This window comes from Lethenteron reissneri, chromosome 54 (genome assembly GCF_015708825.2).
Source record: "Lethenteron reissneri isolate LAM-NWPU_2019-01 chromosome 54, ASM1570882v1, whole genome shotgun sequence".
In the NCBI taxonomy this organism is placed as follows: domain Eukaryota; kingdom Metazoa; phylum Chordata; class Hyperoartia; order Petromyzontiformes; family Petromyzontidae; genus Lethenteron; species Lethenteron reissneri.
Window position 1 is genome coordinate 4,494,640 of NC_083832.1, and position 72,089 is coordinate 4,566,728.

The following is a 72,089-nucleotide window of genomic DNA, read 5'->3' on the forward strand; positions in this document are numbered from 1 at the left end:
CGTCTGTCCGGCGAGTCCCAACAGGCAGCAGCGACACGTGACGCGCTCGTGCGGCGCTTCTCTAGCTGCCTCCCCACCACCACCACGTGGTGACCCGACCATGCTGGACATCTCGATACCAAGATCCAGGATGGTCATCGTGTCTATGCGCCGCTTCTTGGTGGCAGCCCCAACAGTCTGGAACGATATCCCTCTGCACATTCGCAGCATCACCTCAATCGCCTCCTTCAAGAGAGATTTAAAAACTCACCTCTACAATCACGTGCTTTTGAGCGACTCTGAGCTTGGCTCCGCGCCTCTGAGTTGCGGTCACTACGTCTGCAAATTTGCGCGCGTTACAAATTGTACTATTATTATCTGTGACAAAAGAGCTTCATAGATCATCGGATTCCTCCTGCTGCAGTCTCAATATTCAGATTCTGACCAAACGCATTCGCTTCTCTCTTAATTAACAGCAATACGAAATGATTCATATTACTGGAGCATAGCAATATGTATTAACTCGTAGCTATGTGTTTTCTTGGGGGGGGGGGGCACATTTAGATGTTAGGGTAGTTTAATCGTGGTAGTTTACCCAACTTAACTTTTAAATTAACTATCGGAAGTAAAATATGAGACAATGTCTGCAACAAAAGGCATTATAAACTTCTAGATTTGAAGCTTTCGTGACTGCAAGGATTCATATTCTTAGGTTTTTTCGGTAAAGTCACGTAGGTAAAATTTTTAAATAAAAGTAAAATAAAATTCACGACGTTTCGGAGGCAACACAAGCTTCCGTCTTCAGGTGGAACCATCACAGTACACTTGCTGTATCAAGATACAGCAAGCGTGCTGTGACGGTTATTAATTTTAGTTTTTTACCTACGTGGCATTATAAACGTCATTAATGTCCGGATCAAGCTCCATTTGTATCACAGCCACCGCAGAACACCTGGGGGGGGGGGGGGGGGGGCCTCTCATTCCACCTGGGGGGGGGGGCGTCATGGCCCACCTGGGGGGGGGCCTCACGACCACCTGGGGGAGCCTCTCATTCCACCTGGGGGAGCCTCTCGGTCACCTGGGGGAGCTTCATGGCCCACCTGGGGGAGCCTCTCGGCCCACCACCGGTAGTCCCGGGGTCCCACACTCTGAGAGTCGCTGCTGCTGCTGCTGCTCCAGAGCGACGAGTTCCCATGAGATCATCGCGTCGGCGAGAGGTCGTGTTTGTTTGTACTGTGCCTATTGTACCGTGCCATTTCTAACCGGCCACCAGACAGACGAAGTGACAAGCCGGGGGGCCGCGATAATCTCTGGATTAGCGCTTTCACCCAGAGTGTGAGAGCGCGAGGCGCTTCCGAACAACGCAGTACGGGCAGCCACGAGTCTGCATCCATCTCGGTGCACCACAGTGGGGCCTTTGCGGTGGCGTACAAAACCACGCGCGACAAGATCTCAACGCCAAGATGATGAAATCGCAAAAACAGCGCTCGCCTTGAGAAACGAAAACGAACGGCCTCCGGTAAAAATGGGTAGCGTCAAAAAAAACACCACGCCGTTTATTTATACACACATTCGCTTAGTTCCGCTCCAGTATCTCTATCGCCGCGGCAAGTTTTATTCTGAATATAAAACAAAAAAAATCTGCACAGCGATCGCGGTTTCAGGTCGCGGGCAAAATCGCGAGCCGACTCGACTGTTCCTGCCGACGCGGTGTGACGAACAACACCATGCTCTGAACTGCTCCCCGTGCTTGCCCTGTCCCACGCTTGTGCGTGTGCGCGTGTGTGTTCACGGATTCCTGGGCCTCCGCTAGGTCGACTCGGCCTCAAACGAGTACCTGGTGCGGTGCGTAAACATCGTGAGGTGCTTCTTCTTGGTTCTTTCGGTAAAGTCACGTAGAAGGGAAATAATAAAAATAAAACATAATAAAATAATTATCACGTTTCGACCACAACGCAAGCCAGCCGTTGTGGCCGAAACGTCGTGAGATTTTTATTATTTCCCTTCTACGTGACTTTACCGAAAGAACCAAGAAGATGAATCCCTGCAGTCACGAAAGCTTTAAATCGAAATCGTGAGGTGCTGGCCGCCCGCTCCCCTCAACAGTCTGTTAAGACTACACGGGGGATCTTTGTCTTTGTTCACAGACGGTAAATCGTGGTTATGATGAAGATTGATTTTTTATCATAATAAAATGGTGGGCGGGGGGCAGAGTTTGGCAGATTGAATCTTTGTTGTGAAGGTGAGCGTTGCGGACCGACGGCTCGGTCCACCACCGTCAGTTGTCCGCGAGGTCCTTCTGCTCAAAGTATCTGTTGGGAGAGAAATGCGGAGGGCACGGTCAATGCAGGCCTAGGTGTAGGCCTCGGCAAGGTATGGTAAAAGTGTAAAAACAACGAGCCTACCTTTACCCTACCTTTTACCCTTACCCCTTGGCATGTCGACACCTTTACCCTTACCCTTTAACCCGGTAAAAAGGGTAAATTACCTTACTTTGCCGAGGCCTACATCTTGTTCTTTAGTGCTGCCTAACGGCGTGTGCGACTTCACGATGATATTGGTCCCGGTCTAGCACGGCGTGTAGAGTTTGTGCTGTTGTTAATTGTAGCCATGTTTTGATGTTACTGAGCCATGTCGTTTTTGGCCGTCCTGGTCGTTTTTTCCCTTCGATTTTTCCTTGCAGGATTTACTTTAATAGCTGGTATTTGTGGTCGTTTCGGGCAAAGTGGCCTAGGTAGTAACACTTCCTGCTAATGATGGTCTTCAGCAGTTGCCTGTCAGTGCCCATATCTTGCACAACTTGTGTGTTGGTGGTTTTGGCTGTCCATGGGATTTTCAGCATTCTTCGATACAGCCACATCTCGAAAGCTTCGAGCCTTTTTGTTGCTGTTGTTGTCAGTGTCCACGTCTCTACTCCGTACGGCAAAATTGACCAGATGTAGCATTTCAGTGTGCGCAGTTTCAGTGATGTACTCAAGTTGCGGTCTGCAAGGAGTGTTTTCCATTTAATAAACGCTTGCCTTGCTTGTTTGTGAATTATTACCCCGCTACCCCCTTCTCCACCGCCCCCCGGGTTTCCTCCCACGTGTAAACAACTCATCGATTTCCAATAACACCTCGATATACAGAGGACCACAGAGCTTGGGAAAATTGTCGGCGCCGGCTCTTCACTGCGTGGTCCCCGCCCCCCCCTGGCGCCACCGTGCCGGGCTCTCTGCGAGAGCGAACGAATGCGGTGCGTTTGCGCGCTACAAGTTGAAATTATGACGATTTGGCAATCTTTGGAAGAACGTAATCAACCAGGTAGGGTGTTGACGGTTTTGTTGGACGACTCTCTGTGTTGTAATGCATTATTATATTTCCAAGTTTACTATGTTTGTTTTCTCATTTATTTGTACCTGATGATGGTTGCTTGTGTTGCAATCGAAACGTCGTATTCTATTATTATTTAATGTCTTTCTACGCGACTTTACCGAAAGGCCCAAAGAGTATTACGATCATCGTTAATTCTCATCATCTAGATTCTACCACCCGTGCTTAGCCTCCGTAGATCCGGCGACGCTGGGCGCGTTAAGGGTCGTGTGTTCACAGGCTGACGCTGCGTGGATGAGCAGCGAGCGCCCGTCACGGCACGCGTTGCCACCGACACCACCAACAGCAGAAACATCCCCCGTGTGGCCTTAACAGACTGTTGGGGCAAGTGGCGTTATCAAGTCGTATCCATGAAGGCCGGCACGGCCAGCACCACGCTCGGCCGTCTTTGTCTCCCCAGTGGCAACGTTTACACACCGCACCAGGTACTCATTTAAGGCGGAGTCGACCTAGGGGAGGCCCAGGACCGATTGAGATAATCGTCTTTGGTGTTGGCCATGAGCTGGAATCGAACTCGGGTCGCCAGGTTCATAGCTCAGCGTGCTAACCGCTACACTATTGCTCCACCACCACCGTCCTCATCATCATTCATCGTCATTATCATCATCGTCACCATCGTCGTCATCGTCACCATCGTCTTCATCGTCGTCGTCATCGTCGTCGTCGTCATCGTCGTCGTCGTCATCGTCATCACCGTCATCATCGTCGTCATCATCATCGTCATCATCATCGTCGTCATCATCGTCGTCGTCATCAGCGTCACCTCCCGTACACGTTTCCGCGCGCCACCAAGGCGAGACGCCCGCACAGCGTGCACTCACCTCGCCACGAGGCAGATGAGCAGGTTGAGCGCAGACAGCCTGCTGTCCTCGGGGCTCTCCTGGAGGGCGACAAGACAACAACAACAATAACAACAACAACAACGACAATGTTTGTAAGTTGCATCTATTATGTATGTTCAGCTTATTTTGCACCGTATGTAGTCAACCGTGTGAATCGAAGGTGCGGGGGAAAAACGACAAACTGAACACACAAAAAGCAAATTATTTGGGTCTTTCGGGAACGTCACGTAGATAGGTTCAAAGAAAATAACAAAAAGCTACGACGTTTCGATCGCAACACAAGCGGTCGTCTGATGACGAGGATGACAACTGCCTGTGTTGCGATCGAATCGTCGTAGTTTTTTGTTATTTTCTTTGAACCTATTGACGTGACTTTACCAAAAGACCCAAAGAATATGAATTCCTGCAGTCACGAAAGATTTAAGTCAAGATTTACACAAAAAGCAGTTAAAAATAAAATGAGTTTTCAAAGAATATATCATGAGACCTCCTTTGCCAGTACCAAAATATAAGGTTTTTCCCCTTTTTTCTGGCAACAAAACTGAAACATTTTTACGAGGATTCATGTCTGCATTAACCACAATACTTGTGGTCAGAATGCAAACAAAAAACACTGATATTTGCTTGTCCTTGAAACTGATTGGTCCACACCAGAGACGGCTTTCTTTTGAGCCTCGTTGAGTTTTATAAGGGCACCAAGGGGTGACCAGCCCCTCCCCACCCAGCCCCACCCTCCCCACCCAGCCCCTCCCCACCCTCCCCACCCAGCCCCTCCCCACCCTCCCCTCCCCACCCAGCCCCTCCCCACCCTGCCGCACCCTCCCCACCCAGCCCCTCCCTGCACGACGGACGGACACAATAATCCCCTGTGGGCTGGTGTAACCAGGAGGTTCCTACCAGTATTTGGTTCTGCATTTAACTTGGCTCATGGGTCCGGCTCGTGAGTACTAAACACATCGGTTTGACCGTCACGCGACGGACATCGCGCCTACCCCGGGGCGCGGTAGAAGGCTTCTCACTTACCAGACTGGCCCGGAGGCTGGCACAGTTGCGGGCTATCTGTCGCAGCAGGGAGTGTGCCTCTGGCAGCAGCGGCTTCTCGATGCAGGCAAGCAGCGCGTAGATCCAGCGTCCCTGCAAGGAACACCGCGGCGCCGCCGCCGCCACTGCAAATCACTCTGACGCAGCAGCAAGTCACTCTGACGCAGCAGCAAATCACTCTGATGCAGCAGCAAGTCAGTGGCCAATGAAGATTCGCATCCGGCAATGAGGTTAAAATCAAATGTCGGTTAGCACTGATCTACCAGACTGACTGTTTTGCGAGGCAGGTTACAACAAACTCACTCACCAAGTCGCTCACTCACACACTTACCCACCCACTCACTCATCCACCTATCCACACACCCACTCATTTACTAACCCACTCACCCAGGCACTTACCCGCACACTCATCCACCTATCCACCCACCCAATCACTATCTATCACCCAGTTACTTATACATTTTGTGTGTTCACTCACCACACTACAAATTAAAACACGCTCAACAACTCACTTACTCGCCCACTTACTCACCACACTGCAGGTTACAACATTAGACACACTTACCAACTCGCTCACCACACTGCAGGTCACAACATTAGACACTCACCAACTCACTCACCAACTCGCTCACCACACTGCAGGTGACAACATTAGTCACTCACCAACTCGCTCACCACACTGTAGGTCACAAAATTAGTCACTCACCAACTCACTCACCACACTGCAGGTCACGATATTAGGAAACCATTGGCGTGACCCACTTTTAAATGCAGATTGAAAACTAATTTCTTGAGAACTGATTTTTGAGTTTAGTTTGTTGTCCTTCCCCCCGCACCTCCGATTAGCACGGCTGGCTACGTACAGTGCGAAAGAAGTTCAACGTACACAACAGATACAACCTACGAACATTATTATTGTTCAAACTTAATTTGGAGCTTTCGTGACTGCAGGAATTATTCTTTGGTTCTTTCGGTAAAGTCATGTATAAAGATAAAATAATAAATTAAATACTAGCATACGACGTTTCGATTGCAACACAAGCAATCATCATCAGGTATAAATAAAATAGGATCACAAATCTAGTATACTTAGAAATGTAATGTAATACAACAGAGAGTCGGATAACATAACAGTCAACACCCTACCTGGTTGATTACGTTCTTCCTGAGAACGCTAAATTTGAGAGAGTGTATTCCGCAAATATTATTGTTGTTGTTATCTTGTCGCACTCCAGGAAAGCCCCGAGGGACATATGCACGTACATACGTACATCCCCGATTTGAAAATAAAATTTCGAAAGAGAAGAAACAAAAAATAATCGAGTTTTTTTTCAGTGTTCTTATTCGTCGTTCACTTTGCAAATCGGGGGAGGAGCTCACCAACTCCTCGGAGAAGCCTCTCTCCTCGAACCACACGGTCAGGTACTCCAGCACCACGATGAGGGTCGCCTGCCGCACACACGCCGCAGAAACACAAACGCCACAAAGACAAAGATCCCCCCCCACCGCCTGTATAGCCTCGACAGACTTTCGGGGCAAGTGCCGTTAGCGAGTTGCACCTATGAACGACGGCACGGCACCACGCACATCCGGCCGCCTTTGTCTCCCGAGTGGCGATGTTTACTACGCACTGCACCAAGTGCTCATTTGAGGCCGAGTCGACCTAGGGGAGAACCAGGGGTCGTGTTTCAGATAATGGTCACTGGTGTTGACCGTGAGCGGGAATCGAATTTGAGTCGCCGGGTTCGTAGCACTGCGCGCTAACCGCTGCACTACCGCTCCCCATACGTTACCATACACACGCACGCACACACATATGTATTGGGAATGTGTTCCTTATTTTGCCGATTGATCCCAAATAAAAATTTGAAATTTGGGCCATTTAAGACGATACGATCTTTGCGTGCGTTTTATATTGATCAGAAAAAATATGACGCCGCAGGAAGTAATGCCGCTTCCTGTAATGGGCACATTTTAAAATGCGCTTCCTGTGACGTGACGACTGTGGTGTCACATGGTACGGGGAGGGCGATGTTACTACTCTCGGCAAGAGGGCAACTTCAATTATGATGTGACAAAAATTATTCGAAAAACGACGAGAAAGTGACCTTCAAAATAAAAATGCCAAACATTTAAATCTGAAACTCATCTCTAGTGCATAACTGATGCACATTAATAATGTGAAATATATCAACACACGGGTTATATTACTGGTAGGAACCCACTGGTTCCACCAGCCCACAGGGGATTATTGTGTCCGTCCGTCCGTCGTGCAGGGAGGGGCTGGGTGGGGAGGGGCTGGGTGGGGAGGGGAGAGTGGGGAGGGGCTGGGTGGGGAGGGTGGGGAGGGGCTGGGTGGGGAGGGTGGGGGGTGGGAGGGGTGGGGCTGGGTGGGGAGGGGCTGGTCACCCCATGGTGCCCTTATAAAACTCAACGTTTAACCTACTCACGCCGGCTTGTGCCCGCCCTCACAGTCGGGCATATTTGCGGAATACACCACGCCGCCGTTGACCCTGGCCATTGACCGAGCAATCCAACGTTCCTACCAGCTCCCTCCGCAGGAATGTGTTTAAAGGGGGCTTTGGTGGGACGCGTGCATGGAGGTCGTGACGGCCTGTGGTTGAGACTAACGATGGAACGGTGGCCAAAGGAGCAAACGCGTCCACAGCGGAGCGATGAGATCAGAAAGGCCGCGAGAGATGGCGACGACACAGGGGAGGGCCTCCATCCAGCAGTGGGTAGATCATGGCTGCTGATGACAATGATGACGATGATGATAATAAAAGATGCAGAAAACAAATAGTTTTGCGTTCTTCTGCGCACTTTATCAAGACGGAAAGAAAGTAGTTATTTTTAACACGTGGGCTTTCGCGATCACCGCCTGATGATGCCGGTTCTAATTACTGGCGAAACGTCGTACTCAGATCGTAAATGTTGTGGATTTCTCTCCAACACACTGGCACCTTCTGTTAACGTGACAAACCTTACTAATTGGCTGTGTCGGGTGGTGGCGGCGGGTTTAACGACACGTTTATATTTACGCGATCTAACCCCCCAAAAAAAAAAAAATCTGTATTACGGAAAATAGTTCTTCTTAAGCCTCCGACAACAAAAAAAAAACGTCGGGGTGGTGTCACGAAGACTTACTTGACCCAAGTTGCCAACCACGCTGAGCAGCGGAGGGGTGCCGATCTGTTCAGAACATCAACGAGAGAGGAGAGAGACAGGGAGGGCAACGGGTTATCATCGCGGTATCACGTTACGCAGCAGCTCTCTTGCACGGCGGGATGTTCACCGCCGACGTCTCCATCAGAGCCGGGATCGATTAGTGAAGTTGGATCTAGATTAGAAGTTTCCGTGACTGCAGGGATCCATACTCTTTGGTTCAGCAATTTGTTTCGTGCTGTGGTTGTCCCACCTGATGACGGACGCTTGTGTTGCGCCCGAAACGTCGTGATTTAATTTATTTTGTTTTATATCTACGTGACTTTACCGAAAGAACCAAAGAGTATGGTTAATTCATAATCAACGTTTTTGGGTTTAGATAACGTTATTTATAAATGTGTCGTAACCCTCCACCACCCGACACGGCCAATCAGTAAAAAAGTGTCACGTTGACAAAAGACAAATAGTTCACTGCTTTAGCCCACCGGTATGTTGACGCGTGAAACCACAACAGCGAATTGCCCGATGATGCTGGATGCAATTACCAGCGAAACGTCGTACTCAAATTGTAAATGTTGTGGTTTCACGCTTCAAGACACCGGTGGGCTAAAGCAGTGAACTATTTGTCTTTTGTCAACGTGACACTTTTTTTACTGATTGGCCGTGTCGGGTGGTGGAGGGTTACGACACATTTATAAATAACGCGATCTAAACCCAAAAACGTTGATTATGAATAATATTGGTCGCGAAAGCCTGCTACGTGTTAAACAGAGTATGGTTCAGTTGGGTTATTCAACCTAAAACTGTAAATCGGCTTCTGCTCGATTACTTGGGCCCCCCTTTACAATTAGGAGCCCCCCCCCCACCACCATCCTGCCTACCGAAGGCAGGAAACCCCCGACAAGAGCCGCCCGGCGTGACGGCGGCGGAGGAGGATTTTGGATGACATCACCGAGCCTGACCCGTTACCGCGCGTCCAGCGGCACACGTGAGAACAGAGGTCAAACTTTTTTCCCCCAACTATGTTAGAGTTGTACTCTTTGGTTCTTTCGGTAAAGTCGACAACTCGAATTTTCTAATCAGTAATCAGGAGAGTAATTGATTACCAAAGTGACCGATTACCAACCAAGGAATGGATTGCTACCAAAGTAAACGATTAATACCCAAGTCACAGATTTCTACCCAAGTCACAGATTGCTACCCAAGTAATCGTAGAGCAGCTCAGCTCTGCTTCAGGTGCTCGTGTGGAGGCTGGCGAGTGAGTATCTCTGGTCTAGGTGCTCGTGTGGAGGCTGGCGAGTGAGCAGCTCTGGTCTAGACGCTCGTGTGGAGGCTGGTGAGTGAGTAGCTCTGGTCTAGGTGCTCGTGTGGAGGCTGGTGAGTGAGCAGCTCTGGTCTAGGTGCTCGTGTGGAGGCTGGTGAGTGAGTAGCTCTGGTCTAGGTGCTCGTGTGGAGGCTGGTGAGTGAGCAGCTCTGGTCTAGGTGCTCGTGTAGAGGCTGGTGAGTGAGTAGCGCTGGTCTAGGCGCTCGTGTGGAGGCTGGTGAGTGAACAGCTCTGGCCTAGGTGCTCGCGTGAAGGCTGGTGAGTGAGTAGCTCTGGTCTAGGAGCTCGTGTGGAGGCTGGTGAGTGAGTAGCTCTGGTCTAGGTGTTCGTGTGGAGGCTGGTGAGTGAGTAGCTCTGGTCTAGGTGCTCGTGTGGAGGCTGGTGAGTGAGCAGCTCTGGTCTAGGTGCTCGTGTGGAGGCTGGTGAGTGAGTAGCTCTGGTCTAGGTGCTCGTGTGGAGGCTGGTGAGTGAGCAGCTCTGGTCTAGGCGCTCGTGTGGAGGCTGGTGAGTGAGTAGCTCTGGTCTAGGTGCTCGTGTGGAGGCTGGTGAGTGAGCAGCTCTGGTCTAGGTGCTCGTGTGGAGGCTGGTGAGTGAGCAGCTCTGGTCTAGGTGCTCGTGTGGAGGCTGGTGAGTGAGAAGCTCTGGTCTAGGTGCTCGTGTGGAGGCTGGCGAGTGAGTAGCTCTGGTCTAGGTGCTCGTGTGGAGGCTGGTGAGTGAGCAGCTCTGGTCTAGGTGCTCGTGTGGAGGCTGGTGAGTGAGCAGCTCTGGTCTAGGTGCTCGTGTGGAGGCTGGTGAGTGAGCAGCTCTGGTCTAGGTGCTCGTGTGGAGGCTGGTGAGTGAGTAGCTCTGGTCTAGGTGCTCGTGTGGAGGCTGGCGAGTGAGTAGCTCTGGTCTAGGTGCTCGTGTGGAGCCTGGCGAGTGAGTAGCTCTGGTCTAGGTGCTCGTGTGGAGGCTGGCGAGTGAGTAGCTCTGGTCTAGGTGCTCGTGTGGAGGCTGGTGAGTGAGCAGCTCTGGTCTAGGCGCTCGTGTGGAGGCTGGTGAGTGAGCAGCTCTGGTCTAGGTGCTCGTGTGGAGGCTGGTGAGTGAGCAGCTCTGGTCTAGGTGCTCGTGTGGAGGCTGGTGAGTGAGTAGCGCTGGTCTAGGCGCTCGTGTGGAGGCTGGTGAGTGAGCAGCTCTGGTCTAGGTGCTCGTGTGGAGGCTGGTGAGTGAGTAGCTCTGGTCTAGGTGCTCGCGTGAAGGCTGGTGAGTGAGTAGCTCTGGTCTAGACGCTCGTGTGGAGGCTGGTGAGTGAGTAGCTCTGGTCTAGGTGCTCGTGTGGAGGCTGGTGAGTGAGTAGCTCTGGTCTAGGTGCTCGTGTGGAGGCTGGTGAGTGAGCAGCTCTGGTCTAGGCGCTCGTGTGGAGGCTGGTGAGTGAGCAGCTCTGGTCTAGGAGCTCGTGTGGAGGCTGGTGAGTGAGTAGCTCTGGTCTAGGTGCTCGTGTGGAGGCTGGTGAGTGAGTAGCTCTGGTCTAGGAGCTCGTGTGGAGGCTGGTGAGTGAGCAGCTCTGGTCTAGGTGCTCGTGTGGAGGCTGGTGAGTGAGTAGCTCTGGTCTAGGAGCTCGTGTGGAGGCTGGTGAGTGAGTAGCTCTGGTCTAGGTGCTCGTGTGGAGGCTGGTGAGTGAGTAGCTCTGGTCTAGGTGCTCGTGTGGAGGCTGGTGAGTGAGTAGCTCTGGTCTAGGTGCTCGTGTGGAGGCTGGTGAGTGAGTAGCTCTGGTCTAGGTGCTCGTGTGGAGGCTGGTGAGTGAGTAGCTCTGGTCTAGGTGCTCGTGTGGAGGCTGGTGAGTGAGCAGCTCTGGTCTAGGTGCTCGTGTGGAGGCTGGTGAGTGAGTAGCTCTGGTCTAGACGCTCGTGTGGAGGCTGGTGAGTGAGTAGCTCTGGTCTAGGTGCTCGTGTGGAGGCTGGTGAGTGAGCAGCTCTGGTCTAGGTGCTCGTGTGGAGGCTGGCGAGCGAGCACGTGGATGGCTTCTGAGGAGCAGCCACTTGGTCAATATCTCAACCGCTGCCTGGCGAATGCTCGGAGCGGGCGATGGCGGTACTCAGCGCTCCGCCCTTTGGGACCGGTGGTCGCGGTCGCACTGTGGGACGTTATTAACGTCTGTCCATGGCGGCAAGAGGAGGCCGCAACGGCCACTGCAGGGCAGAGGTCGCAATCGGGTACCCGATACCCGTACCCTACCCGATACCCGGCTACCCGTATCCAGCCGGGTACGGGTACGGGTACCCGTTTGCGACTCTGGTACGGCCGGGTACGGGTAGGCCGTGAGTTACTGGTGAGTAGCCGTTTGTCACTCATTTCGGGTAGGGTACGGGTACGGGTAGGGAACGGCTACCCGTACCCGGCCGGGTACGGGTACCCGTTTGCGACTCTGGTACGGCCGGGTACGGGTAGGCCGTGAGTTACTGGTGAGTAGCCGTTTGTCACTCATTTCGGGTAGGGTACGGGTACGGGTAGGGAACGGCTACCCGTACCCGTACCCGGCCGGGTACGGGTACCCGTTTGCGACTCTGGTACGGCCGGGTACGGGTACGGGTAAGGAATCAAAACCCGTTTGTGACCTCTGCTCTGCAGGGCTGGCCAACCTGTAGCAGACTGAGAGCCAAAAAGTCCACCGTGAGTTCTTCACAGAGTCAAGTATATACATAAGTATATATATAGAGGCAGTTTCCAGCACAGCACGGGAGACATTCATTATTCTTTGCTACCAGGATAGTACACTCTAAGTTATGCACCTTCGATAGAGCCGCATGTTATGGATTAAACTAAACCATTACTATTATATTCTTGGTTCTTTCGGTAAAGTCACGGAGAAGGGAAATAAAAAAAAGAATAAAAAAAATAAGCTTTAATTCAAAATTTAAACCATTACTGTTTTTTATTTTTCCAGGTAAGGCCCACTGAGCTACGTAGCTCTGTTTCAGAAGCGAGCTGGCCACAAATCGCAGGTCAAAGAAGTGGCTTATCACGTGGAAATTTATAGCAGCCAAATACTCTAAACGCATGACGTTGATTCTAAATGTGGAGTGAAAAACCGGAGGACCCGGAGAAAAATCCGCACGACCACGGGGAGAGAGAGAGAGACACGCAAACTCCAAATATACAGCAGCAGGCGTCACGGTCAAGGATCGAACCCACGACCCCCTGTAGACCAGGCGAGGTAGTTAACATCTCCTAGCGACCGCGACGCCCTGAAAGAGCCGCATGCGACTCGGGATACGCCACCGCTGGGTCCACGCGATGCGGCATGCCGTCGTGAACGGTGCGTTCAACAGAGACGCAACGGGGACGAAAATCAACGCTTGCGCGGTGATCCCGCAACAGCCTTCCCAGCGTGCGATCGAAACCTAACGAGGCGACGTCGCACGCAACGGCGTCGTCGGCAGGGCAAGCAGGGTGCCTGGCACGCGACGGCATCGCCTTGCCCGACACGGTGGATACTTTTGAGCACTGTTTTGCGTCACCAAGTTTTGGGCAACGACCCTTCGATCGATGCGGCTCGTTTTCCCTCGGGCGAGGAGTCCCTTAATCCTTATTCCGTTCCGAGACGTTTGCAAGTTGCAGAGTGTGGGTATCCCCGTTCAGCGACGAATCTCGGAACGCGCGAGCGGTTCACCGTTCATTTTATTTAGAGAGAGACGCAGCGCCGCTGTTCATAAAGACATTTTACTCAACGTGGAAAACCCTACTGGCTCGACCGCACTCTACGATAGCTGGCGCAAATCTGTGCCACACGCCCTCCCGCATGGCCTTGTGGGAGCCTCGGTACCGATAAAGCTATTTTATACAGGTAGGAGCAACAGTTCCACACTGCCCACCAGGGATTATTTGTCTGTCGTGCATAGCGCCTCCCAAACACGTAGCACGCTCCCGGATTGGTTGAAGTGCGTCACGTGACCGCGAGCTTTCTGTCGTGCCACGAATGCGCTGTCCAACCAAGTTCCTACCTGCCCACTCCGAAGGAACGTGTTTTTGTTTTTCCGTTCACGTATGTCATCGGAACGGAATTGGAAGAAAAACGAATGACGTGGGAAAAAGGATTAATAGCAACTGCACGTCCTACTAAGTTTAGTTGATATTGGGATGGTCGTTCTGAGTGTTACTGTGACACCCACCCACCTCCGCTCCTGCCCCGGTTACAGACGGACAGACACAGCTAAAGCGTTGTCAACGCTTTTAACCAAAGTCGCGGTAAAGCATCAAAATATGGGGAATTGGCGCATGCAGCAGCTCCAAGCTAAAGCTTTATTTAACCATGTAAAGCCAACTGAGCTATTAGCTCTTTTTCAGCAGCCAAATAATCTAAACGCGCGTCGATTCTAAATGCGGTGGAGAGCAAAACCGGGGGAACCCGCCGAACCATCCAGGTGACCAGCACGGGGGAGAGAGCGAGAACACGCGGACTCCAAATACACAACAGGCATCGTCAGGGTCAGGGATCGATCCCACGACCTCCTGCGCACCAGGCGAGGGAGGTAACAGCTCGCCGCTAGCGCGACGCTCACCTTCAAGAAGTCGAGGTCCAGCTCCTCGCTGTCTGCGGGGTCGCCGTCGACGCCGGCGGTGGCGGCGGCGGCGGCGGCGGGGGGTTCGGATTGCGCTCTGCTGCCGTACCGCCGTTCCCCCAAGCAGAAGCGCTTCCACCCCTCCTCATCCTCCACTTCTGGCTGCGTCGTTACATCGCAGGGACGGGCGCAAGAGACTCGCGCTGAAGTATCGGTGCTGCAGGAAGTCCTATAACACTGGTCAACACACTTGTTCTGGCATAAGGTATTTCAACGATTCCAAATCTGGCATCAGTTTTTGTCAATCACATCAGGTTTTTGAGATATCAAATATTGCATTTTCAATAAAAACTGCAGAAGAAAAATATTAAATAAATGTGGATATCTACATAAAATTATATTATAAACACACTATCCTAAAAATACAGCACCATATTTTAACACTAAAGCAGTCACTGACTCGCAACAACTTGCAATCATAAGTTAGAGCCTTAATTTCGGGTAAAATCAATGAAAATGGGGTATGCCGATAGCATAAAAATGCGATGTGATAGAGCAAATCTGAGATCAGATTTGGAATCAGCACCCTGAAATTAGTCTAAAACAGCTGCAAAAGTCCAGGCCAGAATTTTTTTGTTGACCAGTGTAATACAGGTAGGAACAACAGGTCCACATTGCCCACCAGGGATTATTTGTCTGTCTGTCTGTCGTGCATAGCCACGCCCTCGAGTTGTATTCCATAGAGCGCTTCGGGCGGGCTCAGCACCACGTGACGCGCCACCCCATGTGGCTTGCGCCGTGTGACACGGATCGCACGAATGCGCCGTCCGACCAAGTTCCTACCTGCCCACTGCGAAGGAACGTGTTAGTACAAACTTGCTCGCCCGTAGCGTGTCGAGCCGACCCCTAGTGGGCATCTGTGAAAAATATCTTCGTTTCGATTTAAAGCGTTCGTGACTGCAGGGATTCATCTTCTTGGTTCTTTCGGTAAAGTCACGTAGAAGGGAAGTAATAAAATAATACAAATAAAACATGATAAAATAATTCTCACGACGTTTCGGCCACAACGCAAGCAGCCGTCCTCAGGTGAAGACCAGAAACGTCGTGAGAAATATTTTATTATGTTTCATTTTTATTATTTTATTACTTCCCTTCTACGTGACTTTACCGAAAGAACCAAGAAGAGAAATATCTTCGTTGTTCATCGGATTCCTACAGTCTAAATAATGACTTGGATTGTGTCTACTATAGACCACCTATGTTGAGACTGTAGACAAGACTAGATCTGTTCAATGTTACTGTGCTGAATGGGCCACACACTGCTGATGGGGGCCAAGTGCGTAGAAACCGGTCCAATTTCACGCAACCAGGTGGTGAGAGAGACACGCAAACGCCTAATATACAGCAGCAGGCGTCAGGGTCGGGATCGAGTCCACGACCTCCTGCATACCAGGCGAGGTAGTTAACATCTCCTAGCCACCGTGATGACGATGATGATGAGAGAGAGACACGCAAACTCCAAATATACAGCAGCAGGCGTCAGGGTCGGGATCGAGTCCACGACCTCCTGTACACCAGGCGAGGTAGTTAACATCTCCTAGCCACCGTGATGACGATGATGATGAGAGAGAGACACGCAAACTCCAAATATACAGCAGCAGGCGTCAGGGTCGGGATTGAGCCCACGACCTCCTGCATACCAGGCGAGGTAGTTAACATCTCCTCGCCACCGTGATGATGATGAGAGAGACACACATACTCCAAATATACAGCAGCAGGTGTCAGGGTCGGGATCGAGTCCACGACCTCCTGCATACCATGTGATGTAGTTAACATCTCCTAGCCACCGTGATGATGATGAGAGAGAGAGACACGCAAACTCCAAATATACAGCAGCAGGCGTCAGGGTCGGGATTGAGCCCACGACCACCTGCATACCAGGCGAGGTAGCTAACATCTCCTAGCCACCGTGATGATGATGAGAGAGAGAGACACGCAAACTCCAAATATACAGCAGCAGGCGTCAGGGTTGGGATCGAACCCACGACCTCTTGCATACCAGGCGAGGTAGTTAACATCTCCTAGCCACCGTGGTGATGATGATGATGAGAGAGAGACACGCAAACTCCAAATATACAGTAGCAGGCGTCAGGGTCGGGATTGAGCCCACGACCTCCTGCATACCAGGCGAGGTAGTTAACATCTCCTAGCCACCGTGATGATGATGAGAGAGAGAGACACGCAAACTCCAAGTATACAGCAGCAGGCGTCAGGGTCGGGATTGAGCCCACGACCTCCTGCATACCAGGCGAGGTAGTTAACATCTCCTAGCCACCGTGATGATGATGATGATGAGAGAGAGACACGCAAACTCCAAGTATACAGCAGCAGGCGTCAGGGTCGGGATCGAACCCGCGACCTCTTGCATACCAGGCGAGGTAGTTAACATCTCCTAGCCACCGTGATGACGATGATGATGAGAGAGAGACACGCAAACTCCAAATATACAGCAGCAGGCGTCAGGGTCGGGATCGAGCCCACGACCTCCTGCATACCAGGCGAGGTAGTTAACATCTCCTAGCCACCGTGATGACGATGATGAGAGAGAGAGACACGCAAACTCCAAGTATACAGCAGCAGGCGTCAGGGTCGGGATCGAGCCCACGACCTCCTGCATACCAGGCGAGGTAGTTAACATCTCCTAGCCACCGTGATGACGATGATGAGAGAGAGAGACACGCAAACTCCAAGTATACAGCAGCAGGTGTCAGGGTCGGGATCGAGCCCACGACCTCCTGCATACCAGGCGAGGTAGTTAACATCTCCTAGCCACCGTGGTGCCCAGTCTCACACAATCCGGATAAGACCGGGGAAAAATGACAAAGCCCCCAAGAAACATCACACACACCCTTCACTGACCACGTGACATATTCACTTTGGTGTCATTTTAAAAACAATTCTAACGCTCCATGGTGGCGAGATGTTAACTCCTTCGCCTGGACGACCTCACCCGGACGGTCTCCCACTGTCGGGGGAGTTTAAACAAAGCATTTTAAAAATAATAACTTTTAAACATTTCAACTGTGCGCGTGTGCTCCATCCCACGGGAGCAGTGGGCGTACCATCTTTATGTCGCTGTGCAACTTCAGGAATGTCCGTCTTGCTTTGTTCCTTGATATTTTCTGAAACGTAAAACACGGGGTATCATATGCAGTAGTCCGGTGAATAGGGAACGTTGGGAGAACGTTGAGCCCACGTTGGGCGAACGTTGAGCTCACGTTGGGGCCAACGTTGAGCTTACGTTGGGCGAACGTTGAGCTCACGTTGGGGCGAACGTTGAGCTCACGTTGGGGCGAACGTTGAGCTCACGTTGGGAGAACGTTGAGCCCACGTTGGGCCAACGTTGAGCTCACGTTGGGGCGAACGTTGAGCTCACGTTGGGGCGAACGTTGAGCTCACGTTGGGGCGAACGTTGAGCTCACGTTGGGGCGAACGTTGAGCTCACGTTGGGGCGAACGTTGAGCTCACGTTGGGGCCAACGTTGAGCTCACGTTGGGGCCAACGTTGCACGTTTCACCGGAAGCTCATTGATGCCGCCGATAGGGCTGCTCAGCTGCGGAGCGAGCGGCTCACAGTCGGAAGGCCGTGGAGTTTAAATCCCGGTTGATGGTTGACTCAGCCCAATATCCCTCCCTCCCCCCTCCCCCCTCCACTGGCTCTTGCAACTGTAGGAGATGAGGAGACGAGCATTGAAGCATTGGTGCTCATTCGAACAGGAGATCACTCTTGAGCCCATTTAACTATTATCAGGGTACGGCACCTCTTCGACGCCCGCGGGGAATTTTACGATGCTCGTGCGATCCACCAAACCTTGCTGCTTCCACGGTGCCGGACCACAGGCCGCATGCAGCGGAGTCACCACTGCCCGGCTTAACATTTTTTGTACGTTTATTTATTTATTTATTTGCCAGGTAAAGCCTATTTTGGCTGTATAGCTCTTATTCAGAAGTGGCGTGGCCACAAATGATAGCTCAACAAAGTGATTTATCGCGTGGAGAAAGTTCCACGCAACCATGGGGAGAGATACATGCAAACTCCATATACACAGGTGTCGGGATCGAACCCATGACCTCCTACATACCAGGCGAGGTGGTCAACATCTCTTCGCCGTCAGGCTTATCGGCAACCAAGATTGCTTTGGTGCCGGTGTCGGCCCAGTTAGCCCTTGACGCTAACCCAGTTCGCGAACCGCGCCGGATCGACCCTCGGCTTTACCGGCCGACCCTCGGCTTCACCGACAGACCCTCGGTTTCACCGACAGACCCTCGGTTTCACCGACAGACCCTCGGTTTCACCGACAGACCCTCGGTTTCACCGACAGACCCTCGGTTTCACCGACAGGACCCTCGGTTTCACCGACAGACCCTCGGTTTCACCGACAGACCCTCGGTTTCACCGACAGACCCTCGGTTTCACCGACAGACCCTCGGCTTCACCGACAGACCCTCGGTTTCACCGACAGACCCTCGGTTTCACCGACAGACCCTCGGTTTCACCGACAGACCCTCGGTTTCACCGACAGACCCTCGGTTTCACCGACAGACCCTCGGTTTCACCGACAGACCCTCGGCTTCACCGACAGACCCTCGGTTTCACCGACAGACCCTCGGTTTCACCGACAGACCCTCGGTTTCACCGACAGACCCTCGGTTTCACCGACAGACCCTCGGTTTCACCGACAGACCCTCGGCTTCACAGATCGACCCTTGGCTTCACCGACCGACCCTCGGTTTCACCTGGCGCATGGCGGAGAAGGCAGCCTGCTGCTGCATCTGCCACTCGACGCTGGGGGCGAAGCCGCGTGGAGCTGGCAGACAACCGCACGGCTGGAACGACAGAATCAGAATAATATTGATTTAGACTGGAGGGTAAGAACACGTTCAGAGTGGAGAGGCAAACAAAGCAATCAAAAACATACGAAAAAACTGAACCAGCCCCATCCTACCAGACACGACCATCGCGATGCCACCTTCACCAATACCGGCCTCTTCCACCCGCACAGTCGAGCCAGCGTAGGGCTCTCACGGTCTGGGCGGCTTTTTTTCTTCCATTGGCTGCATATTCTCAGATCGACATCATGTACATACGTTAGGTATGTTAACTGCGAATAACCCAACCAATAATCAGCTACTGCATATTCTCAGGTGAACGTGATCCATTGTAACTTATAGGACTACATTAACCCTCCCTTTGGCCTTCGCAGCTGATAGGCTCACAGTGATGAGGTCACCTGTACTCCTCTATTTGAGACCGGAAACGGGAGGACGACTTCGTCACTCTTCTGGCTATCACCTGACGAAGCTGGTTGTTGTTGTTGTCATCACAAGCAACACGTCACAGTACTCGAATTGAAAATGTTCTGGGTTCACCTGCCAACACACCGGTGTGCTGAAGTAGTAGCTAATTGGCACATGACAAACCTTACTACGGGATCCAACCCAAAAACACCCGTTATTATGGAATTCCACTGGCTGTTTTTCGAGCAGAGCCAGAACAAAAGCGTTTATACGCTATACTCTTACGTTTTTTCGGCAAAGCCATGTAGGGGAAATAAATAAATAATGCGGATAAAATTAAACAACTAAATTAAATCACGACGTTTTGGAGGCAACACAAGTCTCCGTCTTCAGGTGGGACCGTCACAGCCAAATTTACTGTATCAAGGGAAGAGAAATCCAAGAGACAAGATCTTATATACGCTGGCCGCAAAACACATCTGAATTTGTCTCTGGAGCCAAGCAGGGCCAGGGGCGGGGCTGACGAGACATTCATTGTGTGTCACGTCGGTGGGTACACGGGGTGAGGACACCGCGTCAAGAACAACGATCCTCCAGTATAGCCTGAACAGACTGTAGGGGCAAGTGCTGTTTAGAGAGCACTTATGAAGGCCGACACGACACACGAGGGGGTGGGTGGCCAACACCGTGCCGGGCCGCCGAGTGGCAATGTTTACACACCGCACTAGGTATTGATTTGAGGCTGAGTCGACCTAGGGGAGGCCCAGGACCAGTACAGATAATCATCACTGGTGTTGGCCGTGAGCGGGAATTGAACTCGGGTTGCCAGGTTCGTAGCGCAGCGCTAACCACGGCACTACCGCTCCCCAAATGCGTTTCGTCTCGAAACGCGTGTGCGTGTGATGTCAGTGGAAAAACACGGAACATCTTGAGCCGTGCCGGGCCGGCTTGGCACGGCTCAGTTGTGGCAGTGGAAAAGAGATCGAACGTAACGCCAATGTTTTCCAGGACCATTATTCAACCGGTTTTTATTTTCTGAATAAATCAGAATCAGAATATTTATTTATACTGGAGGAATCCGATGAGCTATGAAGCTCTTTTCACAGATGCCCTGTAGGGGCATGGGGTCAGAAGGTCACAAAAAACAAACACTACAAAAAACACAAGAGGAGTGCAAAGTACAGAAAAGGTAAAATAAAATCGCAAAAAAATATACAAATAAAACCAAATTATCTTTTAACGTACCAGGTAAAGTCCACGGAGCTATTCACGTATTTGTCAGACGCGACCTGGCCACAACCGATGGCTCAACAAAGTGGCTGATAATTTGAAAATGTACAGCAGCAAAAATAAATCTAAATGCACGAATATCATCAGCAGAGTGTGGCCAATCGAACGCAGTGCCGCGTTGCTCTCCGCTCAATGCGGCCCCCATGGTGTTTGTGGACTTCTCCCTCCAATAACGTCAGGTTTTTAGTTAGCCAGCTGCACTGCTGTTGACGATCAGAAATTTGAACACCGGTTCACATTTATAGCCCGCTCAAAAGAAATGTTTCACAAATGCAGGTTAAGAGAACCCACAATCATTCATTCGTCACTGTTGCGCCAAACGTGTGGACCTCTTGCGACAGCATTCGCTAAAACTGCTCTCGCTGCCATACAGCGGCGTCTCGAGTGACTTTGTTTGATCCACGGATCGCAGCGGGGGGGTGACCACGGGGAGGGTGGTGCCATTCCCTTGAGGGTCGCAGTCCACTTTGGACGTCGACCGCCAACTGAAAGTGCGCGATTTGATTGCCGACACATTGACTGCTGGTACCAAGTGAGTGAGAGGCTTGCACAGAGGGGCACGTCTACAATAGGGGCTGCTAGCCAGGGGTCAAGACTAACGATGGGGTGAGGGTGAAGAGAGGGAACACGCGGACGGTGAGAGCATGGGTGGAAAAAAACCCGATTTTTCCAGCGTCAGGCATCGGGTTTTTTCTTTAAATACAATTAAACCCGATTTCGGGGTATTAAAAACCTGGTTTAATGAATACGAAATTCTATCCAGGCTATGGCTGGCTTCCTTGTCGGGTGCTGCTATCGTACTCGGGGGGGGGGGGGGGGGGGGGGGGGGGGGGGGGGGTGGGGGGGGGGGGGGGGGGGGGGGGGGGGGGGAGGGGGGGGGGGGGGGGGGGGGGGGGGGAAGGCGTCGGGCACGGGGTAGTCGTAGAATGCGGCGGGCAGGTTGGTCGTGATGAACACGTTTTTTGGTTTGGCCATGTTTGTTTTGTTGTAGTACAGAGTTTGGCTGATGGCCTTAATCTAAGTTGTCTTGTGGTTGTTGTTGTTTGAACTTGCATCCCACTGGGATATTTGCACAGGGTTGGTGTACGGTGATTTTTTATGCAATATTTTGCTGTCTTTTCTTGGATTTCTGTTTGCACTCAGTCACATAGTCACTATAAGATGTTTTCTTGTTCATGTTTTAGTTTTTTGTTTGTTGCGGTTGCACCCGATTCAAGAGCCGAATGGCTCACAGGGCTATACCTAATAAATAAACTTTGATAAACTTTGACTTTTATAACACGAGCTTCACAATCGTGGGTGCCAGTGAGTTCCTTCGCTTGGAATGGATGAAGCCCATCGTTGAGAAGTGCGGTTCTGCAATTAAAACCAATTAAACCGGATTTCTCCCAATCTCAGATGATCGGGTTTAATATGAAAAGACAATTAAACCCGATTGTTAAAACCCCGACCGTGCCACCCTTGGGTGAGGCCAGCTCGCATGCAGGAGCTCCACACGTTTGGCCTTAATCCAGCAGCGGATAGATCATGGCTGCTGCTGATATTGATGATGATGGGTACAGTGCCTGGTTAGAAAAAACTGGATACGTACAAGATAATTTTTACCAAAAAAAATTCTTAAAATAAAAACACAAGACCCCCTGAAATAAGTAATATTAAAAAAAACTTTTTAAAAAAACACGCGTTTATGAAATGTACTCATAATGGAAGAACTCCAGGACTCCAGGAAGTGGCCCCGAAGTTTGCTGTAACGTAAGGGACCGTGGCCAATTACAGCCAACGTCAGTTGAGTGTGGACAATTAGACCCAAGCCGAAACATAACGTATAAAAAAAGATTGTTTAAAAATATTTATTTTTTATCATAGAATATAGTATTGTCATCAGTATGACATAAGTATACCAAGTTTGCAGTCGATATCACATTGGGAAGTGGGTTAAAATTGAGTTACAAGATTTGAGGATACAACAACAACAACAGAGTTAAATGAAAGCGTGTAAAAAGAGGTGCTGACAACTCAGCGTGGTTCCTCTGCTGGATGGATACAAAGATAAATGCACGACTCACATTCGATACTTTCACCGGTTGCTTCTGCTTGAGTTTTTCTGGGTCAATGTTGGCCACGGCAACTTCGGGGCATCTGGCAGCTTCGAGCCTGAGCAGAGACAAGGCACATTAAGCAATAACGGTGACGGTGAGATGGCTGACTAGGGATGCCGCGGTGGAGAGATGTTAACTCCCTAGCCTGGTATACAGAAAGGCGTGGGTTCGAACCCGACCCTGATTGCCTGCTGTGTATTTGGAGTTTGCGTGTCTCTCTTTACCCGTGGTCGCGTGAATTTCTCTCCGGGACCTCCGGTTTCCCCCCCTCCACATTAGAATCAACATCACGCGTTTAGAGAATTTGACTGGTGTAAATTCCATCACGATAAGCCACTTCGTTGAGCTATCATTTGTGGCCAGGTTGCTTCTGCAAAAGAGCAGCGTAAACTCAGTGGGCCTTACTTGGTAAAATTTAACCCATAAAAACAAAGTTTTTCACTATAAATCCTTTATATGCGTGGCAGCTAGAGTCCTCTTGTCCTCTGGCTTGAGATGGCTGCCACCTATGGGTCAGATAATTGCCTGCCACCATTAAGCAATTGGTAATTAAATATAAAAAATGTTTTACCTAAAAAGTGTACAATTTTGGAATTTTTTTCACGAAAATAAATTGTCACGCACAACGAGTCTGTGTGCAAAATGTCAGCTCGATTGATCACGGGAAGTGGGTTAAAAAACGACCGAAAGATTTGCACGGTCGTAAGCGCGCAAGCAAGCAAGTGAACTTAATATAAAGGATTTAAAAAATAAATATAGTTTTAGTTTTAGTTTTTTTAAACACACCTGCGTATTAACGCTGCTTTGCAATTAACAGCAAGGGTGAGCGTGGTTGTAGTGTTTGGGATGGTAGACTTCTGGGAATACCATGGGATTGTAGTGTTTGGGATGGAAGACTTCCTGAAATACCATGGGATTGTAGTGTTTGGGATGGAATACTTCCTGGGAATACCATGGGATTGTAGTGTTTGGGATGGTATACTTCCTGGGAATACCATGGTATTGTAGTGTTTGGGATGGAAGACTTCCTGGAAATACCATGGGATTGTAGTGTTTGGGATGGAATACTTCCTGGGAATACCATGGCATTGTAGTGTTTGGGATGGCCTGGGAATACCATGGGATTGTAGTGTTTGGGATGGAATACTTCCTGGGAATACCATGGCATTGTAGTGTTTGGGATGGCAGACTTCCTGGGAATACCATGGGACTGTAGTGCTTGGGATGGCAGACTTCCTGGGAATACCATGGGATTGTAGTGTTTGGGATGGCAGACTTCCTGGGAATACCATGGGATTGTAGTGCTTGGGATGGCAGACTTCCTGGGAATACCATGGGATTGTAGTGTTTGGGATGGAATACTTCCTGGGAAAACCATGGATTGTAGTGTTTGGGATGGTAGACTTCCTGGGAATACCATGGGATTGTAGTGCTTGGGATGGCAGACTTCCTGGGAATACCATGGGACTGTAGTGTTTGGGATGGCAGACTTCCTGGGAATACCATGGGATTGTAGTGTTTGGGATGGAAGACTTCCTGGGATTACCATGGGATTGTAGTGTTTGGGATGGTAGACTTCCTGGGAATACCATGGGATTGTAGTGTTTGGGATGGAAGACATCCTGGGAATACCATGGGATTGTAGTGTTTGGGATGGAAGACTTCCTGGGAATACCATGAGATTGAAGTGTTTGGGATGGCAGACTACCTGAGAATACCATGGGATTGTAGTGTTTGGGATGGCAGACTTCCTGGGAATACCATGGGATTGTAGTGTTTGGGATGGAAGACTTCCTGGGAATACCATGGGATTGTAGTGTTTGGGATGGAAGACTTCCTGGGAATACCATGGGATTGTAGTGTTTGGGATGGTAGACTTCCTGAGAATACCATGGGATTGTAGTGCTTGGGATGGTAGACTTCCTGGGAATACCATGGGATTGAAGTGTTTGGGATGGAAGACTTCCTGCGAATACCATGGGATTGTAGTGTTTGGGATGGCAGACTTCCTGGGAATACCATGGGATTGTAGTGTTTGGGATGGCAGGCATTCCTGCGAATACCATGGGATTGTAGTGTTTGGGATGGAATACTTCCTGGGAATACCATGGGATTGTAGTGTTTGGGTTGGTAGACTTTCTGGGAATACCATGGGATTGTAGTGCTTGGGATGGAATACTTCCTGGGAATACCATGGGATTGTAGTGTTTGGGTTGGTAGACTTTCTGGGAATACCATGGGATTGTAGTGCTTGGGATGGAATACTTCCTGGGAATACCATGGGATTGTAGTGTTTGGGTTGGTAGACTTTCTGGGAATACCATGGGATTGTAGTGTTTGGGATGGAAGACTTCCTGGGAATACCATGGGATTGTAGTGCTTGGGCTGTGACGTGTGACCAGGAGATGGCAGTTACAGCGATTGATTCCTTAATCTATCTGTGCGGATCTTTGAGTACCGCCACCACCTTCTATGCATTTCTGCATTTGAACTTCTTTCGCACCGTACGGAGCCAATAGTGTTAATCGGAGGTGCGGGGGAAGGACAACAGATGACACACAAAAATCAGTTTTAAAAGCAATGAGTTTGTCGATCTAGCTCAGCGGTCGGGAACCTATGGCTCGCGAGCCATATATGGCTCTTCCGGTGACGGCATATGGGCTCCCAGACAATTTTGAGTTGAAAAAAATAATAAGAAAAAAATAAAATCAGTTTGGAACTGATTTTAAAATACTTGTGATATTGCTTAATAATACTGTGCCATTTTAAAGTAAACAGAAATTAGTTTTGAAGATACAATTTCTCGGGTCACGGGTCCCGTGACCAGAAATCGCATTAAAAGTAAGACATATTTAATTTATTATACGTTAAAATTACTATATGGCTCTCAATGAAAGATATTTAGAAATATTTGGCTTTTATGGCTCTCCCAGTCAAAAAGGTTCCCGAACCCTGGTCTAGATGATGATGTAAAATAGCTTCAGGGGCATCCTAATACTGTATTGTAAGGAAGAGCGTTCCAGACGTTATGTAAACGATGTTCATGTTGATTGTGTCAATGAGGATGTTGATGTTCATGCTGATGTTGTTAATTTTTTGATGTTTATGGTGTCTATGATGATGTTAATGGTGATGATGTTGGTGACGGTGATGATGTTAATGGTGATGATGGTGATGATGTTGATGATAATGATGTTGATGATGATGTTGATGGTGATGATGATAATGATGTTAATGATGATGTTGATGATGTTGATGATAATGGTGATGATGTTGATATGAATGATGATGTTGATGATGTTGATATGAACGGTGATGATGATGTTGATGTCCCTACCGGACCCGATTCAGATACTCTGCCGGCGTTACTGGCGGTCCGCTCGCCGCCGCCTCCTCCTCCTCCCCTCCTCCGCTCTCCTCCACAGGCAACAGCTGCGGCATTAACACAAAGTCGTCCTCCATCATCTCCCCCTGTGTTCAACAAGCTTCCACCTTTAAAAACAATAAACATTAACGCAATAAACACGAAGACGGGTAACAACCACTACTACCACGTCCACATGTGGATAAAACGCGCAGGCCCAATTGGTGCGTAGCCATCCAGAAATGCACCGCAACGTACGCTTCACTCTATGGCGATTCACGTTTGATTTACACGATGCATGCTCGATAGGCCACCAACCCCAAGATATACGCCCACCACGGGGAGAATCAGCCAATGGGAGGCGCGCTGTCGGTTTGAAACGGCGATTGTGATTGGAGGGTTCAGCTGGGGCATGGCCACGTGCGCGAGAGGCCGGGAATTGTAAGCACGTGGTTGGGTGAGTGCGTCAGTGTTGTCGTGGGTTGAGTGAACTGTGACATTTCGATTAAAGCTTTCGTGACTGCGGTGATGCATATTCTTGGTTCTTCGGTAAAGTCACGTGGAAGGGAAATAATAAAAATAAGAACAATACATCATCAGGTGTGAAAACCACAGCAAGAACATTTGAAAAAACCGCCACTTTTTTCAATAAAGATTCTGATTCTGAACAGATGGAAGCCCCCATTTTTGCTGTAACGCCTTCTCGTGGCGAGCCAGGGTATGACAGCCTTCTGGACGCCCACGGGAAAGGAGTTTGACAACACGTGCGTGATCCAGCAACCCTGGAGGCGTCAACAGCGCTGTGTATACTGGTAGGAGCCTCCTGGTTACACCAGCCCACAGGGGATTATTGTGTCCGTCGTGCAGGGGGGGGGGCTGGGTGGGGAGGGAGGGGCTGGGTGGGGAGGGGCTGGGTGGGGAGGGTGGGGGCTGGGTGGGGCGGGTGGGGAGGGGCTGGGTGGTGAGGGTGGGGCTGGGTGGGAGGGGAGGGTGGGGAGGGGCTGGGTGGGGAAGGTGAGGCTGGGTGGGGGGTGGGAGGGGTGGGGCTGGGGTGGGGAGGGGCTGGTCACCCCGTGGTGCCCTTATAAAACTCAACGTTAACCTACTCACGCCGGCTTGTGCCCGCCCTCACAGTCGAGCATATTTGCGGAATACACCACGCCGCCGTTGACCCTGGTCATTGACCGAGCAACCCAACGTTCCTACCAGCTCCCTCCGCAGGAATGTGTTAGGCCATGTGCGTAGCCACCATCATTCAGCTAATTGATGACTCAGTGTTTCATGTTTGCTATTCTGGGAATCATGCCGGCACCCCACATCCATCCATCTCGCCTTATTTTAACCTGACTTGAACCCGTTTATAGGAGTATAGGACACAATAACCACTGTATAGGAGTATGTATCACAGCGCACTCTAGTGGTAGTGCCTTACGCCGATAATCCATACTCCAAGCCAGCCCAACAGCCTCCTAGAATGTTTTTTTTTTAAATCGAGAAGACACCCTGGATATGCTGCAGCAAGTTAAAATATTTCTAAGTGCATCTATGAACTATAATTCATAGATGAACTATAGTTCATAGATGTGGTTATTTATTTTTATTGCTCGTAAATATTGTGCAAATGGTAGTTTAAATGTATTCCGCGCATGGGATAGCACACGCGATAAAATATATTAAAAATGTCTCCAAGTAACTTTCAGCACGTGGGGATTTTGGCCATACTTCACCCCGTTGGTCGGTGTGAGTGGAATGGGGAGAAGGGTTGAGGCAGGGGTCGGCCAAGACATCGCCTGCCACCGACGCTACACGTGGCCGCCCACACATCTGTTTAAAAGAGCTTCATAGCGCATCGGATTCCTCCACTCTCATGAGTATGACTCTGAGCTCCTGCGCCACGGCTCCCCTGTCGTCACGTACCCCCTGGACATTCCTACGTGCCCCCGGTTGATAACCACTGGTGTAAGAGATCCTCTCTGTAGGGTATTTAGCGTAAAAATCTATACGCTGGTCAAACTATTTTGAAAGAGGTACCCATACTTTTCCCCATCACCACCACCACCACGCGCGACCCACCGATGTGTATCCATTTATGCCGCTGGGTGGGTGGAAGCGGTCACGTTCGCTCATATTTATTTGATGGTAACCTACGAAGACAAGAGGAACACAACTGCGGTTCTTTAGGAACTGTTGATGAGTTATTTTTGTTTTCAATCATCCACAAAGGCTGATGAGTACGATGCCATTTTACACGCTATTAACTCACTCTGTCTGTTGTTGTTGTCGTATCCTCAAATCTTGTAACTCAATTTTAACCCACTTCCCAATGTGACATCGACTGCAAACTTGGTATACTGATGTCATACTGATGACAATACTGTATTTTATATAAAAAAAAGTATTTTTAAAACATTATTTTTTACATGTTATGTTTCGGCTTGGGTCTAATTGTCCACGCTCAACTCACGTTGGCTGTAGATCACCACGGTCTCTTATGTTGTGGCAAGCTTCGGGGCCACTTCCTAGAGTCGTGGAGTTCTGCCATTACTCGTACGGTACATTTAATTAAAGCGTGTTTTTTAAAAAGTATTTTAAAATGTTACTTATTTGTACACGATTCTGGGGGAGGGGTTGAAGAATCCTGGCCATTGTTTTCACTGCTGCGCCGGGAGGTCGAACCAACGAGCTCTGCAGGTCCAGAGTGACAACCATTGCACAGCGGTAGCAGCAACAACAACATCCATTCGCCACTAAGTGGCGGTGACGTCACCACGACGCTTGTGCCAGGCCATGTGCACCTTGAGGCCACGTGAAATGTCGAACGCCCGCTGGCAGGAGGTCACGGGGCAGACCCAGGTGCCACGGGACGACTGACTGAGATGACCGAGATGACTGGCTGATTGCACCACCTGTGCCCCTACTTTGCCAACTTGCTGTGCTTTATCCACCCGGCGCTCCGCTCGTTGTTGTGAGCGTCGCTCCTCCGCCCTCCGTTGTTGTTGGAGTGCGACTGCCTCCAACTGCCCAGTAGCGTCCTTCACGAGCCTCCTCCACAGACGCCGATCTTGACACCGCTGGTACCGGTCATCGGCAAGTCCACTCAGCTCCACATCCTCCTGTACCACATCAGCGGTAGCACACCCTTACATACACACACACACAGACACAGTAATGTGAAGTTGAATTGAATTAATCACTAAATTGTTTTTCTTGTTCAAACGGAAGGAAATATTTCGGCATTTCTATCTCGATGTATGCAGGCAGCCGAGGAGACATATATCCACTCTTTCCTTCCCCCTCCAGCAAAACACAACAGCAGCAGCAGCGGGTATTATTACGATTGTATTCACTGGGTCACAACTCTCTGTGTGCATCAGCTCCACTCCCCTGGATTATTTTAACAAAGTCAAGGAAGGGTCAGACGCCAGTTAAGCGAAACCACGGCTGGATCCCGAATCACAGGGGCCAAACAGCCCATGTTGAAATTGGCACCAAAAGTATTTTTTAGGTTACAGCCCAAATTCTATTTCCCCTAATCACCACAGCATGTGGACCCTTTTAATAAAAAAAACTGTATTCTGTATATATACAGGTTAAAGGTGCAGCCCTGCAATTGCTTGCTTATACCACTTCTGGTAGAAAGGCATCTCTGCTAAGATGGAGCTGCACGGGTGAGAACCTTCAGAGTGTGTATTTGGCCTACTCTTCCTTTCTGGGCCAGACGTGTCGAAAGAGGTGAGAATGCACACACTTTATCCCACCACAAACGAACTTTCCGCTCGACTGCCTGCCTGTGGTGAACACATTGACGCTGCAGAAGCAGTGGGAGGGGAGGAGGGTGATTTAAGCAACTTGTACCATTGGTCATTCAACTACCGCGCTAGGATGTAGAGTTGATCCGGCGAAGTTGTGGAGCGTTAGAATTGTTTTAAAAATGACACCAAAGTGAAGGTGTCGTGTGGTCAGTGAAGGGTGTGTGTGGTGTTTATTTGGGGACTTTATAATTTTGCCCCGGTCTTATCCGGTTTGTGCTATCGGCGGTTTGTCATGAAACTGGGCACCACGGTGGCTATGAGATGTCAACTACCTCGCCTGGTATGTATATGCGTGGCGGCTAGAGTCCTCTCGTCCTCTGGCTTGAGATGGCTGCCACCTATGGGTCAGATGATTGTCTGCCAGTATTAAGCAATTGGTAATTAAATATTTAATGTTTTCCCTAAACAGTGTAAATTTTTGGAAATTTATTTTCACGAACATCAATTGTCTCGCACAACGAGTCTGTCTGCAAAATGTCAGCTCGATCGGATCACGGGAAGTGGGTTAAAAAACGACCGAAAGATTTGCACGGTCGTAAGCAAGCAAGCACGCAAGCAAGCAGGCGAACTTAATATAAAGGATTTAAAAATAGCTAAATAGCGCAGCGGGCCTTACCTGGTAGATTAAAAATAGTAAAATAAAAAACATAGACTTTCACAAAACAGGTGAACTCGCTATGAAAGTCACTTGCGCGTGGAAGTGAACATCACAGAACTGCCTCTGAGTCCACACGAGTAGGGGGCAGAGCGCTGTCCTTCCCATGAAAGTCAATTCGATATTTATTATTCTATGAGCTTGTAATTCTCAGAGCTCAAAGCGCAGACCCATATTTAAGGTGTCTATTGTGTGTGTTAGTCGTTGGTGAACGGGCTGAGGCTATGGGTCTTTATGTGACTCTGACGGTATTTTTTTATCAGTCAATGATGACTGGACAGAAACCATAATCTCACTGCACTTGAGAACCCAGTTGATTCACAACTCAGTCTTGGAGTCTGTGGGTCCCTATATGAATTAATGAGTTTCTGTGTAAGGCTGTGGATCCTGAAATAACATACGGTTGTGATAATTGTGTTTTTTTGTGTTTGTGCCGTTTGTTTTCCTGCCAATGATCTATTGATTATTATTTTTTTCGTGAGGGGTTTAACTTGCTGCTATATAATTAGTGCACAGCGTAGTGGGATGTAATTAGCATGAATGACGCGACATAAAATTAAATTAGTATTATCATGGTTATGATACGTCACTTCATTTATTTGAACTCATTTTTTGTGTTCAGTTTGTTGTCTTTCCCCCGCACCTCCGATTAGAAAGGTTGGCTACGTACGGTGCGAAAGAAGTTCAACACACACACATGCACACAGTACACGTCTCTGCGTGAGTCAATGATGAGCGGGTCGAGACCATCAAAGCCCCAGGCCTGTGAACCAGAGGTCGCAAACGGGTTTTGATTCCTTACCCGTACCCGTACCCGGCCGCACCAGGGTCGCAAACGGCTACCCGTACCCGTACCCGGCTGGGTACGGGTAGCCGGGTATCGGGTAGGGTACGGGTATCGGGTACCCGGTTGCGACCTCTGCTGTGAATTCAGCGTAATCACCGCTGGCTTCAACCCCGAGATTCGAACCCAGACGTCTCTGGCGACGCCAGCTCCATGCTCTGACCTCTGAACCCACCCGGCAGCGATCTCAGGTACTGCTAACCCTACTACCCCCCTTTGATGCTGCTAATCCTGCATACTGCACGGGCATAATATGACTTTGAAACACCCCCCCACCTCTTACGCATTCCACAAGTAGTGACTAATCCCATATCTGCATTTCCCATAAATGTGCTAAATTCCTCTTGATATGCAAATTCCTTTGTCAAGGCGCCCCTTCCCCCCTCCAACCCAGCTTAAATATACACTGCCAAGCCTGGTGGTGTTCATTCAGACGCTGTCTTTACGACAGACCTGTTCTTCACCTGAGGACGGCTGCTTGCGTTGTGGCCGAAACGTCGTGAGAATAATTTTATAATGTTTAATTTTTTTATTATTTTATTATTTCCCTTCTACGTTACTTTACCGAAAGAATCAAGAAGATTTCCGGTGAGTTGGCGACCTTCGTGTCGAGGTCGGCACGGGCTGTCGTGGTGTTGTCTGGGGCCGTGTCCGTGGACTATTCGGTTTTTCATTTCACCCAGTCAAGGCCCCCTCTGAGCCATGTCGCTCTTTTGTCAGAAGCGACCTGGCGGTCAGAAACGATGGCTCAACGAAGTGGCGGATCGTCATCGTCATCATCATCACGTGGACATTTATAGCAGCCGAATATTCTGAAACGCGTGACGTTGATTCTCGACGTGGAGGGAAAAAACTGGAGGACCCGGAGAAAAATCCACGTGACCACGGGGAGAGAGAGCGAGAGAAAGAGACACGCAGTCTCAAAATATTACAGCAGACATCTTCAGGGTCTGGATCGAACCCACGACCTCCTGTACACCAGGCGAGGTAGTTAACATCTCCCAGCCACCGCGGTACAGCCCCCCCCCCCCCACCCAGCCCCCGGTGCCATGTCCCCACTTCCTCGGCGCCGTTTAGCCGGCACCGGGCATCCTGTGCCGAGCCGAGTGCCCCCCCTCACCTCCCCGCCCCCCCCCGCCTCACGGCGTCCACCAAGAAGCGCCTTTGAGAGAGCAACCAAGCGGCTCTACGAGGGACAACGGTGGCGTCACCGCTCTTCTGCCGCGGCGAAACCCTGGAGGGTGAGATCGAGAGTGTGGGTGGGTAGGTGGGTGGATGGATGGGTGGGAGGATGAATGAATAGATAGGTGGGTGGGTAGGTAGGTGGGTGGGTGGGTTGGTGGATGGATGGGTTGGTGGATGGATGGGTGGGAGGATTAATGAATAGGTAGGTTGGTGGGTAGGTGGGTGGGTGGGTTGGTGAATGGATGGGTGGGAGGATTAATGAATAGGTAGGTGGGTGGGTAGGTGGGTGGGTGGGTTGGTGGATGGATGGGTGGGAGGATGAATGAATAGGTGGGTTGGTGGGTAGGTGGGTGGGTTGGTGGATGGATGGGTGGGAGGATTAATGAATAGGTAGGTGGGTGGGTAAGTGGGTGGGTGGGTTGGTGGATGGATGGGTGGGTGGATACATGAATAGATAGGTGGGTGGGTAGGCGGGTTGATGGATTGGTTCGTGTGTGGATGGGTGGGCTTTAACGTCTTCATGTAGTCTTCATCAAGTCAGAGGTGTATGGAGCAGAGCTAGAGATTGGCGAAATGTACGAGATCGCGTACAAGGGGCGGCAGTTACGAAAATAACTCCACAGATGCCGCAAACATTTGTGTCCGCAATGCAGCTGACGGATCTGAGCTGTGCAGATATATTGACGCTGCCCGTGCAAAAAATCCAACGCTTACATGTTGTTAATAAACATACATTCGATTATGTCATTGCATAATCTACCCGAAATTGGCAATAAAATAGACGGAGACTGTATGGACATTCGGGTAAAGGGGACAGAACTTTTGCCGCTGCTGCACCAAGGTTGTTTGCAACCACCTTGTTTCTTCTTCCCTTAACCTCGGAGTTAATAGACCTCCGAGAAATATAATCAACACAAGAAGAGTAGTGCCACATTACAGCAGCCGTATTTGCAAACGCGATTGAATAATTATGAATGTTACCCACGCATGGTAGCCATTATTCATCTGGCACGTGGTTGGCCCAACATTGACCCAACGTTGACCCAACGTTTACCCAACGTTGACCCAATGTTGACCCAACATTGACCCAATGTTGACCCAATGTTGACCCTACGTTGATCCAACGTTGACCAAACGTTGACCCAATGTTGACCCAACGTTGACCCAACATTGACCCAACGTTGACCCAACGTTGACCCAACATTGACCCAACGTTCCGTATTCCCGGTTTACAGCTGGCCGGTTACCTTAACACACCGACAACGGTGCTGTTTGTTGCTGTCCCCTATGGCGTTGCGGACCCTCGGGGGATGGAAGAGGCGGGGGGGGGGGGGGGGGTCCTGGGCGCGGGGGGCTGCTCTCTGCAACCGGGATATGTTGTTGTTTGGTGTTGTTTGTTGATTGTTGTTGTTGTTTGTTGTTGTCTCAAACAAAACGAATAAATGAGCTGCGGGGAAGCTTTTGTCTCCGCGGCTTTGACCGGCGGCGGCGCGCGACTTGTGCGCGCGACCTGTGCGCGCGGCCTGTGCGCGCGACCTGTGCGCGCGGTCCTGTGCGCGCGGCCTGTGCGCGCGGCCTGTGCGCGCGGCCTGTGCGCGCGACCTGTGCGCGCGACTGTGCACGTGGCCCGCGAACGTTCCACGGTGGCAGCAGCACAGGCCACGGGGTGATGATGAATGGGATCGTCGATGTGGGAGTGGGGGGCGGGGGGGGCCGTGTTGTCTGGGGGGCTCGCGGGGTGGGAGCAGCAGCAGCCGCGATGAGCGAGTATCCCCCCCCTCCCCTCTCGTCTGTCGCGTCGTTGTCTTATCTGGATCCCAACAGACGCGCGCTGCTGGTTCACCTCGCGGGCTATCAGATTCACGTGGACGCGTTCGCTTTGGATGCGACAAATAGTGGGGGGGGGGGCTAGGGGGGAGGGAGCCGTCTGAGTCATCGATTCTCGCTGCTCCCCTCCCCCCGCTCCCCCCGCTCCCCCCGCTCCCCTCCCCCCTTGCTCCCCTCTCCCCTCACCCCTCCCCCCTTGCTCACCCTCTCCCCTCTCCCCTCCCCCCCCGCTCCCTTTCCCCTCACCCCTCCCCCCCTTGCTCCCCCCCCCCTCCCCCCTCCCCCCCCTCCCCTTTCCCCTCACCCCTCCCCCCTTGCTCCCCTCTCCCCTCTCCCCTCCCCCCTTGCTCCCCTCTCCCCTCCCCCCTCCCTCCCCCCGCTCCCCTCCCCCCGCTCCCCTCCCCCTCTCCCCTCCCCCCTCTCCCCTCCCCCCGCTCTCCCCCCGCTCCCCTCCCCCTCTCCCCTCCCCCCGCTCCCCTTTCCCCTCCCCCCTCCCCCCTTGCTCCCCTCCCCTCCCCCCGCTCCCTCCCCCCGCTCCCCTCTCCCCCCTCGCATCTCCCCCTCTCCCTCCCCCCGCTCCCCTCCCCCCCGCTCCCCTCCCTCTCCCCCCTCGCTCCTCGCTGCGATTTTCTTTTAAAAATAAAATCGAAATCGCGATCTCCCAGCTCAGTCCCCGCATCCGCAAGACGCCAAACGGCCAGCGACAAACGGCGCGAGCGACAACCGAGGAGTGGGGAGAGGAGCGCTCACAGCGCTCACAGCTCACGACGCGAGTTCGATTCCTGGCCACGAGATGAAATGAATCTGGCGAATGATATCCCAACTGGAACTGGACACTAACCAACCAAAAGACAAAGTCCCCACCCCCGGTGTAGCCTCAACAGACTGTTGGGGCAAGTGCTGTAAGCGAGCAGCACTTGCCCCAGCAGTCGATTGAAGGTTACATCGCATCAATCATTGAAATGCCGTGTAAGGTCTCGGTTACGATGCCCGCAACGATAACGTCCACACGGACATTGACATCATTCATCGTGTTATTGTCATTCATTTTTTTTGTTCATGTTAATTGCGTAAATTATGTTAATTGTATTAATTATGTTTCTTTTGTATTGCAATTTCTCAGCCACCCAGTGCTTATCCCGATTGCGCAATCAGCGTCACACTGTCAAGAGGCGAATACTAATCATCCATTCGGGAACTCGCAGCAGCAGCAGTAGCAGCAGCAGTAGCAGCAGTAGCAGTAGTAGCAGCAGTAGCAGCAGCAGCAGTAGCAGCAGCAGTAGCAGCAGTAGCAGCAGCAGCAGTAGCAGCAGCAGCAGTAGTAGCAGTAGTAGCAGCAGTAGCAGCAGCAGTAGCAGCAGCAGTAGTAGCAGCAGTAGCAGCAGTAGCAGTAGTAGCAGCAGTAGCAGCATCAGCAGTAGCAGCAGCAGTAGCAGCAGCAGTAGCAGCAGCAGCAGCAGTAGCAGCAGTAGCAGCAGCAGCAGTAGCAGTAGTAGCAGCAGCAGTAGCAGCAGTAGCAGCAGCAGTAGCAGCAGCAGTAGCATCAGCAGTAGCAGTAGCAGCAGCAGTAGCAGCAGCAGCAGTAGCAGCAGTAGCAGTAGTAGCAGCAGTAGCAGCAGTAGTAGCAGCAGCAGCAGTAGTAGCAGCAGTAGTAGCAGTAGCAGCAGTAGCAGCAGCAGTAGCAGCAGTAGTAGCAGCAGCAGTAGCAGCAGCAGCAGTAGCAGCAGTAGCAGCAGCAGTAGCAGCAGCAGCAGTCGCAGCAGCAGCAGTAGCAGCAGCAGTAGCAGCAGTAGCAGCAGCAGTCGCAGCAGCAGCAGTAGCAGCAGCAGCGCGACCCACCGCGATTACTCGAGAATAGCCCGCGGAAGTGGACATAGCAGAGCTATCCCGGAGATGCCTTCCACCTCACATCACGCTCTGCTCCGCACACAGCCAGTGCCGCATGAAGTGAGTGGGGGGCCCGTAGCATTATGATGTTATAAAGGGGCCATAAATAAAATGAAAACACGTAAATATTAAAACACACATTTTTTTTACTTGCACAGTAACGGAATTGTATTTTTTCATTTGCTATACAGCCAGATAATACGACACATCGCTAACCTTAAACAACCCGGTCGTTCGTGAGAGTTGAAGGCGGTATAGTACTATAGTAATCGAGCAAGTGCAGAATCACTGAACCGGAATTTAAAGCTTGAAGGCGTTTAGCGCGGCGCCCTTGAAAGTGCGGGGCCCGTAGCATTTGTAGCGACTTGTGCTACTACGATAAGGGGCCGTCCATAAATGACGTCACGCACCTAAAGGGGGGGGGGCAGACATTTGTGACGATGTGTGACGAGAGGGGGGTTGAGAAATGTGACGTCACATCAAAATGCGCAACTTTAAATAAATATAGGCAACACGTTCTACTTAATTAAATTTACTTTTTAATAAATGTTTTCTCCTACAACATCAGAGTGCAGCGCCGCATTAAATACGCACTACAATGACAATAGTTTAAAGCGATTTGAAGCATGCTTTATTTTTTGTGACGTCATATTTGAGGGGGGAAGGGGTCTGACTTTTTGTGACGCCGTGTGACGAAGGGGGGGCGGGGGTCAAAAATCGTCCAAAATCGCGTGACGTCATTTATGGACGGCCCCTAATCCCTCAACTGAGTCGCAGTGCCCCCTGATTCTCCAAGCGACGCTTCTGTTCGCGCCCAGCAGGGGGCAGCAGCGCCGCGCGCACACCCACCGGGCAGCACCTGCGGCAGATGTCGCAACAGGGTACCCGATACCCGTACCCTACCCAAAACCCGCGACCCTGGTGCGGCCGGGTACGGGTAGGCCGTGAGTCACTGGTGAGTCACCGTTTGTCACTCATTTTGGGTAGGGTACGGATAGGGAACGAGTACCCGTACCCGGCCGGGTACGGGTACGGGTACCCATTTGCGACCCTGGTGCGGCCGGGTACGGGTACGGGTAAGGAATCAAAACCCGTTTGCAACCTCTGACCTGCGGAGTGCTCTTTACGTGACGGTCGAGCCCACGCCGTTTCAGTTTTCAGTTTCATTTACGAGGTGTGACCCTGTGAGCCATGCGGCTCTCGACTCGGGTGCAACCGCAACAAAACTACAAAATGAACAAGAAAAAATTTAAAGGTGACTACACGCAAACATAAAAATCCAGGAAAAAACATTCAAAGTCTTCCAGAAAAAACAGACACCGTAATTTCAACGCTGCGTGCAAAAATCCCAGTGGGATGCAAGTCGTTACGTCTCAGGGCTCGCATTGAGACAATTTAAGAGCATAACCTCGTGTAATCATCTGGGTTATTTAGTGCGGGCGTTGCTGACTGCGGGTGACATTGATAACCCGGTGTAATGACAGCTCTGTGGGTCTCTTATGTGAGTCGAGGGGTCTCTACGGGAGTCTCAGCGCATTTACGTGAGTTTAAGGCCTTTACCACCGCACCAGGTACTCATTTGAGGCTGAGTCGACCTAGGGGGAGGCCCAGGACCGGTTCAGATCATCGTCACCGGTGTTTTGGGTCACCGGCTTCGTAGCGCTGACCGCTACGCTGCCTGCTCATTAGCAAGGAGGTCACGGACCAGACCCGGGTGCCATGCGGTTGACTGACCGAGATGACCGGCAGATGCTGGTCACAGAGCAGTGCGGCCAAATGGATTGTGGGGCCGGTCCATTCCGAGCCCCCCCCCCCCCCCCCGGTGGAGGGTCAGTCTGTGTGGGGAAATTGCAAATGTGATTAGAGTAACAAAACAAATATAACATTTTTAATTGTAACATTTGATTTGAAGCTTTCGTGACTGCAGGAATTCGTTCCACTGATGGATTATTTTTTTCCGCCTGAGGACGACCGCTCGTGTTGCGATCGAAACGTCGTGACATATTATTTTGTTTTATTTGATTTTATTATTTTTCTACCTACGTGACTCTACCGAAAGAACCAAAGAGTATAGCTCTATATTCTTGGGTTTTTTTCGGTAAAGTCACGTAGGTAAAACATTAAAATTAATAAAAGTAAAATAAAAATAAAATAAAAATCACGACGTTTCGGAGGCAACACAAGCTTTCGTTATTTTTATTTTACTTTTATTAATTTTAATGTTTTACCTACGTGACTTACCGAAAAAACCCAAGAATACGAATCCTTGCAGTCACGAAAGCTTCAAATCTAGAAGTATAGCTCTAATACGTCCGCCTCACTGCTTATTTACGCTCTCGGCTGGTATTAAGTCTCCATGTTCGGGCAGCCCCGAAGATTTTTCCTCGCCTGCCCTATTTGTTGTCTCTTTGCACCCAGCACCACGTGGGGCCAATGAGGGCGCACGGCAATTTTGGGCCCAGCTGTGCATTTACTTAATGCCTGGACCCAGTTCCTCGTCCCAGTCCGTCTCGCCCCTGGCTCGGCGTTCCCTGCCGAGGTTCCGAGAGAGCGAGAGAGAGGCTCGCTGGCCCATCACGGGGGCTCACCAGAGGTCGCAAACGGGTTTTGATTCATGTTCTTGGTTCTTTCGGTAAAGTCACGTAGAAGGGAAATAATAAAATAATAAAAATAAAACATAATAAAATAATAATTAGTTATAACAATAAAATAAATATTATTTAATAATGCTTTATTTTTATTATTTTATTATTTCCCTTCTATGTGACTACCGAAAGAACCAAGAAGATGAATAAAATAATAAAAATAAAACATAATAAAATAAGAATTATTTATAATAAAATAAAAATGATTTTATTATTATTTTATTATTTCCCTTCTACGTGACTTTACCGAAAGAACCAAGAAGATTAATCCCTGCAGTCACGAAAGCTTTAAATTGGCTTTTGATTCCTTACCCGTACCCGTACCCGGCCGCACCAGGGTCGCAACCGGGTACCCGTATCCGGCCGGGTACGGGTAGCCGGGTATCGGGTAGGGTACGGGTATTGGGTACCCGGTTGCGACCTCTGCCATGTCCACGCCGTGCCCGTGGACTATTCTGTTTTTATTTCACCCAGGTAAGGCCCCCACTGAGCCATGTCGCTCTTTTGTCAGAAGCGACCTGGCGATCAGAAACGATGGCTACCCGTATCCGGCCGGATATCGGGTAGGGTACGGGTATCAGGTACCCGATTGCGACCTCTGGGGTGAAGCCATGTTGCAGGCGCGGGTGGGTTGATTCTAGGAACTTGAATTGTGAGAAGAGACAAGAAGTTGGGAAATGAGTGACAAATGGTTACTCACCAGTGACTCACGGCCTACTCGTACCCGTACCCGGCCGGGTACGGGTAGCCGGGTATCGGGTAGGGTACGGGTATCGGGTACCCGATTGCGACCTCTGCGGCTCACACAATGGCCCTTGTTTCGCGTTCCGGGCCTAATCCGCCGCTTGTAGCGCGCCATGGAGATCGTATTAGCGCGGCACGGACTCGTTTATTCTGTGTCCCGGGACAGCGGTGGCTGTGGTGGCGGTGAGGGGGGGGAGAGGTGACGCCGTGACCCCCGTGGGGTCAGCGGTTCAGATAAACGCTGGCCCCATCATCGCAGGCTCGGTGGCGAGGGTGGTGGATGGTTGGTGGACGGGGTGGGGGAGGGCAAGGGCTGAGTCTGAGACAGTGGCGAGCTCTGTCTGAGAGCGGAGGATCGTGACGCGTGCGTGTCACCCCGTAAGAGTGGCAGCCACTGTTTGGTGAAAAAAATAATAAGAGGGAACCCGGTAATTACCTTCATCCTCTTACTTTGGATTCTTGTTCTGCAGCCGCCGCCGCCGCAGACGCTGCTGCTGCTACGTGGACCGTGTCGATAATTGTGCCATTAAAGCGACAATGCGATCTTCCAATACCGCCGCCTTCCCATCGGTGCCGTTCCTGAAAATTCGGCGACCTTAAAGGTCAACGATGTAAAATCATCCTTGATGCTCACACACACACACACAGGTCGCTGTGGTTATAGACGCACGCTGCTTCCTGAATCGATCTGTGCGGAGCTTGGGTTACCCCCCCCCCCCCCTTCATATGCACCCTGGGACAAACATTCCAATGCAGAACCCTCTTGAAAACTGGAGCGTTGGGTGATCAATGGAGGCTTTATTTGCTGAATAAGCCGCAAGACTGGACATCTGTGAACAGAGCTTCATAGCTCTTCGGATTCCTCCAGGACGAATACAGATTCTGACTTTCCTTGGTGTGTATGTTTTTATTTATTTTATTTTATTCGCAGTTTTTTTTATGTTATATTAATTCAGGCTCCCTTCCTCAAGCTGTGTCAGTCGTGGGTTTGCCAGGCTCACCTGATCGGGGTCGCGAGGGGCTGGGGGGAGGGGTGCCCCAGACCCGGGGCACGCAAACCAAACTTGACTGAGTGCGAACGGATGGGTTTCATAAGCAGTGTAAGGTTTCTTCAACAAATGCTGATGGTCTTCTTGGTTCTTTCGGTAAAGTCACGTAGAATGGAAATAATAAAACAATAAAAATAAAGCATAATATAATATTATTTTATTATATAATGTTATTATATTATTATATAATATTTTTATATTATGTTATTTTTACCGGAAGAACCAAGAAGATGAATCCCTGCAGTCACGAAAGCTTTACACCGAAATAAAAAATGCTGATGGTTTTACAGATGGCTACGAGCCAGAGGTTCGCAAACGGGTTTTGATTCCTTACCCGTACCCGGCCGCACCAGGGTCGCAAACGGGTACCCGTACCCTACCCCCGGCTACCCGTACCCGGCCGGGTATCGGGTAGGGTACGGGTACCTGATTGCGACCTCTGGGATGAAGCCATGTTGCAGACGCGGGTGGGTTGATTCTAGGAACTTGAATTGTGAGAAGAGACAAGACGTTGGGAAATAAGTGACAAACGGTTACTCACCAGTGACTCACGGCCTACCCGTACCCGGCCGCACCAGGGTCGCAAACGGGTACCCGTACCCGGCCTGGTACGGGTAGCCGGGTATCGGGTAGGGTACGGGTATCGGGTACCCGGTTACGACCTCTGCTACGAGCATGTGCAGTCCATCCAAACGGCGGCTCCTCGTTCTCGTGGAGAGAAGCATTCAGACGGGACAGCTGACGAGAGATATGAATTGGCGTGCTACGTTTACTAGTTTGTTCGTGCTGTGACGGTTCCACCTGAAGGCGGAAGCTTGTGTTGCCTCCGAAACGTCGTGATTTATTATTTTATTAGTATTATTATTTATTATTATTTATTATTATTATTATTATTTATTTTTGACCTACGTGACTTTACCGAAAAAAACCTAAGAGTATGAATTCTTGCAGTCACGAAAGCTTCAAATCTAGAACTACTAGTTTATTATTTATGGCACAGTTTTTTTTGGGATTAGATCGCGTAAATATCGAAATGTGTCGTTAAACCCGCCACCACCGACACAGCAAACTAGTAAGGTTTATCACGTAAACAGAACGTGCCAATTCGTCACCAGTACAGCACTAGTGTGTAGTGTATAGTGTAGTGTATAGTAGTGTATAGTGTAGTGTATAGTGTAGTGCATAGTAGTGTATAGTGTGGTGTACTAGTACAGCACTAACCGGTGTGTTGGAGAGACAAGCCACAAGATTTACAATCTGAGTACGACGTTTCGCCAGTAATTACAACTAGCTTCATCAGCGGGTTTAACGACACATTTATATACTTACGCGATCTAACCTCAAAAACAACTCTATTATGGATGATATTGTTCGCGAAAGCATGCAACGTGTTATAAACTAGCTTCTTCATCATCTTGTTGTCATTACTTCGCGTTTACAATTCGCCTCCGCGCTTAGGTCCATCTCAGCCTTCGCCTTGCGAGTGGCATGGTGGGAGGTGTCTCTCGCCTGCTAAGCAGGAGGCCGTGGGTTTCATCCCGACCCTGACGCCTGCTGCTGTATATTTGGAGTTTGCGTGCCTCTCTCTCATCATCATCATCATCACGGTGGCTAGGAGATGTTAACTACCTCGCCTGGTGTACAGGAGGTCTTGGGTTCGATCCCGACCCTGACGCCTGTTGTTGTATATTTGGAGTCCGCGTGTCTCTCTCTCTCTCATCATCACGGTGGCTAGGAGATGTTAACTACCTCGCCTGGTATACAGGAGGTCGTGGGTTCGATCCCGACCCTGACGCCTGCTGCTGTATATTTGGAGTTTGCGTGTCTCTCTCTCATCATCATCACGGTGGCTAGGATATGTTAGCTACCTCGCCTGGTGTACAGGAGCTCGTGGGTTCGGTCCCGACCCTGACGCCTACTGCTGTATATTTGGAGTCCGCGTGTCTTTCTCTCATCATCATCACGGTGGCTAGGAGATGTTAACTACCTCGCCTGGTGTACAGGAGGTCTTGGGTTCGATCCCGACCCTGACGCCTGCTGCTGTATATTTGGAGTTTGCGTGTCTCTCTCTCATCATCATCACCACGGTGGCTAGGAGATGTTAGCTACCTCGCCTGGTGTACAGGAGGTCGTGGGTTCGATCCCGACCCTGACGCCTGTTGTTGTATATTTGGAGTCCGCGTGTCTCTCTCTCTCATCATCATCACGGTGGCTAGGAGATGTTAGCTACCTCGCCTGCTGTACAGGAGGTCTTGGGTTCGATCCCGACCCTGGCGCCTGCTGCTGTATATTTGGAGTTTGCGTGTCTCTCTCTCATCATCATCACCACGGTGGCTAGGAGATGTTAGCTACCTCGCCTGGTGTACAGGAGGTCTTGGGTTCGATCCCGACCCTGACGCCTGCTGCTGTATATTTGGAGTTTGCGTGTCTCTCTCTCATCATCATCACCACGGTGGCTAGGAGATGTTAGCTACCTCGCCTGGTGTACAGGAGGTCTTGGGTTCGATCCCAACCCTGACGCCTGCTGCTGTATATTTGGAGTTTGCGTGCCTCTCTCTTATCATCATCATCACGGTGGCTAGGAGATGTTAACTACCTCGCCTGGTGTACAGGAGGTCTTGGGTTCGATCCCGACCCTGACGCCTGCTGCTGTATATTTGGAGTTTGCGTGTCTCTCTCTCATCATCATCACGGTGGCTAGGAGATGTTAACTACCTCGCCTGGTGTACAGGAGGTCTTGGGTTCGATCCCGACCCTGACGCCTGCTGCTGTATATTTGGAGTCTGCGTGTCTCTCTCTCCAAGTGGTCGCGTGGTATTTGTCTCTGGGCCTTCTCGGTTTTCACCCTCCAAGTTTAGAATCAGCATCACGCGTTTAGGGGCCGTCCATAAATGACGTCACGCACCTGGGGGGGGGGGGGGGGTCAGACATTTGTGACGGTGTGTGACGTCACATCAAAATGCGCAACTTTAAATAAATATAGACAACACGTTCTACTTAATTAAATATACTTTTTTATACATGTTTTCTCCTACAACATCAGAGTGCAGCGCCACATTAAATACGCACTACGATGACAATAGTTTAAAGCGATTTGAATCCCTGCAGTCACGAAAGCTTTAAAGCGATTTGAAGCATGTTTTATTTTTTGGGCGGGGGGGGGGGCAGAGCTTAGTGACGTCATATTTGAGGGGGGGGTCTGACTTTTTGTGACGCCGTGTGACGAGGGCTGGGGGGTCAAAAATCGTACAAAAATCGCGTGACGTCATTTATGGACGGCCCCTTAAGAGTATTTGGCTGCTGCGAATGTCCACGTGACCAGTCACTTCGTTGCGCTGTGATGGCCCCAGGTCGCTTCAAGTTTCATGTATTAGGTAGAGCCCTGTGAGCCATTCGGCTCTTGAATCGGGTGCAACCGCAACAAACAAAAAAGCAAAAACATGAACAAGAAAACATCTTAAAGTGACTAAGTGCAAACAGAAAATCCAAGAAAAGACAGCAAAATATTGCAGAAAAAGCACCGTGCATCAACAGCTTCTGAAAAAAAGCCGTAGAGCTCAGGGGGAGGGGGGCCTTAACTGGTCAAAGGAAAAAAAAAGTTTTGTTTAAAAAAAAAGTTTTATTTAAAAAAAAAGTTTTGTTTGAAAAAAAAGTTTTGTTTAAAAAAAAAATTTTGTTTAAAAAAAAAGTTTTGTTTAAAAAAAAAGTTTTATTTAAAAAAAAAAGTTTTGTTTAAAAAAAAAGTTTTGTTAAAAAAAGAAAAGTTTTGTTTAAAAAAAAAAGTTTTGTTTAAAAAAAAAGTTTTGTTTAAAAAAAAAGTTCTGTTTAAAAAAAAAAAGTTTTGTTTAAAAAAAAGTTTTGTTTTAAAAAATAAAGTGAAAGTCTCCCACTTCCCGCCGCCCCTGTGTGGGAGTCAGCTAATTAGGCTGGCGATGCAATCCATTCTGCCGTCACCTCGTCACGGCCCACGCGCTCTGAACTTGGAGCAAACCCGCCAGGCGCGGCACGGCGCGGCTCCAAGTGGGAACGTGAATATTTTGTGGAGTGAGACACGTCGGCGACGGCGAGATCCGACCGCGTCCGACCGGTTCCTCGCCCAAGCTGCGTTGGCTTCCGCTAGTCCAGGGGTCGGCAACCAAAATAACAAGAAGAGCCATTTCTTTCCAATTCGGTAAAAAATTCAGTATTTCAAGAGCCGCAATGTATCTGAGTACATACTGTACATACGTACATATCGTCAAGAAGCAGCCCGTAAAGAGCCGCATGCGGCTCCGGAGCCGTAGGTTGCCGACCCCTGGGCTAGTCGAACGAATACGCCGTCATGGGGTCGCCAGAAATGAACCGAAGGACCTCGCTGAACTCTAGATTTGAAGCTTTCGTGACTGCAAGAATTCATATTCTTAGGTTTTTTCGGTAAAGTCACGTAGGTAAAAAATTTAAATTAATAAAAGTAAAATAAAAATAAAATAAAAATCACGACGTTTCGGAGGCAACACAAGCTTCCGTCTTCAGGTGGAACAGTCACAGCACGATAGCTGTATCAACCGATAGCTGTATCAAGTGATTGATACAGCTATCGGGCTGTAACGGTTCCACCTGAAGACGGAAGCTTGTGTTGCCTCCGAAACGTCGTGATTTTAATTTAATTTTTATTTTACTTTTATTAATTTTAATTTTTTACCTACGTGACTTTACCGAAAAAACCTAAGAATATGAATACTCGCTTAACTCGTCAAGAAGCATGAATCATCACGTGACACTCCGCTCTTCCTCGCAGCGGCGGCGGATTTTGGCGAACCGTCGGACAAAGGCGGCGGTCACCGCGTCATCGCCCGGCTCCAGATGCGCTTCTGCGGCCGTCTGGAACGCTCTTCCTTGCGATGTTAGGAAGCTACTGGAGCTACGCATTTGAAAATCTAGACTGAAAACTCATTTATTTGGAACTGCTGTCTGTGTTCAGTTTGGTGTCCTTGTCCCGCACATTCCATTAGCATGATTGGTTACGTACGGTGCGAATGAAGTTCAACATGCATAGAAGGTGGGGGCGGGGGTGGAAGACAGACATTAAACAGGAAATAGAAACGCAGCCTGGCTATGTTGCATTAAACTACTGAACATTTTTATTTTATTTTATCAGGTAAAGCCCACTGAGCGAAATCGCTATTTTTCAGAAGCTACCTGGCCACAAATGATAGCTCAACAAAGTGGCTTATCACATGGACATTTAGAGCAGCCAAAATGATCTAAACGCGTGACGTTGATTCTAAATGTGGAGGGGGAAAACCGGAGGATCCGGAGAAAAATCCACGCGACCACGGGGAGGATAGAACACGCAGACTCCAAATATACAGCAGCAGGCGTCAGGGTCGGGATCAAACCCACGATCTCCTGCGTACCAGGCGAGGTAGTTAACATCTCATAGCCACCGTGATGATGATGAGAGAGAGAGACACGCAGACTCCAAATATACAGCAGCAGGCGTCAGGGTCGGGATCAAACCCACGATCTCCTGCGTACCAGGCGAGGTAGTTAACATCTCATAGCCACTGTGATGATGATGAGAGAGAGAGACACGCAGACTCCAAATATACAGCAGCGGGCGTCAGGGTCGGGATCAAACCCACGATCTCCTGCGTACCAGGCGAGGTAGTTAACATCTCCTAGCCACCGTGAAGATGATGAGAGAGAGAGAGAGACACGCAGACTCCAAATATACAGCAGCAGGCGTCAGGGTTGGGATCAAACCCACGATCTCCTGCATACCAGGCGAGGTAGTTAACATCTCCTAGCCACCGTGATGATGATGAGAGAGATAGAGACATGCAGACTCCAAATATACAGCAGCAGGCGTCAGGGTCGGGATCAAACCCACGATCTCCTGCGTACCAGGCGAGGTAGTCAACATCTCCTAGCCACCGTGATGATGATGAGAGAGACACGCAGACTCCAAATATACAGCAGCAGGCGTCAGGGCCGGGATCAAACCCACGATCTCCTGCGTACCAGGCGAGGTAGTTAACATCTCCTAGCCACCGTGATGATGATGAGAGAGAGAGACACGCAGACTCCAAATATACAGCAGCAGGCGTCAGCGTCAGGATCAAACCCACGATCTCCTGCGTACCAGGCGAGGTAGTTAACATCTCCTAGCCACCGTGATGATGATGAGAGAGAGAGACACGCAGACTCCAAATATACAGCAGCAGGCGTCAGCGTCAGGATCAAACCCACGATCTCCTGCGTACCAGGCGAGGTAGTTAACATCTCCTAGCCACCGTGATGATGATGAGAGAGAGAGACACGCAGACTCCAAATATACAGCAGCAGGCGTCAGCGTCAGGATCAAACCCACGATCTCCTGCGTACCAGGCGAGGTAGTTAACATCTCCTAGCCACCGTGATGATGATGAGAGAGAGAGACACGCAGACTCCAAATATACAGCAGCAGGCGTCAGCGTCAGGATCAAACCCACGATCTCCTGCGTACCAGGCGAGGTAGTTAACATCTCATAGCCACCGTGATGATGATGAGAGAGAGAGAGACACGCAGACTCCAAATATACAGCAGCAGGCGTCAGGGTCGGGATCAAACCCACGATCTCCTGCGTACCAGGCGAGGTAGTTAACATCTCATAGCCACCGTGATGATGATGAGAGAGAGAGACACGCAGACTCCAAATATACAGCAGCGGGCGTCAGGGTCGGGATCAAACCCACGATCTCCTGCGTACCAGGCGAGGTAGTTAACATCTCCTAGCCACCGTGAAGATGATGAGAGAGAGAGAGAGACACGCAGACTCCAAATATACAGCAGCAGGCGTCAGGGTCGGGATCAAACCCACGATCTCCTGCATACCAGGCGAGGTAGTTAACATCTCCTAGCCACCGTGATGATGATGAGAGAGATAGAGACATGCAGACTCCAAATATACAGCAGCAGGCGTCAGGGTCGGGATCAAACCCACGATCTCCTGCGTACCAGGCGAGGTAGTCAACATCTCCTAGCCACCGTGATGATGATGAGAGAGACACGCAGACTCCAAATATACAGCAGCAGGCGTCAGGGCCGGGATCAAACCCACGATCTCCTGCGTACCAGGCGAGGTAGTTAACATCTCCTAGCCACCGTGATGATGATGAGAGAGAGAGACACGCAGACTCCAAATATACAGCAGCAGGCGTCAGCGTCAGGATCAAACCCACGATCTCCTGCGTACCAGGCGAGGTAGTTAACATCTCCTAGCCACCGTGATGATGATGAGAGAGAGAGACACGCAGACTCCAAATATACAGCAGCAGGCGTCAGCGTCAGGATCAAACCCACGATCTCCTGCGTACCAGGCGAGGTAGTTAACATCTCCTAGCCACCGTGATGATGATGAGAGAGAGAGACACGCAGACTCCAAATATACAGCAGCAGGCGTCAGCGTCAGGATCAAACCCACGATCTCCTGCGTACCAGGCGAGGTAGTTAACATCTCCTAGCCACCGTGATGATGATGAGAGAGAGAGACACGCAGACTCCAAATATACAGCAGCAGGCGTCAGCGTCAGGATCAAACCCACGATCTCCTGCGTACCAGGCGAGGTAGTTAACATCTCATAGCCACCGTGATGATGATGAGAGAGAGAGACACGCAGACTCCAAATATACAGCAGCAGGCGTCAGGGTCGGGATCAAACCCACGATCTCCTGCGTACCAGGCGAGGTAGTTAACATCTCATAGCCACCGTGATGATGATGAGAGAGAGAGACACGCAGACTCCAAATATACAGCAGCGGGCGTCAGGGTCGGGATCAAACCCACGATCTCCTGCGTACCAGGCGAGGTAGTTAACATCTCCTAGCCACCGTGAAGATGATGAGAGAGAGAGAGAGACACGCAGACTCCAAATATACAGCAGCAGGCGTCAGGGTCGGGATCAAACCCACGATCTCCTGCATACCAGGCGAGGTAGTTAACATCTCCTAGCCACCGTGATGATGATGAGAGAGATAGAGACATGCAGACTCCAAATATACAGCAGCAGGCGTCAGGGTCGGGATCAAACCCACGATCTCCTGCGTACCAGGCGAGGTAGTCAACATCTCCTAGCCACCGTGATGATGATGAGAGAGACACGCAGACTCCAAATATACAGCAGCAGGCGTCAGGGCCGGGATCAAACCCACGATCTCCTGCGTACCAGGCGAGGTAGTTAACATCTCCTAGCCACCGTGATGATGATGAGAGAGAGAGACACGCAGACTCCAAATATACAGCAGCAGGCGTCAGCGTCAGGATCAAACCCACGATCTCCTGCGTACCAGGCGAGGTAGTTAACATCTCCTAGCCACCGTGATGATGATGAGAGAGAGAGACACGCAGACTCCAAATATACAGCAGCAGGCGTCAGCGTCAGGATCAAACCCACGATCTCCTGCGTACCAGGCGAGGTAGTTAACATCTCCTAGCCACCGTGATGATGATGAGAGAGAGAGACACGCAGACTCCAAATATACAGCAGCAGGCGTCAGCGTCAGGATCAAACCCACGATCTCCTGCGTACCAGGCGAGGTAGTTAACATCTCCTAGCCACCGTGATGATGATGAGAGAGAGAGACACGCAGACTCCAAATATACAGCAGCAGGCGTCAGCGTCAGGATCAAACCCACGATCTCCTGCGTACCAGGCGAGGTAGTTAACATCTCCTAGCCACCGTGATGATGATGATGATGATGAGAAAGAGGGAGATAGAGACGCGCAGACACCAAATATACAGCAGCAGGCGTCAGGGTCGGAATCAAACCCACGATCTCCTGCGTACCAGGCGAGGTAGTTAACATTTCATCACCGTGGCGTTCACTCCTAGGCCCAGGAGGTCTGTGGGGGGGGGGGGGGGAGGTTGGGTGAACATTGAAGGGACGTTGGCCGCGTGGAGATGGAACACAGCCTCGGCCAGCATCGCCAGAGATCTAGATCGACGGTAATGAGCCAGAACAGAATTCGACTTTACGATGGTTGCGGTGGCGGTGTGTAACTGTGCGGGGGTGGGTGGATGGGGGTTTGCTTCGTAAATGTGCTTCTTTTGAAGTTGTATTTTTTGTTAAGCTAATCAAGATCAACTTAAAAAAAAACTCCGTTATTAATTGTAAATGGAAGTAAACAGAAAGAGAGGAAGGCCGCACAGAGAATGATTTGACTACGACGACGACACCAGAAGACGACTTCGGTGTCAGAAAGATGTGGCACTACTTGAGCATGTTGGCACAAGACGGAGGAGAGTGAAAACAACGAATTACGCAACGTGCAGTGGAGACCTTCGGGTTATCTGCCCATGGATCGTGATGATGATGATGATGAATTTAACACGTAGGCTTTCGCGACCAATATTATTATTCACAATAAACGTTTTTGGGTTAGATCGCGTTATTTATCAATGTGTCGTAACCCTCCACCACCCGACACGGCCAATCAGTAAATAAGTATAACACGTAAAAACAAAGTTTTTCACTATAAATCCTTTATATGCGTGGCGGCTAGAGTCCTCTCGTCCTCTGGCTTGAGATGGCTGCCACCTATGGGTCAGATGATTGTCTGCCACAATTAAGCAATTGGTAATTAAATATTTTATTTGTTTTCCCTAAACAGTGTAAAATTTTGGAAACAAATTTTCACGAAAATTAATTGTCACACACAACGAGTCTGTGTGCAAAATGTCAGCTCGAATGGATCACGGGAAGTGAATTAAAAAACGACCGAAAGATTTGCACGGTCGTAAGCAAGCAAGCAAGCACGCAAGCACGCAAGCAAGCAAGCAAGCGAACTTAATATAAAGGATTTAAAAAAAAGTGTCACTTTGACAAAAGACAAAGAGTTCACTACTTTAGCCCACCGGTGTGTTGAAGAGTGAATCCACAACATTTACAATTTTCGAGTACGACGTTTCGCTGGTAATTACTAACTCAGCTAACTAACGCGGAGTCGTGGAACTAATCCGCCAGCTTCCTATCTCCCCCCTTTTTACACGCTTTTATTTTAACTCACTTCGTCTGTTGTATCCTCAAAAAAGAAATAGTGTAACTCCATTTTTACACACTTCCCAATGTGCTATCGACTGCAAACTTCGTATAGCGATGTCATACTGACGACAACATGATATTCCATCATAAAAAATCCAAAACATATTTTAAAACTTTTTACACCCAACACACACACAACACACATACACAACACACACTACACCCAACACACACTACACACAAACTACACACACACTACACACAGAGACACACACACTGCACACACTACACACACACACTACACACACACTACACACACACTAAACACACACACTACACACACACTACACACACAGAGACACATACACAACACACACTACACACATACACTACACACACACAACACCCAACACACAGAGACACACACACACAACACACACACACCACACACACTACACACAACACACTACATACACACTACACCCAACACACACACAGAGACACACGCCACGCCGTTGTCACCGCCAACAACAGCCGTCGCCACGACACTCGGAGCTTGCCTCCTTGTGGTCGAGACTTCGAGGCCATGGAGAGGGCAGCGTTCACACGAGGGCATGGAAACAACAGCAGAGGAAGTCTCCCTCCAGCTCGCCACCGTTGGCGTCACGCGGGCGAGATGTTGACTACCTCGCCTGGTGTACAGGAGGTCTTGGGTTCGATCCCGACCCTGACGCCTGCTGCTGTATATTTGGAGTTTGCGTGTCTCTCTCTCATCATCATCACGGTGGCTAGGAGATGTTAACTACCTCGCCTGGTGTACAGGAGCTCGTGGGTTCGATCCCGACCCTGACGCCTGCTGCTGTACATTTGGAGTTTGCGTGTCTCCCTCTCATCATCATCACGGTGGCTAGGAGATGTTAGCTACCTCGCCTGGTGTACAGGAGGTCTTGGGTTCGATCCCGACCTTGACGCCTGCTGCTGTATATTTGGAGTCCGCGTGTCTCTCTCTCATCATCATCATCATCATCACGGTGGCTAGGAGATGTTGACTACCTCGCCTGGTGTACAGGAGCTCGTGGGTTCGATCCCGACCCTGACGCCTGCTGCTGTATATTTGGAGTTTGCGTGCCTCTCTCATCATCATCATCACGGTGGCTAGGAGATGTTGACTACCTCGCCTGGTGTACAGGAGGTCTTGGGTTCGATCCCGACCCTGACGCCTGCTGCTGTATATTTGGAGTTCGTGTGTCTCTCTCTCTCATCATCATCACGGTGGCTAGGAGATGTTAGCTACCTCGCCTGGTGTACAGAAGGTCTTGGGTTCGATCCCGACCCTGGCGCCTGCTGCTGTATATTTGGAGTTTGCGTGTCTCTCTCTCATCATCATCACGGTGGCTAGGAGATGTTGACTACCTCGCCTGGTGTATGGTCGTGGGTTCGATCCCGACCCTGACGCCTGCTGCTGTATATTTGGAGTCCGCGTGTATCTCTCTCATCATCATCACGGTGGCTAGGAGATGTTAACTACCTCGCCTGGTGTACAGGAGGTCTTGGGTTCGATCCCGACCCTGACGCCTGCTGCTGTATATTTGGAGTCCGCGTGTCTCTCTTTCTCTCATCATCACGGTGGCTAGGAGATGTTAGCTACCTCGCCTGGTGTACAGGAGGTCTTGGGTTCGATCCCGACCCTGACGCCTGCTGCTGTATATTTGGAGTCCGCGTGTCTCTTTCCCTCATGATCATCACGGTGGCTAGGAGATGTTAACTACCTCGCCTGGTGTACAGGAGGTCGTGGGTTCGATCCCGACCCTGGCGCCTGCTGCTGTATATTTGGAGTTTGCGTGTCTTTCTCTCATCATCATCACAGTGGCTAGGAGATGTTAGCTACCTTGCCTGGTCTACAGGAGGTCTTGGGTTCGATCCCGACCCTGACGCCTGCTGCTGTTTATTTGGAGTCCGCGTGTCTCTCTCTCTCATCATCATCACAGTGGCTAGGAGATGTTAACTACCTCGCCTGGTGTACAGGAGCTCGTGGGTTCGATCCCGACCCTGACGCCTGCTGCTGTATATTTGGAGTCTGCGTGTCTCTCTCTCTCATCATCATCACGGTGGCTAGGAGATGTTAGCTACCTCGCCTGGTGTACAGGAGGTCTTGGGTTCGATCCCGACCCTGACGCCTGCTGCTGTATATTTGGAGTTTGCGTGTCTCTCTCTCCCATCATCATCACGGTGGCTAGGAGATGTTAGCTACCTCGCCTGGTGTACAGGAGCTCGTGGGTTCGATCCCGACCCTGACGCTTGCTGCTGTATATTTGGAGTCCGCGTGTCTCTCTCTCTCATCATCATCACGGTGGCTAGGAGATGTTAACTACCTCGCCTGGTGTACAGGAGGTCGTGGGTTCGATCCCGACCCTGGCGCCTGCTGCTGTATGTTTGGAGTTTGCGTGTCTTTCTCTCATCATCATCACAGTGGCTAGGAGATGTTAGCTACCTCGCCTGGTATACAGGAGGTCTTGGGTTCGATCCCGACCCTGACGCCTGCTGCTGTATATTTGGAGTCCGCGTGTCTCTCTCTCTCATCATCATCACGGTGGCTAGGAGATGTTAACTACCTCGCCTGGTGTACAGGAGCTCGTGGGTTCGATCCCGACCCTGACGTCTGCTGCTGTATATTTAGAGTCCGCGTGTCTCTCTCTCAATATTGTTTTATATTTCTATTATTTATATTATTTTATTATTTCCCTTCTACGTGACTTTACCGAAAGAACCAAAAATACGAGCTTTGTAGCTCATTCGATTCCTCCCGTGTAAAATAAATAATCTGAACAACTAGCTCGCGGCACTTGCCCCGAACGTCTGTTGAGGCTATACGGGGGGGTTGGACACCTTTGTCTTTGTTGACGTTGAAGTGACGAGCACGTGGCCGTCCGTCCATCGGGCGAGGCAACTTTACGGGAAATGCGCGCGTGGTTTGGCCCTCGCTACTGCAGCAGCAGCAGCAGCAGATGCAGGTGACAGCGAACATCTGCGTCAGAATGTTTGCCCCCCCCACCACCACCTCCTCCCCCCGCCCCCCCATCCCCCAAGGCCCCCCCGCTGGGGAAATCTGTTAAAAGGGACTTTCGCGAGATGTTATGGATTTTATTTATTTCATATCACTGTGATATTTATTTAGGCAGGAAAGGCTCACTGAGTGTTCAGACTTTTTTTCTTTCAGGATAGCCGCCCTCTCTCTGCGTTTCCCTCTAAACGTGAGTTGTGTCATTTCCTTTTTTTAATTTGGACAATCTTGGAGCGCGACACCCGGCACATTTTGTGAATGAAGTAACGGGGTCGTCCGTTGCGGCGCAGACGGCGTAGAACGCAGTGTCGGATGATTCATACGCCTGCAGTATTTACCAGGGTGGTCTTGGGGTCTCGAACCGCGGCCAAAACGCGCTACCACCACCATCGGGACTGCCCGTCGTGGAGTGTTCTCACAGCTTCCCAACCTCGTCGCTGATGCCAACAGCGACGACCACGATGATGATGATGAGGAGGATGATGATCGCGCTGGGAGCTCAGTGTCCCCCCGCGCCACAAAGACAAAGATCCCCCGTATAGCCTTTACACACTGTTGGGGCAAGTGCTGTTCGCGAGCTAAATCTATTATGAAGGCCGATAAAGCACGCGGGGCGTGCCACAACCAAAACGCACGCCCAGCCGTCTTTGTCTCCCCCCAGTGGCGACGTTTACGCCCCGCACCAGGTACTCGTTTGAGGCCGAGTCGACCTAGGAGTGAGGCGCAAGACCGGTTCAGACAATCGTCAGCGGTGTTGGGGTGGCCGCGAGCGGTTTGTGGCCGCAGGGCGCGACCCATCAAACCGTTGCGCACAACGAAAACCACCACCACCACCTCCACCACCACCACCACCACCACCACCTCCACCACCACCACCACCACCACCACCTCCATCCACCACCACCACCACCACCTCCACCACCACCACCACCAACACCTCCACCACCACCACCACCACCTCCTCCACCACCACCACCACCACCAACACCTCCACCACCTCCTCCACCACCACCACCTACACCACCACCACCTCCACCACCACCACCACCTCCACCACCACCATCTCCACCACCACCACCACCACCTCCTCCACCACCACCACCACCACCAACACCTCCACCACCTCCTCCACCACCACCACCTACACCACCACCACCTCCACCACCACCACCACCTCCACCACCACCATCTCCACCACCACCACCACCACCACCTCCACCACCACCTCCACCACCACCACTACCACCACCTCCACCTCCACCACCACCTCCACCACCTCCACCACCTCCAGCCTCACCTTGTGGTGTCAATGCCACGAACCTCGCTGCCCTGAGTTCGTTCACCCCCCTCCCCCCACCCCCCCACCCTCTCTCTCTCTCGACTCTTCATCGGCACCCTTTGTGACTGCCGTGTTTTGTTTTGGTCGCACGGTTGTTGTGGCTCCACCCGCGCGCGCGCTCGCGACTCGGGGGCTGCCGCGTCGCTGACGGCGGCTGCGTTTGAAGGCCGCTTCTGTCGGCGTTCCAGAGGGGAAGGGGGGTGGTGGTGGTGGTTGTGGTGGTGGCGGCCGTGCGTGCGCAACCCCCCCGTGGGAGGGGAGCCTGAGTCGACCCGATGGCGAGACGGCGCCGAGCGAGCCAGACGGCGCGGGGCATCCCGTAGGCGTGGTTGCTCACGATGAGAGCGGCGAGCGGGCGGGGGGAGGGGGTGTTATTGGCCGGAAGTTTTATTAAAAAAAAATATTTGTAAAAAAAATAGAGAATGTTTTGCATTATTCTGGCACAGTTTTATCCCCCGGCTGTGATGTCGCCGAAATCCACTCGGTAACTCTCGCAGAGCGACGCGGCGACGCAAGGATTGTTCGGAAACGGAACCCGCGGAAGTTGATATTATAGAGCTACATCTGAGATCCCTTCTTGTTCAACTGACACCCTGGTCCACCACGCAGTACAGGGAGGGCAGAAGCACTTCCCCAAACCACTCTTCACATGCGAGTGAAGTTCGTTTCTGCAAGATCCAACTGATTATAAAATGGAGATATATTTTGGAGTCGCAATTTAGGCAAATTAAGCGCAAAAAAAAAATAAAGACAACTTTGAGAACATCAACTCACTCCAATTGAGAACCCGGTTCAGTCACAGGCACATTCTTGGATTCCAGCCAGGGCGGATATTGGCTGAGTGGGTGAGGGTGGTGTGTGGATGAGCGGTCACCAACACCAGTGACAAATTAGTACCTGGTGCTGTGTGTAAACATCGCCACTGGGGGAGACAAAGGCGGCCGGGCGTGGTGTCGGTCACCCACCCACCCCCCCTCGTGTGCCGTGCCGCCGGCCTTCATGGGTGCTCGCTCACAGCACTTGCCCCGACAGTCTGTTGAGGCTACTCGGGGGACTTCTGTCTTTGTTTGGGTGCGAGGCGGTGTGGCGGTGTTCCAACACCGCTCGCTATTGCAGGCGCCAGTACCCGCACGCACGCACGCACACACGCACACACGCACACACACAAGAGAAAGACAAAGATCCCCCGTATAGCCTTAACAGACTGTAGGGGCAAGTGCTGTTAGCGAGCACCCACGAAGGCCGGAACGGTATACGAGGGGGTGGGTGGCCAGAACAACGCCCGACCGCCTTTGTCTTTCCAGTGGCGATGTTTACACACCGCACCATGTACTCATTGCAGGCTGAGTCGACCTAGGGGAGGCCCAGGACCGGTTCAGATAATCGTCACTGGTGTTGGCCGTGAGCGGGAATCGAACCCGGGTCGCTAGGTTCATAGCGCAGCGTGCTAACCGCAACACTATCGCTCCCCACACACACGCACACACGTACACGCACACACACACGCACACACACACACGCACACACATACACGCACACACATACACGCACACACACACACACAAATACGCACGTACATGCGCACGTATGCGGCACTTCACGCTCCGCGGCCAGAACAGCAAGACAATTATTGCGAAATATGCATTCCTCATGCGTCCGCGTGTCTCTCCCTTTTAGAAGTTAGAAGAATAACAATAATCACGGAGAGGAGGAGGAGGAGCGCATTCCATCAATATTGTGTTCCGGTCGGGATTTTTGTTGTTGTCGCGGCCGCTGCTGCGAGCGCCACGTGGGTCTTGTCGTGACTGTTCTGTGCCCCGCGTGTGCTGACGTTTCTTTCGCACCGTACGTAGTCAACCGTGGGTTTAACACGCGGTGGGATTTCGCGAGAATGTCATCCACAATGGAGTTGTTTTTGGGTTAGATCGCGTAAGTATATAAATGTGTCGTTAAAACCCGTCACCAGCCGACACAGCCAACTAGTAAGGGTGACACCACCAGACACAACCAACTAGGAAGGGTGACACCACCAGACACAGCCAACTAGGAAGGGTGACACCACCAGACACAACCAACTAGGAAGGGTGACACCACCAGACACAACCAACTAGTAAGGGTGACACCACCAGATACAACCAGCTAGTAAGGGTGACACCACCAGACACAACCAACTAGTAAGGGTGACACCACCAGACACAACCAACTAGGAAGGGTGACACCACCAGACACAACCAACTAGTAAGGGTGACACCACCAGACACAAACAACTAGGAAGGGTGACACCACCAGACACAACCAACTAGGAAGGGTGACACCACCAGACACAACCAACTAGTAAGGGTGACACCACCAGACACAACCAACTAGGAAGGGTGACACCACCAGACACAACCAACTAGGAAGGGTGACACCACCAGACACAACCAACTAGTAAGGGTGACACCACCAGACACAACCAGCTAGTACGGGTGACACCACCAGACACAACCAACTAGGAAGGGTGACACCACCAGACACAACCAACTAGTAAGGGTGACACCACCAGACACAGCCAACTAGGAAGGGTGACACCACCAGACACAACCAACTAGGAAGGGTGACACCACCAGACACAACCAACTAGGAAGGGTGACACCACCAGACACAACCAGCTAGGAAGGATGACACCACCAGACACAACCAACTAGTAAGGGTGACACCACCAGACACAACCAACTAGTAAGGGTGACACCACCAGACACAACCAACTAGGAAGGGTGACACCACCAGACACAACCAACTAGTAAGGGTGACACCACCAGACACAACCAACTAGTAAGGGTGACACCACCAGACACAGCCAACTAGGAAGGGTGACACCACCAGACAAAACCAACTAGTAAGGGTGACACCGCCAGACACAACCAACTAGTAAGGGTGACACCACCAGACACAACCAACTAGGAACAGTGACACCACCAGACACAGCCAACTAGGAAGGGTGACACCACCAGACACAACCAACTAGGAAGGGTAACACCACCAGACACAACCAACTAGGAAGGGTGACACCACCAGATACAACCAACTAGTAAGGGTGACACCACCAGACACAACCAACTAGGAAGGGTGACACCACCAGACACAACCAACTAGGAAGGGTGACACCACCAGACACAGCCAACTAGGAAGGGTGACACCACCAGACACAACCAACTAGGAAGGGTGACACCACCAGACACAACCAACTCGGAAGGGTGACACCACCAGACACAACCAACTAGTAAGGGTGACACCACCAGACACAGCCAACTAGTAAGGGTGACACCACCAGACACAGCCAACTAGTAAGGGTGACACCACCAGACACAGCCAACTAGTAAGTGTGACACCACCAGACACAACCAACTAGGAAGGGTGACACCACCAGACACAACCAACTAGGAAGGGTGACACCACCAGACACAACCAACTAGGAAGGGTGACACCAGCAGACACAACCAACTAGTAAGGGTGACACCACCAGACACAACCAACTAGGAAGGGTGACACCAGCAGACACAACCAAATAGGAAGGGTGACACCACCAGACACAACCAACTAGTAAGGGTGACACCACCAGACACAACCAGCTAGGAAGGGTGACACCACCAGACACAACCAACTAGTAAGGGTGACACCACCAGACACAACCAACTAGTAAGGGTGACACCACCAGACACAACCAACTCGGAAGGGTGACACCACCAGACACAACCAACTAGTAAGGGTGACACTACCAGACACAGCCAACTAGTAAGGGTGACACCACCAGACACAACCAACTAGGAAGGGTGACACCAGCAGACACAACCAACTAGTAAGGGTGACACCACCAGACACAACCAACTAGTAAGGGTGACACCACCAGACACAACCAACTAGGAAGGGTGACACCACCAGACACAGCCAACTAGTAAGGGTGACACCACCAGACACAACCAACTAGTAAGGGTGACACCACCAGACACAACCAACTAGGAAGGGTGACACCACCAGACACAACCAACTAGTAAGGGTGACACCACCAGACACAACCAACTAGTAAGGGTGACACCACCAGACACAGCCAACTAGGAAGGGTGACACCACCAGACAAAACCAACTAGTAAGGGTGACACCGCCAGACACAACCAACTAGTAAGGGTGACACCACCAGACACAACCAACTAGGAACAGTGACACCACCAGACACAGCCAACTAGGAAGGGTGACACCACCAGACACAACCAACTAGGAAGGGTAACACCACCAGACACAACCAACTAGGAAGGGTGACACCACCAGATACAACCAACTAGTAAGGGTGACACCACCAGACACAACCAACTAGGAAGGGTGACACCACCAGACACAACCAACTAGGAAGGGTGACACCACCAGACACAGCCAACTAGGAAGGGTGACACCACCAGACACAACCAACTAGGAAGGGTGACACCACCAGACACAACCAACTCGGAAGGGTGACACCACCAGACACAACCAACTAGTAAGGGTGACACCACCAGACACAGCCAACTAGTAAGGGTGACACCACCAGACACAGCCAACTAGTAAGGGTGACACCACCAGACACAGCCAACTAGTAAGTGTGACACCACCAGACACAACCAACTAGGAAGGGTGACACCACCAGACACAACCAACTAGGAAGGGTGACACCACCAGACACAACCAACTAGGAAGGGTGACACCAGCAGACACAACCAACTAGTAAGGGTGACACCACCAGACACAACCAACTAGGAAGGGTGACACCAGCAGACACAACCAAATAGGAAGGGTGACACCACCAGACACAACCAACTAGTAAGGGTGACACCACCAGACACAACCAGCTAGGAAGGGTGACACCACCAGACACAACCAACTAGTAAGGGTGACACCACCAGACACAACCAACTAGTAAGGGTGACACCACCAGACACAACCAACTCGGAAGGGTGACACCACCAGACACAACCAACTAGTAAGGGTGACACTACCAGACACAGCCAACTAGTAAGGGTGACACCACCAGACACAACCAACTAGGAAGGGTGACACCAGCAGACACAACCAACTAGTAAGGGTGACACCACCAGACACAACTAACTAGTAAGGGTGACACCACCAGACACAACCAACTAGGAAGGGTGACACCACCAGACACAGCCAACTAGTAAGGGTGACACCACCAGACACAGCCAACTAGAAAGGGTGACACCACCAGACACAGCCAACTAGTAAGGGTGACACCACCAGACACAACCAACTAGGAAGGGTGACACCAGCAGACACAACCAACTAGTAAGGGTGACACCACCAGACACAACTAACTAGTAAGGGTGACACCACCAGACACAACCAACTAGGAAGGGTGACACCACCAGACACAGCCAACTAGTAAGGGTGACACCACCAGACACAGCCAACTAGAAAGGGTGACACCACCAGACACAGCCAACTAGTAAGGGTGACACCACCAGACACAACCAGCTAGTAAAGGTGACACCACCAGACACAACCAACTAGGAAGGGTGACATCACCAGACACAGCCAACTAGGAAGGGTGACACCAGCCGACATAGCCAACCCTTACTCGTTGGCTGTGCCGGGTGGTGGCGGGTTTTAACGACACATTTATACATTTACGCGATCTAACCCCCCACCCAAAAAAACCTCGACTACGTAGCCAACCGTGCCAATCGGAGATGCGGACGTAGTCGTAGAAGATTTTCGTTGTTACTTTTTGTTTTACTTACACCAAGAGCTCAGAGTGGCAGAAGAAGCATCTCAGCCACGCAGCGTCGCTGTCGCCACCACATTGGCGATGCGCGCGCGGGTACGGGTAGGCCGTGAGTCACTGGTGAGTAACTGTTTGTCACTCATTTCCCAACGTCTTGTCTCTTCTCACAATTCAAGTTCCTAGAATCAACCCACCCGCGCCTGCAACATGGCTTCAACCTAGAGGTCGCAACCGGGTAACCGATACCCGTACCCTACCCGGCTACCCGTACCCGACCGGGTACGGGTACCCGTTTGCGCCCTTGGTGCGGCCGGGTACGGGTAGACCGTGAGTCACTGGTGAGTAACTGTTTGTCACTCATTTCCCAACGTCTTGTCTCTTCTCACAATTCAAGTTCCTAGAATCAACCCACCCGCGCCTGCAAAAAGGCTTCATCCCAGAGGTCGCAATCAGATACCCGTACCCTACCCGTACCCTGCCGGGTACCGGTAGGGTACGGGTACCCGTTTGCGACCCTGGTGCGGCCGGGTACGGGTAAGGAATCAAAACCCGTTTGCGACCTCTGCACGGAGGTGTTGGTGTGGTCTGCGTGTTCGCATCACCATCGCGGGTTGCAGACGAGCAGACACGCAGAGGTCCCGAGGCGCGAAACGTCGAAGCGACTAAATGGCACGGCGATTAAAGTTGTACGATCGTCGTCGTCGGTAAGAGCCGTTGCGTTTCTAGAAATCGAACAAGGGTGCTTTTTTGTCGTGGTGCAATATGTGCAGAGCTTGGGGGTGGAGAAGAGACGACGACGGTGATAGTGGTGATGGTGGTGATGATGGTGTTGGTGGTGGTGATGGTGGTGATGGTGATGATGGTGTTGGTGGTGTTGGTGATGATGGTGTTGTTGGTGGTGGTGTTGGTGATGATGGTGTTGGTGGTGGTGGTGTTGGTGGTGATGATGGTGTTGGTGATTATGGTGTTGGTGGTGGTGATGGTGTTGGTGGTAGTGATGGTGGTGGTGCTGGTGGTGATGGTGTTGGTGGTAGTGATGGTGGTGGTGTTGGTGATTATGGTGTTGGTGGTGGTGATGGTGTTGGTGGTAGTGATGGTGGTGGTGTTGGTGATGATGGTGTTGGTGATGGTGGTGGTGTTGGTGATTATGGTGTTGGTGGTGGTGATGGTGTTGGTGGTAGTGATGGTGGTGGTGTTGGTGATGATGGTGTTGGTGGTGGTGATGGTGGTGGTGTTGGTGATGATGGTGGTGATGGTAGTGGTGGGGGTGATGTTGGTGGTGGTGTTGATGATGGTAGTGGTGGGGGTGATGATGGTGGTGGTGTTGATGATGGTAGTGGTGGGCGTGGTGATGGTGGTGGTGTTGGTAACCCGCAGTGTGGTGAGCGAGTGAGTTCGTGGGTGAGTTCGTGGGTGAGTTCGTGGGTGAGTTCGTGGGTGAGTTCGTGGGTGAGTTCGTGGGTGAGTGTTTTGTCGTGACGTGCAGCGTGGTGGTGGTTGAATGAAGCAAGGCCGTAATTATAATAAATATTGGGGGACCCCCCCCCCAATATTGAAATATGCTCAAAATGTCCCCCCCAATATATTGCCAGAAAAAAGATTTCTGTTTATTTTTTGGTTCTTTCGGTAAAGTCACGTATAAAGATACATGTTTTTTATCTGATTGTGGTTATGGTTGTACTTTATGAATCCCTACTGAAACAAGAAAAGGTAAAAAAGAAAAAACAGAGCAATGCAATACAATACACTATTAGAAATTATTGTTAAAAATTAAGAAAAAGTCCATCGTATGTGTTAGTGAATTTTTAAATATTTTAGGCAGATATCGTGCTGTGACGGTTCCACCTGAAGACGGAAGCTTGTGTTGCCTCCTAAACGTCGTGATTTTTATTTTATTTTTATTCGACTTTTAATCATTTTAATTTTTAATCACGTGAATTTGTCTCAGGCTCCTCCGATTCCTCCCTCGACCTTTAGAAACGTACGCTGCGCGTATTTGGCTGCTAGCAATGTCCACATGATGATAAGCTACTTCGTTGAGCTTTTATTTGCAGCCAGGTCGCTTCTAAATAAGAGCGACATAGCCCAATGCGTCTTACCTGGTAAAACAGAACACAGTTGATAGTTTATATTTAGTTGAAGTGCCCCTTGTAATCTGGAGAATCCGATAATTCATTCAGGGGAAGCCAACAGTAGCCGTTCTATGGATAAACTCGCTCCTGCCATAAGAACGTGGAATTTCCTACCACGGGGGCTCAGGGCCGTACATGGGGGATGTCCACCCCCCCCCCTTGCGTTTCTCTGAGCCAGAGTCAACATCTGGCAGGCGCCACCCTCAATGGTTTAAAGACAACCCCGGTGGTTAAATTTCGATTTAAAGCTTTCGTGACTGCAGGGATTCATCTTCAGACGCTGTCTTACCGACAGACCTGTTCTTCACCTGAGGACGGCTGCTTGCGTTGTGGCCGAAACGTCGTGAGAATTATGTTATAATATTTTATTATTTCCCTTCTACGTGACTTTACCGAAAGAACCAAGAAGAACAACCCCCGGTGTTTAGTTTTTAATTAATGAATAATTCTTCGTCGTTGCGTTTGAACAAAAATAATAACCATCGCCTCTTTCCGTTGTGCCATTGGGGAATCGTCTGACGAGATGCAGAATCGAGTCAGCAAACATCACCACCTTCTCCTGAATATCGTTCTCCGCCGCTATCCCCAATCTCTCGTCTTAATACTCTTAGTTCTTTCGGTAACGTCACGTGACTTTAATAAAAAAATAATAAAAATAATTGTTTTATTAATTTTAATTTCATTTTTTACCTACGTGACTTTTACCGAAAGAACTAAGAGTATGAATCATTGCAGTCACGAAAGCTTCAAATCTAGAATTAATACTCTCGTCTTAATTCATCTTCCGCCTACAGCTGGTGATGGTGGCGGTGAGCGCCACCGCTCCCCACACTTTATGACAAAGATCCCCCTTATAGCCTTGACAGACTGTTGGGGCAAGAGCGACTACGAAGGCCGTCACGGCACACGAGGGGGTGGGTGGCCAGCACCACACCCGGCCGCCTTTGTCTCCCCAGTGGCGATGTTTACTACACACCGGGCCAGGTACTTATTTGAGTCTGAACTGGCCTAGGGGGGAGGCCCAGGACCGGTTCAGATAATCGTCACTGGTGTGGGTGGCCGTGAGCGGGAATCGAACTCGGGGTGCCGGGTTCGTAGCGCGGCGCGCTAACCGCTACACTGCCACACACAACCACACACACAATCACACACACACACAATCACACACACAATCACACACCCAATCACACACACAACCACACACACAATCACACACACACAACCACACACACACAATCACACAATCACACACACAATCACACACACAATCACACACACAATCACACACACAACCACACACACAACCACACACACACAACCACACACACACAATCACACAATCACACACACAATCACACACACAATCACACACACAACCACACACAACCACACACACAACCACACACACACAATCACACACACAATCACACACACAATCACACACACAATCTTACACACACAATCACACACACACAATCACACGCACACAATCACACACACACAATCACACACAACCACACACAATCACACACAAACACACACACAACCACACACAATCACACACAAACACACACACAACCACACACAACCACACACAACCACACAATCCCACACACACACAATCACACACAACCACACACAATAACACACACAATCACACACACAATCACACACAACCACACACACAATCACACAACCACACACACAATCACACACAACCACACACAATCACACACACAATCACACACACACAATCACACGCACACAATCACACACACACAATAACGCACACACACAATCACACACACAATCACACACACACACAATCACACACACAATCACACAATCACACACACACACAACCACACACACAACCACACATCACACACACAATCACACACACACACACTCACACACACAAGCACACACACACAATCACACACACACAATCACACACACAATTACACACACACAATCACACAAAATCACACACACAATCACACACAACCACACACACAATCACACAACCACACACACAACCACACACAATTACACACACAACCACACACACACACACTACCACACACAATCACACACAACCACACACACAATCACACACACAATCACACACACAATCTCACACACACAATCACACACACACAATCACACACACAATCACACACAACCACACACACACACAATAACGCACACACACAAGCACACACACAATCACACACAACCACACACACAATCACACACACAATCATACACACAATCACACACACAATCTCACACACACAATCACACACACACAATCACACACACACAATCACACGCACACAATCACACACACAATCACACGCACACAATCACACACACACAATCACACACACAATCACACACACAATCTCACACACACAATCACACACAATCACACACACAATCACACACACACAATCACACGCACACACAATCACACACACACAATCACACACACACAATCACACGCACACAATCACACACACACAATCACACACACAATCACACACACAATCTCATACACACAATCACACACACACAATCACACACACACAATCACACACACACAATCACACACACACACAATCACACACACACAATAACGCACACACACAATCACACACACACAATAACGCACACACACAATCACACACACAATCACACACACACACACAATCACACACACACAATCACACACACAATCACACACACAATCACACACACAATCACACACACAATCACTCACACAATCACACACACAATCACACACACAATCACACACACACAATCACACACACAATCACACACACACACACACAATCACACACACACAACCACACACAATCACACAATCACACAATCACACAATCACACACACAATCACACAATCACACACACACAATCACACACACAATCACACAATCACACACACAATCAACAACAACCGCCATTCGCCACTAAGTGGCGGTGACGTCACCACGATGCTTGTGCCAGGCCAAGTGCACCTTGAGGCCACGTGAAGTGTCGAAAGCCCGCTGGCAGGAGGTCACGGGGCAGACCCAGGTGCCACTGGTCGACTGACCGAGATGACCGAGATGACTGGCTGATGCACCACCTGTGCCCCCTACTGTGCCAACTTGCTGTGCTTTAGCCACCCGGCGCTCCGCTCGTTGTTGTGAGCGTCGCTCCTCCGCCCTCCGTTGTTGTTGGAGGGCGACTGCCTCCAACTGCCCAGTAGCGTCCTTCACGAGCCTCCTCCACTGAGGCCGATCTTGACACCGCTGGTACCAGTCATCGGCAAGTCCACTCAGCTCCACGTCCTCCTGTACCACATCACTCCATCTCTTCTCCAGCCCGTGCCGCGCCCGTCTAGCCCCCTCGATCCGGCCGAACAAAAGCTGTTTAGGCATGCGGTGGCTGGGCATGCGGGCTACATGACCCAGCCAACGCAGCCTTGCCTGCCGGAGGAGCTCACTGATGGGACTTTGCCCAGATCTTTCAAGGATTTGTGAGCTCCTCACACAATCCAGCCTGGTTAAACCCAGGATGGATCGTAGGCAGGCCAGCCTAAATGTTTCCAACCGGCGAAGATGCTCCACCAGGGGGGTCCACGTCTCGCAAGCGTAGAGAAGGGAGGGAATGACCGTGGCCGAGAAGACCTGAAGCTTCGTGCGGAGCGACAGACCAGGTAGCTTCCACACAGCGTTACGCAACCGATGAAAAGATATTGCCGCTCGACTGATTCGGAGTGAGACCTCTGCTGATAGACTGGAGCCGGTCATAAGCACACTGCCCAGGTATGGGAAACTCTCCACTCTCTCCACAACTGCCCCATCACCAATTGGGAGTTGTGGGGGTGGAGTGTCCGATGGTACAAAATACCCAGGCAGGTGCTTGGTTTTGGTGGGGCTGATGGTAAGGCCCCACCTCTTAGTGGCACGCTCCAGTCTCAGCAGCAGCGCCTCCAACTCCTCTTCTGAATGAGCAGCTATTACCAAATCATCGGCATACATAACGTGGTTGACCAATAGGGAGCCATCCCTTGATCGCACCCGGGCGTCGATCAGCCTCCCATTATATCTGTACCAAACGGAAATTCCCCCGGTACAGCTATTGAAGGCTTCACGAACTACGCGGTCAAAATAGATGTTAAATAATGTGGGAGCCAGAGGACATCCCTGTCGCACCCCAAGGTGTACAGGGAAAGGCTCCGACTCCCGGCCACGTAGTTTTACCCGGGCCCGCTCACCATCATGAAGGTCCTTAATGATCGTGAGCAGAGGGTCAGGGACTCCGAAAGCACGAAGAACAACCCAGAGTCCAGTCCTACTGATGGTATCATAGGCCTTGACCAGGTCAATAAAGCAGAGATGTAGGTCTTTTTGGAATTCCCTACACCTCTGCTGTAGCAGACGGACAGAAAATATGGCATCTGTGCAGGACCGCCCTTTCCTGAAACCGCATTGGGGCTCCGCAAGCCCCTCCTCAGCGTGCCTAGCAAGGCGATGTTGAATAATCCTTGCCAGGACCTTACCCGGCACACTGAGGAGTGAGATGCCCCTGTAGTTGTTACAGTCTGTGCGGTCCCCCTTCTTAAAGAGGGGGACCACCAGGGCATCCTTCCAGTCCTGCGGAACCCGTCCAGTGGTCCAGACTGTTGTTATGATGTCATATAGGGCAGTCTGTGCACAAACGCCACCCTCCCTCAGCATTTCGCTTGGGAGATCATCTCTGCCCGGTGCCTTCCCTGGTCTCAGACTCCGGATCGCCCTCAGTACTTCCTCAACAGCTGGAACCTCAGCCAGCCACTCACAGGGGGTGACCTCTTCCAATATTTGAGGCACCGCAGCCTCAGCAGGGTTATCCCCACTTTGTGCCATGATGTTTTCCTGGCTGAGAGAATTTCCCTCCCCCAGGACCTCACAGAAATGCTCAGCAAATCTGCAAACCTGTTCCTGGGGGTCGGAGATTGGATCACCGTTTTTTCCTCTAATGATGGTAATAGGTGTGGCGCTGCAGGTTACTTTTTTGATGGAGTTAAATAGTGATTTGTGATCACGGGCCACTGAGGCAGACTCCATCTCCTCAGCAACCCGCGACCACCACCCATCCTTACAACGCCTTACGGCTCTCCGAACTTCCGAGCGAAGGCTGCAGTAAACCTCCTCATTCTCTGACGTGGGATGCTGTAGGCGATGAGAGTGGGCCTGTCGCTTTTTCTCAATTAACCTGAACACCTCCTCTGTCAGCCAGGGTTTCTGGGGAGGTCTGGACCGCGTACCCAAAGCAGCCATTGCAGCTGCATGAGTCACAGTCTTAAACCTCGCCCATTTCCCCTCGACATCAGGTGGAGTGGGGGACGATGCCAACCCCAGCTGCAAGCGATGATGAAATTCTCGCTTGCAACTTTCATCAGCTAACTGAGACCAGGCCACTTTTGGTTGGAATGGGATCCTGGGTGTACACCCACCACCGGAGTGGAAGAAAGGCAGGCGCATCTTACAGATGACTAGTCGATGGTCAGAGGACAGATCAGCTCCACGGTAGGTCCTGGTGTCAAGGACATGGGTTCGCATCCGCTGGTCCGTCACTATGTAGTCCAGCAGATGTTCTTGCTTGGACCCGGCATGTATCCATGATGTTGTGTGGATGCGCCGATGCCGGAAGAGCGTGTTGGTAATTACAAGCCCATGGGCTGCACAAAAATCTAGCAGCCTCCTACCGTTATTATTGAGCTGATCTGGCCCATGCCTTCCAATCACTCCAGACCAGGTGTCAGCATCATGACCAACTCGGGCATTGAAGTCACCCAACAAGATGACTCTGTCCCGAGTGGCCACTTTAGCCAGCACCTGTGACAGGAGGTCATAGAAAGCGTCTGACTCATCGGCTTTGCTTGCATCCCTCCACGGATGTTCGTCTTCGGTGGGGGCATAAGTAACCACGACCACCACTCCTCGCCTCTGGTTGATGGGAAGGCGAGCCCAAAGTATCCTGGGGCTTACAGCTTCCCACACCTCACCGCCACGCTCCCACGCCCCCTTCATTCTTTTGTTCAGAAGAAGAGCCACACCCTGTTGTTTGGCAGTCTCCTGCCCCGAGTAGAGGACTGTCCACCCCTCATGGTGGCAGGAGCCATACACACACAATCACACACACAATCACACACACACACACAACCACACACAATCACACACACACACAATCACACAATCACACGCACACAACCACACACAATCACTCACACACACACAATCACACACACACACAACCACACACAATCACACACACACTCACACACACACAATCACACACACAATCACACACACACAATCACACACACAATCACACACAATCACACACAATCACATACACACAATCACACACACACAATCACACACACACACACAATCACACACACACACAATCACACACACACAATCACACACACACACAATCACACACACACACACACAATCACACACACACAATCACACACACACAATCACACACACACACAATCACACAATCACACGCACACAACCACACACAATCACTCACACACACACAATCACACACACACTCACACACACAATCACACACACACACAACCACACACAATCACACACACACAACCACACACAATCACTCACACACACACAATCACACACACACTCACACACACAATCACACACACAATCACACACAATCACACACACAATCACACACACACAATCACACACACACACAATCACACACACACAATCACACACACACAATCACACACACACACAATCTCACACACACACAATCACACACACAATCACACACACACACACAATCACACAAAATCATACACACAATCACACACACAATCACACACACACAATCACACACACAACCACACACACACACAATCACACACACACAATCACACACACACAATCACGCACACACAATCACACACACAATCACACACACACTCACACACACACTCAATCACACACACACAATCACACACACACAATCACACACACACAACCGGCGCGTACAATCCCAGGCAGACATCGGCGAGCCACGCGGCACGAGCGCGAACAGCGTCACGCCGGCGCGCCCCACGTGGTCCCAGAGCACGTGACCACTGCCGCCACGCGTGTGGAACCATTGGGTCGGCTTCGACAGCAACACGACGATGGCGATGATCAAGTTCAAGTTTCAAGTTCAATTATTAGGTGTAGCCCTGTGAGCCATTCGGGTGCAACCGCAACAAACAAAAAACAAAAACATGAACAAAAAACATCTTAAAGTGAATATGTGACTAAGTACAAACAGAAAATCCAAGAAAAGACAGCAAAATATTGCAGAAAAAGCACCGTACACCAACGCTGTGTGCAAAAATCCCAGTGGGATGCAAGTCAAACAACAACAACAACAACCACAAGACAACTTAGATTAAGGCCATCAGTCTTACTCCGTACTACAACAAACAAACATGGCCAAACCAAAAAACTTTTCGAAAATCACCAAAATAAAGCCATAAAAGCAATGTAACAGTGATCATATGAACTGTGACCGAATTTTCACAATAAACGACGCAAACATAACATGTACTACCAAACCCTGCAGCCATAGCTGGCTGCATGAGTCACTCCACAACAGCAGCAGCATCAGTCGGAGTATCAACATTTTCCAATGCACCTTTAAGATCAGCACACTGATGATGATGATGGGTGGTTTTGTCACTTGTGGTGCGTTGTGAGGGGGTGGGGGGAGACTCACAGAGACTCAGAGACATGCATAGAGACTCACAGAGACTCACAGAGACTCAGAGACATGCATCTAGACTCACAGAGACTCATAGAGACTCATAGATATGCATAGAGACTCACAGAGACTCATAAACATGCATGTACCACCAAACCCTGTAACCATAGCTGGCTGCATGAGTCACTCCACAACAGCAGGAGCGTCAGTTGGAGTATCAACATTTTCCAATGCACCTCTAAGATCAGCACACTGATGATGATGATGGAGGGTGTTGTCACTCGTAGTGCGTTGTGGGGGGATGGGGGGAGACTCACAGAGACTCAGAGACATGCATCGAGACTCACAGAGACTCACAGAGACTCATAGACATGCATAGAGTCTCACAGAGACTCATAGACATGCATGTACCACCAAACCCTGTAGCCATAGCTGGCTGCATGAGTCACTCCACAATAGCAGGAGCATCAGTCGGAGTATCAACATTTTCCAATGCACCTTTAAGATCAGCACACTGATGACGATGATGGGTGGTGTTGTCACTTGTGGTGCATTGTGGGGGGGGGGGGGGGTGGAGGGAGACTCACAGAGCCTAAGAGACATGCATAGAGACTCACAGAGACTCATAGACATGCATAGAGACTCACATAGACTCATAGACATGCCTAGAGACTCACAGAGACTCATAAACATGCATGTACCACCAAACCCTGTAGCCATAGTTGGCTGCATGAGTCACTCCACAACAGCAGGAGCATCAGTCGGAGTATCAACATTTTCCAATGCACCTTTAAGATCAGCACACTGATGATGATGATGGGTGGTGTTGTCACTCGTGGTGCATTGTGGGGGGATGGGGGGAGACTCACAGAGCCTAAGAGACATGCATAGAGACTCACAGAGACTCACAGAGACTCAGAGACATGCATCGAGACTCACAGAGACTCACAGAGACTCATAGACATGCATCGAGACTCACAGAGACTCACAGATACTCATAGACATGCATCGAGACTCACAGAGACTCACAGAGACTCATATA

The 72,089-nt window shown here is 50.6% G+C and overlaps 1 protein-coding gene across 1 annotated transcript; it reads right to left on the minus strand.

Moving 5' to 3' along the window:
• Nucleotides 1–1,462: 1,462 nt before the first annotated feature.
• LOC133356577 (gem-associated protein 2-like) lies at nucleotides 1,463–26,560 on the minus strand. Its single transcript, XM_061574165.1, has 10 exons — nucleotides 26,285–26,560; nucleotides 22,915–23,002; nucleotides 19,058–19,147; nucleotides 17,384–17,443; nucleotides 14,262–14,423; nucleotides 8,382–8,426; nucleotides 6,615–6,683; nucleotides 5,217–5,327; nucleotides 4,173–4,231; nucleotides 1,463–2,291 (listed from the first exon to the last, which is right to left on the minus strand). The coding sequence occupies exons 1-10, from the start codon at nucleotides 26,410–26,412 to the stop codon at nucleotides 2,258–2,260; spliced, it is 846 nt and encodes a 281-aa protein (XP_061430149.1). The 5' UTR covers nucleotides 26,413–26,560; the 3' UTR covers nucleotides 1,463–2,257.
• Between the last annotated feature and the right edge of the window lie 45,529 nt (nucleotides 26,561–72,089).

What these genes read in the sequence shown, in the direction of transcription:
- LOC133356577 (XM_061574165.1), bottom strand. Translation starts at nt 26,412, where the DNA reads ATGATGGAGGACGACTTTGTGTTAATGCCGCAGCTGTTGCCTGTGGAG. An exon ending in TGGACCTCGACTTCTTGAAG is followed by an intron (nt 8,427 to 14,261) that starts GTGAGCGTCGCG and finishes TGTTCTGAACAG; the next exon opens with ATCGGCACCCCTCCGCTGCT. An exon ending in CCAGCCTCCGGGCCAGTCTG is followed by an intron (nt 4,232 to 5,216) that starts GTAAGTGAGAAG and finishes GTCGCCCTCCAG; the next exon opens with GAGAGCCCCGAGGACAGCAG.